The sequence below is a fragment of the Pinus tabuliformis genome, chromosome Q (assembly GCF_031772625.1).
Source record: "Pinus tabuliformis cultivar Carrire ecotype Pingquan chromosome Q, CPIR1, whole genome shotgun sequence".
NCBI classification, from domain to species: domain Eukaryota; kingdom Viridiplantae; phylum Streptophyta; class Pinopsida; order Pinales; family Pinaceae; genus Pinus; species Pinus tabuliformis.
Window position 1 is genome coordinate 169,265,234 of NC_142296.1, and position 72,089 is coordinate 169,337,322.

Consider the following 72,089-nt stretch of genomic DNA (forward strand, 5'->3'; position numbering starts at 1 on the left):
GGTTTTGTCATTAATGGTGGCATTGAATGGCCTTCCATACTTAGAATTAGTTCCATGGAGGAAGGGATGAGAGGATAGGATGCACCTTAACTCATTCCTCATCCATTTTCGAGCTCATAGGAGTTGATAAGTGAGGGAAACTTCTAGATGACTCCAAAATATAAGAATATTCCCCAAACCATATGTGAATTTCGCTCATTCTCACCCAGCGTAGGTGAAAGGAAGCCTAAGTGCTCTATAGAGAACCCTGGCAATGGACTTAACTGCTCTGCAGTGCACCTTCATAAGGGCTTACCTGCGCTAGTCCCTCTAGAGGCTATTTCTGGATGTCTTCAAGTCATGAAACTATGTGGGAAGGAGGCATTGAAAGGGGTGACTTGTTTAGGGCATGAAGCAACTGAAATTAGGGTTTGATGAGCCCTAAAACACTGATATGGATGTTGGGATTTGATGTGCCCAAATGGATCTGTAAAATTAACACTAGGGCAGTAGTCAATAAATATTTTAGTTGTTCAAAACTCTTATGTAAATATATTTTCCACTTGATGTCTTTTCCTTTCTTCTGCAAAGAAGTTATAGGATAGGAAATTCTAGAGAATCCCTCTATAAAATCATGATAATATCCTGCTAGACCCATGAAAGACTGAATGTACACAACATTTTTGGGTATAGACCATTCCATAATGGTCTTAATTTTCTTGGGCTCTGCAACTATCCCTTCTGATGAGATTATATGTCCCAAGTATTGTATTTGATCTTTATAAAAATCACATTTACTATACTTAGAATATAGTTGATGTTCTCGTAGAGTCTGCAACATTATTCATAGATGTTCCTTATGTTCCTCTAAGTTCATTTAATAAATAAGAATGTCATCAATAAAAATTAGAACAAATTTATCTAGGTAAGGGTGGAAAATACCATTCATCAGACTCATAAATGTTGTTGGGGAATTAGTAATCCCAAATGGAAAGAAAACAATTTGTAATGACCATATCAATTCCTAAAAATTTTCTTATAAATTTCCTCCTCTTTTATTCTTATCTGGTGGTAGTCTGTCTGTAAATGAATCTTAGAAATTATTGTATCACTCTTGACCTAATCAAATAAATAGTCAATTCTTGGCAACGAGTTTTTTTTTTTTTTTAGTTAGCTTATTTAGTTTCCTATAGTTAATACATAATTGCAAAGTGCAATCCTTCTCCCACACAAACAACATAGGGCCTCCCCAAGGTGACACACTTGGGCGGATGTATCCTTTTTCAAGTAACTCCCTCAATTTCATCTTAAGTTCTGTTAATTCAGGTATGCTCATGTGATAGGGAGTTTTTGACACCAGGGTCACTTCTAGGACTAATTCTATAGTAAAGTCAATATCCCTCTTAAGAGGTAGCCTTGGAATTTCCTTCGGAAATACATTAGCAAACTCTTGAATAACTGGTATGCTCTCCAAGGTGGTTATATTATCCTTAGAGTTGGTATATCCTACTTGAACAACATATATTTGACAATATTTTCGAATGCATTTGCCTAACTAGGAGGTTGTGATAGGTTGTAACTTATTAGTCCTTCTAACACCCTGTAGTTATTGTCTAACACCCTCCTTAGTAAGGAAACTAATAATTTTTTCATTACAAATTACCAAGGACCAATGTCCCTCTAACCATCCCATTCCAGTTAACGCATCATAGGATCCTAAATATATCATATTTAAATTCACCTTAATCTGATGTCCTGCTATTTCAACAGGACAATTCTCTACTTTAGAAGTTACTCTTATTTTAGCCCTAATGGCTAGCTGTACTAACCAGGGGTTTTTAAATTTGCTGGCTTGCAATCAACATGACCCAACTACTTTTGGACTGATATAACTCAGGCTTTTCCCCGAGTTTATTAAAATAAAGATGACATGGTTAGCTATTTTACCTTCAAGTTCTATCATCGTAGGTTGATATTCAACCTAATGATCTTCCAACAAGACATTAATCCTTGGTATATTTCTCGCCACTTCCGTAATTGTAGAAGCTTCTTGAATATTAAAAGCGTGTTAAATTCTGATGGGGTGAGGACAATTTTTTATAATAGTGGGGCTCCTAATAGCCCCAACACTTTAAGGGAGGTTTTTGCGGTTGACTAGGTTCTGGTTCACTTGACACTTCATCTTGTCTAGTTTCATTTTGCAATCTGAATTTTTATTGATTCTTCATAGAATGTATTTTTTGTTAACCTTTGTGTACATTATTGGTGCTGACAACTTTTACATTCCTAGTATTTTGGAAACTCTTCTATCCTTTCTTATTAGACTAGCTCTTACCACTTTTCCTTTTTTGCTTCATTTACTGATAACATATTTGGGCCTTTCGAATGGCCTCATCAATAATTTTTGGATTGTCAAATTCTAACCTTTCCTTCATGAACACTAGTAAACTATTGATGAAGCACTACACCTTAGCTTTTTCTTCACAAATGTAGGGGACATATCTTAGTAAAGAGGTAAAATTGGTTACAAATTCATCCAGGGACAACTATCCTAACTTCAAATCATGAAACTCTTTTTTTTTTTCATCATAGAACTGTTCTATTAAATATTTTCCATGGAAATATTTTTGAAAATTTTCCCAAGTCACTTCCTGCTCCTCGATTCCCTAAAAAATATTAATTTCTTCCCACCATAGGGTGGATTTACCTTATAACTAGTAAATTTCCAACCTAACCTTTAAATTTTTATCATACTCGTAAATCTGAAAGTATTTATTCATGATAATTAGCCAAGGTTCAACAACTTCCTCCGCCTCACGGTCAAACATCGGGGGTTTAATCTTCTTGAATTCCCCTTGCAGTTCAATTTTTTATTTCTTGGTCCCTTTTCCATAAAAAATGTTGTTAGATCCTTCTTCATTATTATCTCGACCCACCCCATATTTTGGATTTCCTTCCATTTGTTAGTGTGCTTTAGTCCTATTTCTATTACGAGGACTTGGATTTGGCTCTCTTTTATTTTTTCTATCTGGAAGACTCTTCATGATTATTTCTTATTCTTGCCTCAATCTCTCATCGTCAACCCTCAAATTTCTCATTTCATCTCGCAGATAAATGTTGAACTATTTCTAGCAACATAACATTTGTGTTGTGGGAGTCTTCTCCCAACTGAACCCACATTTCTGGATTAACTTTCAAAAATTGTATGAGCCCAGTTCCTATAGTTGGTCTCACTGGTGGTGTGATTCCTGCTCCTCTCCTCCTCCTGCTTCCACTCTCTATACCATTAACACATTTGTTATTCTCTCAATCTCCCAAACAAGACACAATGTTGAAACTGTGGTGCTCTGATACCACTTGTAACATGCAAAGCCACCAACCAAACACACACACACACACACACACATATAATTGTCTCTAGCTCTTGACTTGCACTATCACTTATTTATATTTTTTTAGAGCATTTGAATTAATTGACACACAACTAAATTAATTGACCTAGTCATAGCTAGTCATGGATACACTTTATGTTCCTTATAATGTGGTAAATATAACTTATAAGTGTGAATGCATTAGTGACGAACCCACCTAATATTAATAGCACTAAGGGAACTACGCTATAATTGTTTGGATTAATCTTTGGTTGTCATATTATAATATTGGGAGGCGACCTACCTTAAAATGTTTCTCAAAGGCTCTCTGGTCTCTAGCAATCATACAAAGAGGCCTGATTAATGAATGTGGTAGGTTTTAGGAGGATCCCTTGGTACCGTTGATCTATGGATATTTTATCTAACAATTCATACTCTTTGGGAACTGGTTAGGGTAGTTTTCACTCATGGCCCTGCATCTCAGTTGTCTCATTTTCTCTTGCTGGTTACAAGAGGAGAGCTTTGTAACTCCCTAAAAACCTTATCATTCAGATTCTCCAACAAATGTGATTGCATCTCTTGTATAGGTATGGTGTTATTAAAAACCCTTAATATTATTGAGATAGTTCTTAAATTTGCATTATAACCCCTCTGATTTCTTGGCAGTGTTTATGTATGCAAGGGTTTCAATAGGATGGATAACACTTATGCCAACAACAGTTTGCAAGAACCTTTGTTTATCAAGAATGAGGTATATAATGTGTTTTTTCATTTTGGTCTCCATATGACGACTAAATTTGATTCTGAGGGGATCTCTACATCCCATCAAAGGAAAAGGATACCCCAGGTACTATTCCTCCTTTGTAAGTTCTTTTTCTTAATATTTGTCTTGCACATAGTAATCTTGTTTTCCTTCTTCTAAATGTGAGCTTCAATTATTTGTCTGCAGGTATAGAGTTTGACATCATGGTCAAATTTGAGTCAGGATTAGGGTTTTCTTCACAGCCTTCTAGCTTTTTAATTTTCTTATCCTCTTTTTACAGGTTCTTAGGATATTTCCTTTCACAGCCAGATATGAGGCTAGTGAGGTTTATGCAGCGCTATGTTGTTGACTATTATGAGAGGGTTTATATGTTTTTTTAATACGGTCCAATGAGACCTTTTAAGCTGAGTCTTAGATCATATTGTAGGCTTAAGCTTATGAAATTCTTTCACTATGAACTTAATCATACCTTTTTTAATATAGATAAATTTTGTGCAAGAGAGGCTACAATGTATAGTCAGAATTCACTCATCCCTTTTTCCCCTTGGAAAAATCTGGGTAGTTCAACCCCGAAGGGAATCTTTTAAAGCTCGTCGGCTAGACTAGCAAGGCCTAACCCTAAGGGCATCGAGGAGAATTGACCTTGTGACCTCTCGATTGGTGAGGTACTTAACAATGGGGACTCGACCAGTTGAGCTAACCCTTGGGGCTGAATCACTCATCCCTTGTATGAGGGTTTCGACTTATAAACACTTTACCATGGGGATTCTCTTCCAAGGTTTTCTATCTGTATAATTAACAAAAGTGCATTGCATGAATATATATTTTCAATTATGTGGTAGTATATTCCATGATTCTATTTTAATTCTACAATGGTTGTGTTTACATGATGTGAATAAGTAATTGTATTTGCATACTCTCTTACCCTTACTCAACTATTGTTCCAAAAAAAGATAAGTTTATGCCAAGCTTGAATTTGTTCTTTCATCGAGTTTCCTAATACATAACACATGAAACACCCTCGCGGGTCTAGTTAAATGATTTTAATTGGTTTGACTGATCTAGAACATTTCTAAGTTGCCAATTTTCACTGGATAGCTTAGGACCAAACCATTCGTGAGATTTTCTGGTATCAGTAAGTTTATTTGGCCTTATTCGTGGATTTCTATGAACATTTTTTTTCGTGGTTAAAGTTTCACTGTTATCTTGAACATAATTCTCATTAATACAAAGGAAATAGCTACGCATGGATGGTTATAGTTTATGTTCGTATTGCTATAAAGATTGTGTTTTGTTTCTTTATTATTCTTTTACGCTTTCGTTTAAAGAAAAATACTTACAGTCTAATTTTACTTTTATTATTTACCTTCTTCATTATTTTGTTGGTTTATACAGTTAGTCTAGGGCTGACAGGACCTAACTCCTTCTAGGACCTATCTTGACCCACTGGGCTCAGTTTCCTACACACTTCAGAACTAGGATTGTTCTGTTCATGAGTTCCAACTCACAGATTTGGATCTAACCTGTCTATCAATATTATCATAAAACAATTTCTAGTTAGATTCCTACAGAATTTCCTTCGTGTATACCCAACCTTTAACCTATTACAACTTAGTAATATTATTCAAAAGTTCTAGTGTCTTTTATTCCTACAGTACTTACAATTGCAAACCAACCTTTCTTTCTATTCAAAAGGCTTACATATTTACAAAAACCTTTATGGTATGGGGAACCCAATTATTGTTTTTGATACACATACAATACATAGTTAGGATCAAACACTCATGGTTACCAACCCTTATACTTATCAATAGTACCATATTTTCAATAATACATATCATGAATATCAATCCACTATTCATTCATTTATATCATGACAATATTTCCAAAGGAAATTTCTTATTTCATATTAGTCATAAAGGAAACACAATGTCTACAAAAATATTATAGGTTTCCAAAGAAATTGCACTTATCTATTTAGTAAAAAATGTCAGAGAATTCAATCTGGGTGAAGACCTCTCCCCCCAACCAGTGAGATGGAAATTACATCCAATTCTCCCCCTGAGCCTTTTCAATATCTAGAATAGTTAAAAGACAATGCCCCCACAAGGGTCAGATCTTGGCATCAAGGCTGTCTAGTTCAACCAAGAATTCTCAGACTCATAAGTCTATCTTAGGGATTTCACTGGCTCCCAGTCCAGCTAAGGAATACCTAAGCTGACAATGTCATGCTTCCATTAACGCCTTGTTTAAGGTTTCTAGATCCTTCTCTCTTCTCTTCAAGATGCCTCCAGCCTTTTGTTGTAGCCTTCCTTGGCTTCTTTTCCCTTTTAGATGTTTTATCTCTAGGGAGAGAGGAAGAAGATGTCTCTAACTGTTTGGTAATTGAAATTTTCCTCTAGGGTGTTCTCCTATAATTCCAAGACTTGTCATAACATTTCTTTAATCATAAATTAAATCAAAACTTTTAATAATTTAAAGTTTCTAACTAGACTTTTCACTTAGTCCAAAATTTACCAAGTCTTACACAGTAAAAGTAAATAATGGTAAATGGAGTGTTGCATTACACCTACACATCTCTCATTTACTAAGCTATAAAACAAATTTTTAATACAAAAATATATATATATATATATATATATATATATATATATATATATATATATATATATATATATATATTTTAATGATATATAAACAAATAAAATGGTTGGAATAAAAGATACTAATGACTAATAGCATCAGACAACATGTACCTATTAATATAATTGACTGAATCATTTATCTAAAATATTAATAAAAACTATCTAAATAAATTATGGAAACTTGTATAACAATCTAAACAATTAAAAATTTAAGTTAAAATGTTATTTCCTTTTTCTTTGATATGTAGTACTTTTATTTGGGAAAGTAAAGACAGGTCGAGTAAACATTGATTTTCTTTGTTATCAAATTTTAAGATTGGACTTTCAATGTCCCTTCTTTCCATGTCTTATGTATTCCCCTTGCCGCATGGCCCCTTTTAAAGAGGGTATTTTTGTTTTAATGCCCCTCATTTTTTCATTTTCTTCGTTGGGCATATAGTCACAACATACTATTAAATCATCGTGCATCCAAATCCCTCAGTTTTGGTCAAGGTGCGAGCTTGGTTGATAATAAGGGAGTCATTTTTTTACAAGTGTTATGCACCACTTGTCATATATATATATATTAACAATTATTAAAAAAAAATTAATATAATAAGAGTTTAATAAATTTCATAGATTATGTTTAAAAATTTCAAAATTAATTGAATGTCAAAGTTTTTTCACCAAATAAAATAAAAAAAATATAGTCTTTCTTTGGAAGGCATGAAAATATTATAAAATAAAAATAAAATAAAATATTTTGATTTTGAAATGATTATGGTTTTTGGGCAAGCGGTATTGATAAACCATGATACTGGCTCATGGTAGCTTATTTACAAGTTATAAAATAAAAATAAAAATAAATATTTATAAAATATTTTATTTTGAAATGAGTTATGGTTTTTGGGTATGTGGTATTGATAAGTCATGGTATTGGCCCATCATATTGTGACAACGCCTTAATTATTATGACACTTAGTGAATCTTTTTTTTTTTTAGATTTTTAATTTTGTAATATAATTTTTATATTTGACAATTCAATTTAAAACCACTTAAAAATGGTCATCGACCAATTAGAGAAAATAAATTTACATTTTCATATATATATATATATATATATATATATATATATATTCAAAATATTCAGTGTAATATTTATTTTGTCAAAATTTTAATAAACTTCATAGAATTTGTTTAAAATTTCAAACTTATTGGAAGTCAAAGCTTTTTGACCAAAATAAAAAACAAAATAAAGGTGCTAATTTGTTGAAAGGAAAAATAATAGTAGTTTCGAAAGTTGTTTGTTGCGTGGCATGTCACAACAATAGATCTCACCAACAAGAAGTCATATATGCCTTTAAGGACAACATGTTCATGGTAAGTTTGAAAATTTTCCACCACATGGCATGTCACAACAATAGGCGTCACCCAACAAGCCGCCATATATGCCTTTAACAAAGCATGCTTGTGGTAAGTTTGAAAGTTGTCCGCCACATGGCATGTCGCGATAATAAATGTCACCCAATGAGATGCCATATATGCATTTAAGGACAACATGTTGATCATCAATTTTAAAAATATCTTTTTGTTTTGAATTAAATTTAAAAAAATTATAACATTTACATTTATTATTTTATCAATAATTTTTTAATTAAATGGTAAAAGGAACATAAATAATGGATAAGGGAAATCTTTGAATTCAGTAAGATGTGGTATAGGGATTATATAATGATCTGTACTTGTTCAAAATTTTCTGATAATCATAGATTAGATAGTTGTTTACAGAAAAAAGATGAGCATTATTCTAGTGCTAATGAGGATGAAATCCCTGGAAGTCTTCATATCCTTTTTTGATCGACTACAACCTCCATAGTTGAGCGATCAATGCCTTAGAAATTAGATAAATTTCTTAGTGTTGGGCTTTACGTGTAATTGTGTATATCAAATATATTTGAGAGTTTTTCTAATTATGGATTGTACATGCGGGGTACAAAATTTACATTTTCCAAATTGTAGAAGTGGGGTAGAAAATTTTCGTTTTCCAAGTCGTCTATCTTGATTGTGGACTACCCACATGGTGGGTCATGGTTCTCATTAGCCTCAAAAATAAAATAGTGGATGATAATTAATGTTTACTAAGATTTTTTATATGGTTTATTTGAGTTAATAACGTAAGGGATTAATCAAAATTCTTTAAAATTTATTTCTATATTTGAAAATCAGTGAAAAAGAGAAGGTGAGAAGTGTGACAAATAATTTGAAAATTAAATTGAATGTGAGTACAATATGGACAATCAAAGAGAAAGTTCTTTACATCTTCAACCCTCTTAATATCATACAAGGGGCATACTCTTTCATTCCTTGGTGTACTGGGAATTGACCAATGCTCAATTTCACTATGAAGCTTAGGAGAATTAATTCTTATGTTATCAATTTTCATTTTCTTCTTCACACCATTCAAGACAAATAGATATTTTTGGTTTTCTAGATTGGGGTTGATCACCTCATAATATTTTAGTTTATTTTTCCCTCAACTTTTTATCCGCCCACAATTTTTGCTTAAATTTAGAAAAAATAATATTTTTAGCATGATCCTTGTTTTGCAACATGATCTCTTTTTTTATCCCCTAATGGTCTAGCTAAGGCTAGACATCCTTATGCCATCCTCGCTTGAGCCAAATGTGGGGGTTTTGTCTAGAGTTAGAATTAATTTTAGGAAGCCTCTTGGCTTCCATGTTGGATAACTTCTTATACACAATATACCTAGTCATAGCCATGCTTTCAATGGAGGAAAGACTTGCTTCAATCAGGGGGATATGGTAGGTAGTATTTTCTTTAATCCTCAGGTTTTAGGTTATAAACTGCTTGACATGTATCTACTCAATCTTCCTCCATGACTCTCTATATATACTACAATTCCAAACCTCACATCCATATAAAATAACAGGAGTAATGAGAGTCTCAAACATGGTTTTTGTCTTTTTAATCCCATATCTAAATATCTTCTAACTTACTATATTGTCTTCTCAAAAATGTAAATTATGCTTGATAAATCATTGTCAACCATTAACAAAGTTTCTAATTCAGTAATTATTACTCTCAACAATTAAGAAAGTATCTCAGTGGACAAAGAGTTTTTATAATAAATTTAAAAAAATACTAATGTTCCCTCTTGCTTTATCAAAAGTGGATGCCACATGAAAAGGAATCTATTTAAATTGGATGCTTAAGGATGTAACAACCCTGGTGAAAATTCCATGTAATAAAAGTAAATAAAGGAAAAATAATAACCATGGATGATGGGACACTTATTCCAAGATGAATGTTGGGAAAATATTAGTGATGGGGATCACTTGTGATTGTTTATGGCTAAGGATTTGAAGGAAAAATGGTATTTTTGGCACAATTATTTATGAAAATAATGGAATTTAGGAGAAAAGGGAGGTGAAATTTCATAGGTTTCATGTGAGGAGAAAAATGAAAGAAAATAATGGAAATGAAGGAAATCGAGGTCTTATTCATAAAAATGCTTCTGAGGATCAGTTGGTAGCCTTTTTTCAGTTTAGTGTTGGAGCTCTCTCATTATTCTCTCTCTCACACATACTCTTGGAGACATAGTTTTTTTTTTAGCACTCTTAGAGGGTGTGGCATACTTGTATGTTTCGAGCAAGAAGTAAAAGGAAGAGTAGGAAAGTGTAAGAGGGCATCCGGATCAACTGCTACATCAAATTTTCTTGCAAATACCGAGTTGCATGTATGATTTCTTCACTAGTTTTGGCATGCATGGCATATACATGTTGATTCTTGGTCATGATTTGTCACTAGCATGGACGATTGTCTAGATTGATAGTGGATTTCCTAGCCTTGCCATTTCCTGGATAGCCATGGAGTTTGTGGGTTTATTTCCTTGTTGTGTTTTTGGTTGGTCCTCATGCTTCCTTAGCTTGGGTTGAGTTACTAGATCCTAGAGCTCTAGTTGGAAAAATGCTCTGGAGCCCTGTAACAACTTGGGTTGAGTTACTAGCCTCGTAGCCTTGGTTGGAAAACCACTCTAGAGCCCTTGGTGGGTTGAGTTACTAGTCCTGGAGCCTTGGTTGGACAAATTCTCTAGAGCCCGATGACTGTTGTGGGTTGAGTTACTAGTCCTGGAGTCTTGATTGAAACAAACACTCTAGAGCCCTAGATGGTTGGGATAGAGACCGATCTGATGATGGTTTTGTGATGTATGACCGTGGGTGGAATCATGATTTGATGGGTTGATGTGGATGGCCTCTGGAAGCCCTGGATGAGTTTCGATTGATGTGTTCTATGAGATCCCACATTCATGCTTGAAATATGGCACATGGGTGAATGATTGAAGAGAGATTTGGATCAGCCATTCTATGGCCTTGTGGAACATGGAAGTCCCATCGCAGGTTTGGATTTTGAATCATTAATGGAAGGTTATTTATCCTTGTGTATATATGAGCATTTTGATGGATTATATGTGGTTTATATGGTTATACTTTTTTTGGTATTTATGCTACTATTATGATGGTTATGTATGTGTTTTATGACAACAACTATGTATGACTCTCATCATGTTTTTACTTGTAATTGAATCATCAATACATCTATGGTGGATGGAATGACAGTTGATGTGTTGAGGCATCAATGTTTCTTAGCAATTCTCAGCTAAGTATGAGACCCCTATACTCAGATCTGTTATTTACACCCATAGGTGACATATTCATGATATGTTTGACGAAATGCCTGTCATGGCTAGTAGGGGTCCAGTCAAGGTCTTATTCAAGTAATTGCACCAGTATTGTTGTTTCTATGTTATCTTACTATTATGAAGGTATCATGAAGTTTTGGGCAGTGACCTAGGCCTTGGGCCTAAAAATGTGGCTTAATTCCCTAGGACGTTGACACAGAACTAGAAAAAGGAGTCCCTGGATGCTGGCAGGCAAGCCTGTGAGAGCATCCAAAGGTCCCTGAACACTGCCATGGCCATAGCATGAGAGAAATTGGGGTTTAAGTTGTCCAAAAGTTCAATGGGACCCAAGGGAAATCCACCTAAAGTGTTGTATTGGTTCCTTAGGGTCCTCATGTTGATGTTGAATGTTTATATGATGTGTTTCTGTCAGTTCCACTTCCTTAACATGACTTAGGAGGTCAAATCATATCATAGTGGCCTCTCGTCGCATGTTTAACCCGGTTGGCCGGTTGCTTGGGTAGATGTGGGAGGAGGGTGTTACAGAGTGGTATCAGAGCATGGTTCACCCCTCAGGCTGGATGGGCTATGTGTTGGTCATGCATGCATGTCAGTTGCACATGTGTCTCTTACACTTGCATTCCATGTGCTTGTTGCATCTGCATAATGTCGATCATGGTTGTAGTGATGTCGTCATGTGGAAGTTGATGTTGTTATTGTGGAATGCATCGTCGTGAGTGTATGAATGGTTACATGTCAATTTATGTCTCTTACATGTATTGTTATTGTATGCTTGGTTACATTCTTGTATGATTGTTTACATTTGTGTATGTTTGGTTGCATGTATCATGCTTGTAGGTTTGGTTTCAAGTATCGTTCATTCATGCTTGATCATATGTGCTTATGCATGTGTATAGTTGGTTACGTATTTCTTATGCATGTTCATGTTTGCATATGGTCAAGTGTATAGTGATGTAATGATGGTTGTTGTCATGCATGAGGTCTTAGTATGTGTTGTTGACATTGTCATGCATTGATGACTGGACCCTAGCTAGAATGATGGTTGCATGGTCATATGCTTATGTGTTGAGTTTCTATATGTTGTCATGATTATGTTATACATGTATCATGTCGATTTTCTGATCTTACAGACAAGGTATCCTCCCCGAGCTATACTAAGGTAGGTTGGTTTATTGTGAGTTGGTTTAGATGACATGATATACCTTGTAGGAAGAAATATCAAATGGCTAGCAAGATGGTAGACTAAAAAGACTCTCCCTATGAATCAAAAGAGCAGTATGGTGTTGGGAACTATTCTGATTTGGCATTTACACTGACAAGGTTAAAGGAACAAATAATAATTTGTAAGGCAAATAATGACATAATCATGCAGACACATGAGAAGCTAGCAGAGGTAAATGCAGTGATACTTCAAAGCTTGTCAGATGTATAGTGATAGGGACCACAACAAATCATCTATGAGTAGGAGGAGATAACTAATGGGGCACATGGTAGTATATTTCATGGTGGTCACAGGTCAAATAGAGATAACACGACCAGAGATGGAAGATTGTTGGACACTCTGGATAGCAAAGGGGATAGACACGTATTATTCTAGTTCTGATTCAGATAGGCATCATGATCGTCATAATTATCATCCTTACGGGAGGAGTGATAGGGGATACTTTCTAGATGATTTTAAGAAAGAATAGCCATTTAATTTTGATGGAGAGAAGAAGAAACCACATGATGCAAAGGCACGGTTGTTGGCATGAGGAAATTATTTAAGTTGCATGACTATTCAGAGAACATGAAAGCTAGAGTGGCTACATTCAGTCTCAAAGTTAAAGCAGACATTTCATGAGAAGATGTGAAGAATTTTAGATGCATCCACGAGGAGGATTTTACTTCGAGTGAGTTTGAGCAACTATTCAAGAAGAAGAATTTGTCAGAGAGATAATTTGATGACAGGGAAAAATAATTTTATGAGCTAAAGATGGGATCCATGATAGATGATGAGTACACTAGCAGGTTTTTGGAGTTACTGAGGTATGTGCCTTATCTCACGGGGGAGAAGGCCAATATCGACAGGTTCATTAGTGGATTACCAGTTGCATTCAAAGACAAGATTGATTTTCATGAGCCTAGATCATTGGAGGAGGCCATTCGAAAGCTAAGGCATTGCTATGAGAAATCGAAACATAGGTCTGAGACTAAGCTAGATTGGAGAGGTAATGCAAAGAACAAAGGAAACTGGGACAAGAAATGAGCAAGACCTCGTGATTTAGGTAATAAAGAGAATGCAACACCACTTAATAAGTTCAATGCATCAGATAGGGGATAGGGACACTGATCTGAGGAGCAGAATAAGGATCCCATGCCATGTTGGACTTGTGGAGGAGATCATCACAGGAGGGATTGTCCACAGTACCAGAGTGGTTGGACTAAGATATACAGTGAGACCAAGAAATCCCCGCAGATGTAAAGCCCCGCTTCAGTGAGGCCGAACTGCGATAACAAAAGGGGGTTGATATTAGATGGTAAAAGCGCTTTCTAGCGTTCTCCCCGGTTCGAATCCGGGCGCCCCCCCTTCCAGCCAACCGCGTCCATTCCCACAATCCTATTCTCAATTCTAAGCTTCGATGATGCGATTCTTAAACCAGATTGATACTCAAAAGCTAGATAGAGCTTTGGATGGATCAGAGATCCATCCAAATATCCTTTAACTATTTAAGTTGATAATGTAACGAATAAAACCCACCTGTATCACTAAACTATACACGCCACAATTTGAAGGAGGCACAAACTATTTGGGATGTTGGTCAAAGTATTCCACATATTTATGCAAAATTGGATAAAAAATAGGCATACTATCAGACATCTATCATTTAGATAGATGGTAAGCTTTGTGATCAAGTTATTTCTATGTTGATTGAACTAGGATCTAATTATAGCTATGTTAGACCTGTCTTGGTGGATAAGTGTGGTTTGAGTAAGGAATTACATGCAAAGTCTTGGTTAATGCGATTGGATATAGGTACAAAGAAGAGAGCTCATCATTGGGTAAGAGCCTGTGCATTTGATTTCAATGGTATGCCTACCACAACACATTTGAATGTATTGCCATTGTGATCATACAATATGTTTTTGGGCATGGATTGGTTGTATCTTCATAGAACCAAGGTAGATTGTTATGACAAATCCATTGAGTGTGTTTATGGCAATGGGGAACCAAGAGTCTTACAGGGAAAGAAGAAAGCCACATCAGTTTGGATGGTAGCAAGCAAAGTGTAGCTGCATGAAAGGATGTATGTTATTTCCAGTGCACATTTATAGTGATAAGGGTAAGGAAGTTGAGGATGCAAATGTGTTGAGCAGGTACCCAGTTTTACAATAGTTCAAGGATGCATTTCCTAAGGATATTTCAAAGTTTCCACCTCATAGGGAGGTACACTTGTCTATTAAGTTAGTGCCAATTGGAAACTCCAACATCAAAATCACCTTACAAGATGAGCACACCTGAGTTGGTTGAGTTAAAGTTGCAGCTTAAGCAAATGTTGGAAAAGGGGTACATTACGCCAAGTGTATCACCATGGGGTGAACTGGTATTGTTTGTGAAGAAGAAAGATGGTACTCTCAGATTATGCATTGACTATAGACAGTTGAATAAAGTAACCATTAAGAACAAATATCTATTACCGAGGATTGATGACTTGTTTGATTAGTTGAAGGGAGCAGTAGTGTTCTCGAAGATCAACTTGAGATCTGGATATCATCAGGTACACATCAGAGAGGAAGGCATTTATAAGACAATTTTCAGGACTAGGTATCGGCATTATGAGTTTGTTGTAGTTCCATTCAGTTTGACTAATGCTCCAACTACATTTATGTGCTTGATGAATAGTGTGTTGCATCCATATTTGGATAAGTTTTTTATTGTGTTCATTGATGGTATACTGGTATATTCTAAAAATGAGGAAGATAATGCCAAAAATTTAGCCGCAACATTGACGCTGTTGAGAGAGCATCAGTTGTATACTAAGCTCAACAAGTGCAGTTTCTTTTAGACCGAGTTACACTACTTGGGGCATGTTGTCTCCAAGGAGGGCACTACAGTAGATCCAGAAAAGATAAGAGCCATCATGGAATGGGTTGCTCCCAAGAATGTGGATGAGGTGAGACATTTAATGGGGTTGTTAGGCTATTATAGGAGATTCATCAAGAGCTTCTCACATATTTCTTATCCTATCACATCATTGCAGAAGAAAGGTGAGAATTTTGATAGACATAAATAAAGGAAAAATAATAACCATGGATGATGGGACACTTATTCCAAGCTTCATGTTGGGAAAAATCCTAGTGATGGGGACACTTGTGATTGTTTATGGCTTAAGAAATTGGAAAACGAAATGGATAAGGATTTCGAAAGGTAAAATGGATTTTTTAGCACAATTATTTATGAAAATGATGGAATTTAGGAGAAAAGGGAGGTGAAAGGTCACAGGTTGCATGTGAGGAGGAAAATTAAGGAAAATAAAGAAAATAAAGGCCTTATTCATAAAAAGGCTTCTGTGGATCCGTTGGTAACCTTTTGTTAGTTCCATGTTGGAACTCTCTCATTATTCTCTCTCTCTCTCACATACTCTTGGAGACTTAGAGTTCTCTTGGAGCACTCTTGGAGGGTGTGGCATACTTGGATTTTTGGAGCAATAAGGCAAAGGAAGATTAGGAAAGTGCAAGACGGCATCAGGATGAACAACTACATAGGATTTTCTTGCAGGTAGCAAGTTACACGTATTATTTCTTCACTAGTTTTGGCATCCATGGCATATGCATGTGGATTCTTGGTCATGATCTATTACTGGCATGGAGGATTGCCTAGACTTTCAATTTCCTGGATAATTTTGGAGTTTGTGGGTCTATTTCCTTTTTGTGCTTTTGGTCAGTCCTCATGTTTCCTTAGCATGGGTTGAGTTACTAGTTCCTGGAGTCTTGTAACAACTTGGGTTGATTTACTAGTCCTGTAGCCTTGGTTGGACAAATGCTCTGGAGCCCTTGGTGGGTTGAGTTACTAGTCTTGGAGCCTTAGTTGGAAAACGATCTCGAGTCGTCTATGGGTTGAGTTACTAGTCTTGGAGCCTTGGTTGGAACAAACACTCTGAAGCCCTAAATGGATGGGATAGAGACCAATCTGAAGATGGTTTTGCGATGTCCGATCATGAGGTGGAATCACTATTTTATGGGTTGAGGTGGATGGCATCTGGAAGCCCTAGATGAGTTTCGGTTGATGTGTTCTATGAGATCCCACATTCATGCTTGGAATATGGCATGGGGGTGAATGACTGAAGAGAGATTTGACTCAGCCATTCTACGGTCAGGTGGAACATGGAAGTCTCATCTAGGGTTTGGATTTTGCATCATTAATGAAAGGTTATTTCTCCTTATACCTATATGATAATTTGATGGAATATATGTGGTTTATATGGATGTAATTTCATTGGTATTTTTGGTACTATTATGTTGGTTATGTATGTGTTTTATGACAACTATGTTTTTACTTGTAATTGAATGATCAATGTATCTATGACCTAATGGATGGAATGGGAGTTGATGTGTTGAGGCATCAATGTTTCTTAGTGATTCTCAGCTAAGTATGAGACCCATATGCTTAGATATGTTATTTATGCATGTAGATTACATATTCATGATATGTTTGACGAAATTCCTGTCATGGCTATTAGGTCAAGTCAAGGTCTTATCCAAGTAATTACATCAATATTGTTGTTTCCATGTTATGTTATTGTTCTGAAGGTATCATGAATTTCTAGGCAGTCACCTGGGCTTTGGGCTTGAAAATGTGGCTTAGTTCCCTGGGACACTAACACAAAACTGGCAAAAAGAGTCCCTGGATGCTAGTAGACAATCCTACGAGAGCATCGAGAGGTCCCTGGATGTTGTCATGCCCATAGTATGAGAGCGACTCGGGTTAAGTTGTCTAAAAGTTTAGTGGGACCCAAGGGCAAGTTGCCTAAAGTGTTGGATTGATTCATGAGGGTTTTGATGCTATTGTTGAATGTCTGTATGGTGTGTTTTTGTCAGTTCCACTTCCTTAACATTACTTAGGAGGTTGAATCATATCATAGTAGCCTCCCATCGCATGTTTACCCCAGATGCTTGGTTGATTGGGTAGATGTGGGAGGAGGGTGTTACAAAGGAATTGATCATATAGTTTGTGCATTAAATGGAGTAATCTAAACTAATCATTTTTTTTCAAAAAGATGTGCAAACCAAATTATGAAATGTTTTGGTCCATCACATGCCCGAGATGGTTCTACCCATTTTCAAAATCCATTTATGCACATTTACTTAGTAGTAAATGTGGAAAGTATGATAATCTATGAGCCTTCCATGTTGGATTAAGAAACTAAGGAGAAACTCATACCTGCCATAGATATCTTAGCACTAGAAGCATAACAAAAATTAGTAGAATATATAACTTTTTATGACATGGCGTTTCGCCGATCAATGTGAAAGGACAACTTCAAAGTAGGGAAAAATTGTACACCGATGAGAAGATAGAGGAAAAATTTCCTCACCTCATTTTGTGAAAACTTTTTGGGACTAAAATCCTCCCTAAATGGGTATGCATGATCTAGAATGGATCATTGTATACTTTTTCATCTATCATGGTAATTTCTAGGTAAAAATTTGGAGGAATTGACTTGCATGATGCATTTTAGTGGCAAGTCCTTGCCTCAATATTTAGGGTTTGGAACTTTCCATTGCCATTTTGGTTCACAAATTGGTACTAATTGAGGTCAAATGTTTTTTAGCATAGCTCACAATCCCTTGACATTGTTCTATCTCCATTTATTACCAAATTACATTTGTAGCAATTGATCACACCATATCAAAAACTTGAGATATTTAATTCAGCCTATAAAAAGTATCATCTGCTATCATTATTTATTTTTCATTAACAAGTATTACCCCTCTTCATAATCACAAACCAAGTTGAAGTTAGAATTTAAACAAAATGCCTAAAGAATCTTGAGCAATCACACTCTAAAAATAAATCCACACGTGATGAAAGACCAAAATTATAGGAAATAAACTCTTGTGGGATAGAAAACTATGCACTTTATTAGTATGTGTCACACTATACTCACAATCATGTTTAATATCCCTTTATATAGTAATAAGTTTTAAGCTAACTATTATAATAATTGTTTATTACTAAATCATTTTCTACCTAGCTTATTAATCAAATTCAACTAACTTACACTATAACCACCAAAGTTGAGATATACAAGTGAGAATGCATCAACATATACAATTTTTTACAGGGAAAATTTTGAAGTTCTCCCGTTTGTCTCCATCACATGCGTTGTGGAAAAACTTGGATTCTTTTTGTTGACGACTCACAATTTTCAAGTCTTGCTTTTCTTCTCGACTAGTCAGGCACTTATTTTTGTGAAACGATTGGTTCATTGCATGTATTCCACGAAGCGTAATTCTTGAAGATTCATGAACACTTCATTCTTTGGCGTGAGGACGAGGAAATCACACAGGAAAAATGAAAGTGCAATTCAATATCTATGCCGAAGGTGTTCTCTCTGTGGGCTTTTGATGTCAAGAAACTGTTCATTGCAGCGAATCAATGAGCATAGTTTTCATCATCCAATTTTGACACGTGAAATCTCTGTCCTACCCCTATGTAGTCCTGTGCAGGGTGGAAGCTACTTGTCTGTCTTTTCATAATTACTTTCATAATTACAGTAATATACTTAAAATAATGAGAATTAAATTTTATAACGGTAATTGATTTTAGCATTATCCATTATTAATAGTTTTTAGTATATTTAATCACTTAGTTCTAAACAATTGAATCAATGCAATTTACTGAATAAATTTCAATAAATCTCATTGTGAGTCTTTGTGAATAGAAATTACAAGAGTCGTCTAAGAATTGCCTGAACTGTCAAAAGTGGTCAGAATTCAGATAAAAAATTTCAAAAAATCTTATAGAGACAGTGTTTGAATCATGTTTTTGATGGTGGAAATGGATTTAGTGCGGTCAAAACGTCTCATGCACCTAAAATTATGAAGTTTAACAACTTTTATTTGGATTCACTAAAACCCTTGCCAAATTTTTTCAAAATATGACCGGAATTTCCATAGCAAAATAGCATGCTTGCTAGAATACGGTGAAATTAAATGTTTTCATGGATCTTTTTTGTTTCTCATAGCTTGCAATGTGAGATGTGTAGCCTGCTGTGACAATTGGAATTCGTGAAGTGCGCCATTTGCACGATGACGTCATGGCCACGGGCTCCCTAGGGAATTCAGATTTGACATGCACCACTCTCTAGAAGTTGTACAAATATTAAAGATTTGATGTTCAATTCACCGTCAAATCCACCTTCGCTTTATGTATTATTTGAAAAAGTGAAAGTGATGTTGTTGGTATTGCAGATCGTTGAAAAGATTGACCATGCTTTAAAAGCCATGGAGCACTGGAGAAATCGCTGTGAGGTATCGATACGGTCCTCTCAAAAGTTAAAAAAAGACGACTCACATTAATTTTTAGCCCATACCTTTTTCCCAGAGTCCCACATAGGGTGGAACATTGACAACATGAGTGCTGGTCAAATCAGAAAAATGATTGATATGATGTACACAGAGTATAAGCTTATGTGTCTGAGAGGGAAAAGCGAGATTGATGCTCATAGGACTATTATTTAGTGTTTTATAGGAACACTCCTCAGGTGGTGGAAGACAGAGTCATCTCCTAAGCTTATTGCAAAAATGGAAGAAGAAGTTCTTAAAGATGAAAATGGAGATGTCATACATAATCCTGATGGCATGACTACCAGCAATATGATAGAAGCATTGACATCAATGATCCTAGAACATTAGTGTGGTATCGAAATAGAAATTGCAGATAAAAATGAAGTTATTCTTATGAATTTGAAGTGCCATAAAATGTCCCAGTTTGAAGACTTCCACAGAGATTGGATGCAGTGAATCTACGAAGTCAATGATTCAAAGAACTTGTTGTGGAAACAAGTTTACCTTGCAGCACTGCCATCCAAATTTGTAGATTACATCAGATTAAAAGAAGTATTTCAATTACCTTTTGAGTCTTATACATGCGGAGAAATCTATGCCCATATTACAAAGACACTGGTAAGTCTTTGTACCAGCTCAAAAGTCAATAAATCTCTGGAAAATCTTTTCAGATTACCAGATAAAAAGTCCATTTGCAGTAAATATGGACTGATAGCAGATGATCCTTTGGTGAAAAGGAGAAAAGCGAAGAAAAGAGCAAAAAAATAATTTAAAGAAACATTCTACAAAAATCGTAGAAATTATCCAAAGGACAGAAGGAAATATCCTAAGCAAACCTGAGGCCAATCCTCCAGAAGAAGAAAAGGATATTATAAATATGTTCCAAAAACACATTATTACAATCCTTCAGATATTCATCTATATTCTCAAAAACAAGAGAAATGGAATAAGCTTACTTGTTGGCTATGTGGACAAAATGGACATCTTCCAGATGTCCAGAAGGTGAAGCTTCAAAGAGAAATAAAGGAAAAAAATCAGAAGCCTTTGTTCAGAAAGGGAAACAAGTCAAGCAGGAAGGAAGAGGACCAATACAATGTATGAAATGTGGTTCTCACACACATAAAACAGAACACTGCCCCAATGTTGTGATCAAGTTGGTATTCTAAATCTAAAACTCATATGGAATGGATTCATTCCGGAAATCAGTTTCTTTCCTTGAATTAGAAGAGAGAGAATCTAAGGCTGAATAAAATCCTTTGAGAGATATGTTTGCTTCAAGTTCCAGTAGTGTTCTAAATAGTGCTGAACTTGAGTATGAAGAACCCCAGCCTTCTACCCATTGGGAACTATCTGCTATAGCTCCCTCAGAAGTATATAATGATATTTCTATATTTCATTTAAAAGCCACTACTAGGATTAGGATCAAAGAGTTTGTGAGTCAAATCCAAGAAAACTCTGATAATATCCAGACCATTTCTCTGTTAAATCGGAAAGAGTTATAGGAAGAGGCCAAAAGATTGAAAACAAATTACTTGCTTCTAGGATCCATAAGAGTAGGGGTCAACCCTTTGACACACTAAGGGTTAAATACTTATGTGTTATCCATTGTCTGAGATCTGACACACAATAAGTATACTGATTCCTTAATTGGCGGAATTGTTGCTCCACTGTCTCATGGCCCAGTCTATTTTGACTGTTTTTCCAATTTCTCTATTTATGGTTTCGATGAAACCATTGACTAGATACTACAGCTTCAGATCCAAACCACTGGTTTCGACATGCATAAAAAGAGAAATAACATTTCCATCCAGACCAAAGGTTGTTTTCGCCATACCAAAACTTTATTGCCAACCATCCGCCATACTCCCAGTCGTGATTCCAAGTCTAGTGTTGTTGTTCTGACTGATCCTAAAAATCAGAAAATAGAGAACCAAACAATCAGATGGGAAGGTCTGACATTCCCTGAGAACTGGGTAATAAATAATCCTAAGCCTCTTATGCCAAAGAAAATCACCTCAGCTAATATTACAGAAAATTTATCTTTTGCTGTCATATCGTTTCCCAAAAGATCCACTATTGACCGTCGAGGTATTGATATCGCCTATAAAAACTCCAAATATCATAGAGACCCCTCTATTGTAGATACTGCTTGTTCCAGTTCATCTTCCTTTTGTAAACATATTTCCTTATTTGAGTTAGCACAACTTGTAATTTTTGCCTCTTTAGAAGTCAAATGTCCAGAGTGCCAAGATTGTATCAATCTACTTATGCTTGCCGAAATTGTAATCCATGCTAACCATAATCCTAGATCTAGCATAGCTTCTCCTTCGACATCTGTTAATCCATGCCCAAATCCCAAATGCTCAGACTTTCCTTTTCCTCATGAGCAGGATGCTGATCGTGTACTCATGATGCATGAAATTGTTACATTAGAAGGAGAAGACCCAAGGCTAACTAAATTGATGTGTCTTATGAGACCTGTTAAGCGCAAATATGGTCTAGGATTCCTTGAGCAAGCAAATGGCTTTATACCAGAATGTAGATTTCGCCCAGTCCCTGATGACTGCAAAAAGCCTGCTGTAATGGAGATGCACAAATTCTTTTCTCTTATGGATGGATGCTTGAAGTCTGAAATTAGTGCAAAATGGATGAAAGCAATGCTAAATTGGGATCTGTTCACCAATCCCCAGGCAGAAGAATTTGATTGAAATTATACTTTCAAAGAGAAGAGAAAATTAGCTGAAGATTGGAAACATTTTATGGAAGTAAATAATACATGGATATCTTTTTACTCTTGGAAAGATAATGTTTCTCCTTTAAATGTTTTTACTGGTTCTACATCAAACACTTCAGCAAATAAGCATGCTTGGACTACATTAGATGGAAGTAAAGTTGAAACTCCATCAACATTTCCTCCATTCAAAGGAATTGTTATTGGAGAAAACCAGAATGCAGCTAAAGCCATCCCACTTGTGCAGAAGGATGAAAATGCACTAGGAATTGATGGTAGAATACAGAAGGCCAGTGAACAGTTGAATTGGACAAATACTGTAATTAAAGGCCTTGAAATTAATGCAGCCAAATCAGCAGAAGTCAGAGAACAGATTGATACTTTTCAAGTATCAATTAATGATGTAAATAGATGTTTGAATAATGTACAGTATGATTCCTTTGTTATTCGTTCATATGCCAAAGAATCTTTATCAAAAAGAGAAGGAGTAGAAGATAAATTAGTTGATCATCTGGATGCAAATAAAAGTCTTATTTATGGTCTAGCAAATAAAGTTGAGAAAATGAGTATTTCAAAAACAGAAAGACCAATTCTTAACTCCTTTCTTGTCAAAAGAAATATAAAGATTCAGGATCCTGTGAAGCCCATATACAGGTTCCCAACATTATTCCCCAAGGAAGTAGCCACATCATCAGAATCAGAGGCTACTGAAAAAGTAACTATTGCATCCTTGTTTAAGGATGATGAAGAAGAAAAATCATAGAAAGATCCGGATACACAGATCTTTCCCATTTATGAACCTCTTGAGAATAGGTTCAGTAAGTATCTTGCACCTGATATTGAAGGTAAAGGTAAACTTCCTGAAGCCCATACCTTTTTCCCAGAGTCCCAGAGAGAGTGGAACATTGACAACATGAGCGTTGGTCAAATTAGAAAAATGGTTGATATCATGTACACATAGTATAAGCTTACGTGTCTGAGAGGGAAAAGTGAGGTTGATGCTTGCAGGCCTATTATTCAGTGTTTTACAGGAACACTCCTCAGGTGGTGGGAGACAGAGTCATCTCCTAAGCTTATTGCAAAAATTGAAGAAGAAGTTGTTAAAGATGAAAATGGAGATGTCATACATAATCCTGATGGCACGACTACCAGCAATATGATAGGAGCATTGACATCAATGATCCTAGAACATTGGTGTGGTAAGCAGAGGCTTCTGTCACAAGCTTGCTACTTCCTTCATCTCTTCGCTTATCTTTGATAGCCAACTCCTGGTGAACCAGTGGTGAACTCAGCGTGAACCTACTTAGAAATTTTTTGCTCTCAAGGCCTCAACAATGGCTTCCTTCACCTAACAACGGCCTTGGCGTCGCTTCGTTCCTTTGGCGAACTTCTGACGAACTTCCTGCGAACTTCGGATGAAAGCTCAAAGATAACTACTACCACAGCAGACAATATAAATGCACAAGGTATTCAATTGCGGAATGGTATACTCATATTATTTCAGAATGGATTTCATAATTTTTACAGAGAGATTCTTTATCAGAGATTGACTATCTTCGCATTTATCAAGCTTTATGTTGTTCGCAAGGAATGAGAAATACTGAAGGCTACCTGGCGAAAGATAGACTTTGCCTCAGAATATCAATGAACTCATATATAGACATGATGACTTCTAATATGATTTGGCCACTTTAGGTTCTCACCAGTGCCAAGCACACTGATGCGCAGGCTCCCAAATCACCTAAGGAGTTGAGTTCTTCTCGTGATGCAAGCAGATCAGACTGAAGGTCCGCAGTTGCAGCGCATGAGAGGTTCTAGACACAATGACTCTCTAAGACTCGATCTAACTCCGAATGACCCAACAATGAGCCTTACCCTCATTATATAAGAAATGAGAGGGGACAAGCATTACTGTAGGCCCTCAGTAGACTGATTGGAAAGTGGATGGAATCATTACTTTTGGGTAACGCCAGGGCGACATCCACACAAAGATTTCAGTCTGGAAAAGTAAATCTTACGGAAAGAGATTCCGAGAGAACAAAGTGGATGCTTATCAAAGCCCACGAGAAATATAATGCTTCAACTATTTACACAGTGGAGGCTTTAGTACAGCAAAGCCCACGGGAAATCTGGTCACAATTAGGTCCTTATGACTCGACATCAAAAGTACATAATGGATGCTTTTTACATAAAGCCCATGTGAACCATCAAACTATTGTCAGATCATGGAATCTATCTCTTTTATACAACATTTCGTCCCAGGATTTTGTATATATCCTGTGGACAATCATAGGTTTTCCTAAGACAAACTGGTATTTTACTTTAGTTAAAACTAGCCACTCTAAATGTTCCCTCATGTATTCTTTGAGTGAGTAGTTTAGATTATGATATGGTGACCATTCACCTTCTGTCATTTCTTTGATAGTTTTGTACATAGGGTGAAAGCATTCTTCAAGCCCCTATTCAATACATAAGTCACAATGATTTTTTCGATATTGCTCATGCCATACTGGATCCATTGCGATTCTGCTAATACCATAATCATTCCACCAATCTCTGAACCATTTACATTGCTGATATCCCTGGTAGTGACCAACTGTGCTAAATTTTAGCTTTGTGTAGTGTGTTCCTACTATGTCATTAACATTGACGAAATCCCACCAAAGCTACTTATATCCTTCAAAATCATACACAGTGTCAGGGAAAATAATGTTTGGATCATTTCTGGGCCAACGAGCAGCAGGCTGTACTGGCCAATGTCCTGGCTCATTCCAGATATCTCTTGTTCTGTAGATACAGATGTATCTTTTGTGTATTCTAGTAATGGGTCCTCCATGGTGCCATATGGCGTCAATATCATGAAAATTCTATTCCAAGGCTTGTTGTGCAATCTCGGCATCTCTCCTTGCTTTTTCATATATCATGTCATGTATCCACTTGCTACCTTTAGGGTACACTTTCCTTTTTGGTACAAGATGTTGGATTTCAATGTGAGGTTGCAATTTGGCATCCAATATTTTTGTATTTATAAGCTGCCAAGTGGGTCTCCAATTTCTTTTGTACTCCTCCCAATCTTGATTGTCTCGGATTGTTCGTAAGACCACTTGTCTCTGATTCTAGTCCCACTGGATTTCTTTCTTCAATATATTCCATGTTGAGAAAGTTAGGGAGAATGTTTTCTTTTCCTTTAATATGCTCAACTTGGAAATCAAAGTTGGAAAAAAGTGCTTGCCACCTGGAAAACTTTGCTTCTCCGGCTTTCTTGATGTCTTTTGTCAATACTTTTTGCAAAGAGGACGCATCAGTTCTTAGTAAAAATGTTTTATTGACAAGATATACCTCAAACTTACTGATACAATTCCATGTTGCCTTGACTTCGTTTTCTATCGTGGAGTAATTCTGTTCAGCTAGATTCCATACTCCAGATGAAAATTGAAAAAATTGTTCATTATCTCCAACTTTCTGCTTTAAAATACCTCCCCATCCAACATTGCTTCCATCTGATTCCACAATCTTAAATCCAAGATCATCTGCAACATATAAAATAGGAAAAAAATTTACCTTGGCTTTGATGTTCTGTACTGCTTTTGTATGGACATCTGTCCACTCTGGAGGATTTTTCTTCAATCTTTTATTCAATATCCTTCTATCGCTTGCACAATCTTGATAGAAGTTATTGACATAATTGAGGCAACCTAAGAATCTTTGCAGCTGATTCTTATCTATAATGACATCAGGAAATTTATTTGCAAATTCTAATGCATGCTTCTGTAGTGAAATCTGCCCATTGCAGATTGTGTGTCCCAAAAACGTGATTGTGGTATGAAAATCTTTAATCTTTTTCTTGCTAAGCACTAGACCATTATGCTTAACTAAGTTCTTGAAGATATTTACATGCTTAAGATGATCCTGAATGTTCTTAGAGAATATCAACACATCATTTATATAGACAATAAGCCAGTCAAAATACAGCTTAAAAATATTGTCCATTACCTTTTGGAATTTTTATGGTGCGTTCTTTAACCCAAAAGGCATCACATTCCACTCATAGTGGCCTGCTGGTATGCTGAAAGAAGTCTTGAATTTATCTTTCTCTGCGATGGCGACTTGCCAAAATCCTGCCTTCAGATCAAACTTAGAAAAAATATTAGCTCCTGTTATCCTTCTGATCAAATCTCCTTTATGGGGTTTGGGATAGGTATCATATGCTAAGACTGAATTCAAAGGCTTTTAATTAATTACTAACCTTAGGATACCTCTGATCTGTTCAGCTCTTTTGTTCACGTAGAATCCATAACAGTTCCAAGGACTGTCTGATTCTCTAATCAATTTTCTGTTAAGGAGCTGCTGGATCTCTTTCTCACATAGATCTCTATATTCTTTACTCATAGGAATAGCTCAACTCTTACAAGGCTTGCCAGCATATCCTTCCTTGTAAGGGAGCTCAACTGTATGTTGCTTTCTATGCCAAAAAGCATTGGGCTCTTCAGAGCAGCATTCTTCTTCAATTTTCTTTTTCAGCTCTTCAATTTTTCTTCTTACTTGGGGAAGTTTGAACTGTTCTTCTATTCTGAGTGCAGTTTTCAAATCTTCCAAATCTGACAATCTTGCTTCAGCTCTGTCCAAATTTTGCACAGTTTGGACCATTGTAGACATTTTGGGATTTGAAATATAAGGCAATTCAATCTTCTTTCTTGTCCCTTTAGATGTGGGGACTGATATGAAATATCCGGCCTTTCCATTTTTTAATATTAATGAACCATGAGGTTCGACAGTTGCCAGGAAAACATTTCCAAGAATGCAATCAATAGGAATATCTGCAACTGCAAATTTTAAATTAATGCAGTGTCGTTCAAAACATAAAGATGCTTTGGGTACCTCATACATGAGATTTTTGTTACCTAGACCCACGACTTTTCTTTCTGTAGCAACCCAGTATTTAGCTGGAATGGTCTTTATATTGATAATGTTTATATCTGCACCTGAATCAATAAGTGCAATCATTTCAAAAATTTCTCCTTGAATGCATATGTTAATCCTAACATGATGTTGTTGATAGGAGATAGTCATAATCCTCATTTCTTTGAATCCAAAGTTTGGATCCTTCATCCCTTCAGCAATTTTAATTTTTTGATCACTGCTGTACTGAGAAGAATCCCATGGGTGGTATTCTTCTTCTCTTATCTCTTATTTCTTCTTTCCCTTTTGTAATTTTGCAATCTGGGACTTCATAGCAAAAATTTCTGATTTGAGATTGTGAATCTCACGACTCACTTCCCCTAGAGTGAGTGATCTCACTCTGTCAGGTTTCTACTGATGCCTTTGAAATGATTTTGTGTTTCTTTCATATGAAGCATCAATAAATAAAGATTTTTTACCTGAATCCCTTGAAGTGTTGGATTTTACCTGGTCCATGAATGCTTTAGTCATGCGATTTTTCATTTCTCCATCTTCCATGGCGCGTATCTGGGATAGAATCTTCAATTCATCTTCTTCAGTAGTGGCCATAAGGAATTTCTTTTTGGGGTTTGAAGTTTTCCCCTTCTTCACTGGATTCACTATAGCATTCTGAATCAGAATCATAATGAACTTGGCAGGCACATTCTTCAGATTCAGAACATAAACACTCTAAATAATTAGTATCTGAATATTGCTATATATGTGCTTGTAGTTCTTCTGCAGAGGAAGAACTGAAAGAATAATAAGATGATTCTGCAATCTAGTGCTGCTGAGCTAGGTCTCTGATCACAACATTGGGGTAGCATTTTGTTTTAGGTGTGTGAGAACCACATTTCATACACTGCATTGGTCCTCTTCCTTCCTTCTTGACTTGTTTCCCTTTCTGAACAAAGGCTTCTGATTTTTTGCCTCTGTTTCTCTTTGAAGCTTCACCTTCTGGACATCTGGAAGAAGTATGTCCATTTTGTCCACATAGCCAACAAGTAAACTTATTCCATTTCTCTTGTTTTTGAGAATATAGATGAATATATGAAGGATTGTAATAATGCGTTTTTGGAATATATTTATAATATCCTTTTCTTCTTCTGGAGGTTTGGCCTCAGGTTTCCTTATGATATTTCCTTCTATCCTTTGGATAATTTCTATGATTTTTGTAGAATGTTTCTTTAAGTTCTCTTTCCGTGAATTAGAAGAGAGAGAATCTAAGGTTGAAGAAAATCCTTAGAGAGATATGTTTGCTTCAAGTTCCAGTCGTGTCCTAAACAGTGCTAAACTTGAGTATGAATAACCCCAGCCTTCTTCCCATTGGGAACTACCTGCTATAGCTCCCTCAGAAGTATATAATGATATTTTTGTATTTAATTTAAAATCTGCTACTAGGATTAGCATCAAAGAGTCTGTGAGTCAAATCCAAGAAAACTCTGATAATATCCAGACCATTTCTATGTTAAATTCGAAAGAGTTACAAGTAGATGCCAAAAGATTGAAAACAAATTACTTGCATCTAGGATGCATAAGAGTAGGAGTCAACCCTTTGACACACCAAGGGTTAAATACTTATGTGTTAGCCATTGTCCGAGATCTAACACACAATAAGTATACTGATTCCTTAATTGGCGGAATTGTTGCTCCATTGTCTCATGGCCTAGTGTATTTTGACTATTTTCCCAATTTCTATATTTATACTTTCGATGAAACCATTGACCAGATCCTACAGCTTCAGATCCAAACCACTGGTTTCGATATGCATAAAAAGAGAAATAACATTGCCATCCAGACCAAAGGTTTTTTTCGCCATACCAACACTTTATGGCCAGCCATCCGCCATACTCCCAGTCGTGATTCCAAGTCTAGTGTTGTTGTTATGACTGATCCTAAAAATGAAAAAATAGAGCACCAAACAATCATATGGGAAGATCTGACATTCCCTGAGCACTAGGTAATAAATAATCCTAAGCCTCTTATGCCAAAGAAAATCACCTCAGTTGATATTATAGAAAATTTATCTTCTACTATCATATCTTTTCCAAGGAGATCCACTATTGACCGTCGAGGTATTGATATCGCCTGTAAAAATTCCAAATATTACAGAGACCCCTCTACTATAGATATTGCTTGTTCCAGTTCATCTTCCTTTTGTAAACATATTTCCTTATTTGAGTTAGCACAACTTGTAAATTTTGCCTCTTTAGAAGTCAAATGTCCAGAGTGCCAAGATTGTATCAATCTACTTATGCTTGCCGAAATTGTAACCCATGCTAACCATAATCCCAGATCTAGCATAGCTCCTCCTTCAATATCTGTTAATCCATGCCCAAATCCAAAATGATTAGACATTCCTTTTCCTCATGAGTAGGATGCTGATCATGTACTCATGATGCATGAAATTGTTACATTAGAAGGAGAAGACCCAAGGCTAACTAAAATGATGTGTCTTAGGAGACCTGCTAAGCCCAAATATGGTCTAGGATTCCTTGAGCAAGCAAATGGCCTCATACCAGAATGTAGATTTCACCCAGTCCCTGATGACTGCAAAAACCCTGCTGTAATGGAGATGCACAAATTTTTTTCTCTTATGGATGGATGCCTGAAGTCTGAAATTAGTGCAAAAGGGATGAAAGCAATGCTAAATTGGGATCTGTTCACCAATCCCCAGGAAGAAGAATTTGATAGAAATTATACTTCCAAAGAGAAGAGAGAATTAGCTAAAGATTGGAAACATTTTATGGAAGTAAATAATACATGGATATCTTTTTACTCTTGGAAAGATAATGTTTCTCCATTAAATGTTTTTACTGGTTCTACATCAAACACTTCAATAAATAAGCATGCTTGGACTGCATTAGATGGAAGTAAAGTTGAAACTCCATCAACATTTCCTCCATTCAAAGGAATTGTTATTGGAGAAAACCAAAATGCAGCTAAATCCATCCCACTTGTGCAGAATGATGACAATGCCCTAGGCATTGATGGTAGAATATAGAAGGCCAGTGAACAGTTGAATTGGACAAATACTGCAATTAAAGGCCTTGAAATTAACGTAGCTAAATCAGTAGAAGTCAAAGAATAGATTGATATTGTTCAAGTATCAATTAATGATGTAAATAGATATTTGAGTAATCTACAGTATGATTGCTCTGTTATTCGTTCATATGCTAAAGAATCTTTATCAAAAATAGAAGGAGTAGAAGATAAATTAGTTGATCATCTAGATGCAACTAAAAGTCTTGTTTCTGGTCTAGCAAGTAAAGTTGAGAAAATGAGTATTTCAAAAACAGGAAGACCAGTTCCCAACTCCTTTCTTGTCAAAAGAAATATAAAGATTCAGGATCCTGTGAAGCCCTTAAACAGGTTCCCAGAATTATTCCCCAAGGAAGTAGCCACATCATTAGAATCAGAGGCTACTGAAAAAGTAACTATTGCATCCTTGTTTAAGGATGGTGAAGAAGAAAAAGCATGGATACACAGATCTTTCCCATTTATGAAACTCTTGAGAATAGGTTCAGTAAGTATCTTGCACCTGATATTGAAGGTAAAGGTAAACTTCCTGAAGCCCATACCTTTTCCCAGAGTCCCAGAGAGAGTGGAACATTGACAACATGAGCGTTGGTCAAATTAGACAAATGATTGATATGATGTACACAGAGTATAAGCTTACGTGTCTGAGAGGGAAAAGTGAGATTGATGCTTGCAGGCCTATTATTCAGTGTTTTACAGGGACACTCCTCAGGTGGTGGGAGACAGAGTCATCTCCTAAGCTTATTGCAAAAATGGAAGAAGAAGTTCTTAAAGATGAAAATGGAGATGTCATACATAATCCTGATGGCACTACTACCAGCAATATGATAGGAGCATTGACATCAATGATCCTAGAACATTGGTGTGGTAGCGAAACAGAAATTGCAGATAAAAATGAAGTTATTCTTATGAATCTGAAGTGCCATAAAATGTCCCAGTTTGAAGACTTCCACAGAGATTGGATGCAGCGAATCTACGAAGTCAAAGATTCAAAGAACTTGTTGTGGAAACAAGTTTACCTTGTAGCACTGCCATCCAGATTTGTAGATTACATCAGATTACAAGAAGTCTTCCAATTACCTTTTGAGTCTTATACATGGGGAGAAATCTATGCCCATATTACAAAGACACTGGTAAGTCTTTGTACCGGCTCAAAAGTCAGTAAATCTCTGGAAAATCTTTCTAGATTACCAGATAAAAAGTCAATTTGCAGTAAATATGGACTGACAGCAGATGATCCTTTGGTGAAAAGGAGAAAAGTGAAGAAAAGAGCAAAAAGAGAATTTGAAGAAACATTGTACAAAAATCGTAGAAATTATCCAAAGGATAGAAGGAAATATCCTAAGAAAACTCGAGGCCAAACCTCTAGAAGAAGAGAAGGATATTATAAATATGTTCGAAAAATGTATTATTACAATCCTTCAGATATTCATCTATATTCTCAAAAACAAGAGAAATGGAATAAGCTTACTTGTTGGCTATGTGGACAAAATTGACATACTTCTTCCAGATGTCTAGAAGGTGAAGCTTCAAAGAGAAACAGAGGCAAAAAATCAAGAGCCTTTGTTCAGAAAGGGAAACAAGTCTAGCAGGAAGGAAGAGGACCAATGCAGTGTATGAAATGTGGTTCTCACACACATAAAACAGAATGCTGCCCCAATGTTGTGATTAGAGACCTAGCTCAGCAACACCAGATTGTAGAATCATCTTATGATTCTTTTAGTTCTTCCTCTCCAGAAGAACTACAAGCACATATACAACAATATTCAGATACTGTTTCTTTAGAGTGTTTATGTTCTGAATTTGAAGAATTTGCCTATCAAGTTCATTATGATTCTGATTCAGAATGCTATAGTGAATCCAGTGAAGAAGGCGAAAACTTCAAACCCCAAAAAGAAAAAGTGCTTATGGCCGCTACTGAAGAAGATGAATTGAAGATTCTATCCAAGATACACGCCATGGAAGATGGAGAAATGAAAAATTGCCTGACTGAAGCATTCATGGACCAACTAAAATCCAGTGCTTCAAGGGATTCAGGTAAGAAGTCTTTATTTGTTGATGCTTCATATGAAAGAAACACAAAATCATTTCAAAGGCATGAAAAGAAACCTGATAGAGTGAGATCACTCACTCTAGGAGAAGTGAGTCATGAGATTCACAATCTCAAATCAGAAATTTCTTCTATGAAGTTCCAGATTGCAGAATTACAAAAGGGAAAGCAGAAAGAAGAGATAAGAGAAGAAGAAGACCACCCATGGGATTCTGCTTAGTACAGCAGTAATCAAAAAATTGAAATTTATGAAGGGATGAAGGATCCAAACTTTGGATTCAAAGAAATGAGGATTATGACTTTCTCCTATCAGCAGCATCATGTTAGGATTAACATCTGCATTCAAGGAGAAATGTTTGAAATGATTGCACTTATTGATTTAGGTGCAGATATAAACATTCTCAATCTAAAGACCATTCCAGCTAAATACTGGGTTGTTGCAGAAAGAAAAGTCGTGGGTCTAGGTAACAAAAAGCTCATGTATGAGGTACCCAAAGCATCTTTATGTTTTGAACGACACTGCATTAATTTAAAATTTGCAGTTGCAGATATTCCTGTTGATTGCGTTCGTCGAAATGTTTTCCTGGTAGCTGTCGAACCTCATGGTTCATTGAGATTGAAAAATGGAAAGTTCGGATATTTCATATCAGTCCCCACATATAAAGGGACAAGAAAGAAGATTGAATTGCCTTATATTTCAAATCCCAGAATGTCTACAATGGTCCAAACTATGCAAAATTTGGATAGAGTCGAAGCAAGATTCTCAGATCTGAAAGATCTGAAAACCACACTCAGAATAGAAGAATAGCTCAAATTTCCCCAAGTAAGAAGAAAAATTGAAGAGCTGAAAAAGAAAATTGAAGAAGAATGCTGCTCTGAAGAGCCCAATGCTTTTTGGCATAGAAAGCAGCATATAGTTGAGCTCCCTTACAAGGAAGGATATGCTGGCAAGCCTTGTAAGAGCCAAGCTATTCCTATGAGTAAAGAATATAGAGATCTCTATGAGAAAGAGATCTAGCAGCTCCTTAATAGAAAATTGATTAGAGAATCAGACAGTCCTTGAAACTGTTACGGATTCTACGTGAAAAAAAGAGCTGAATAGATCAGAAGTATCCCAAGGTTAGTAATTAATTACAAGCCTTTGAATTCAGTCTTAGCAGATGATACCTATCCCATACCCCATAAAGGAGATTTGATCAGAAGAATAGCAGGAGCTAAGATTTTTTCTAAGTTTGATCTGAAGGCAGGATTTTGGCAAGTCGCCATCACAGAGAAAGATAAATTCAAGACTACTTTCAGCATACCAGCAGGCCACTATGAGTGGAATGTGATGCCTTTTAGATTGAAGAACGCACCATCAAAATTTTAAAAGGTAATGGACAATATTTTTAAGCCGTATTTTGACTGGTTTATTGTATATATAGATGATGTGTTGATATTCTCTAAGAACATTCAGGATCATCTTAAGCATGTAAATATATTCAAGAACTTAGTTAAGCATAATGGTATAGTGCTTAGCAAGAAAAATATTGAAGTTTTTCAGACCAGAATCAGGATTTTGGGACACACAATCTGCAATGGGCAGATTTCATTGCAGAAACATGCATTAGAATTTGCAGATAAATTTCCTGATGTCATTATAGATAAGAATCAACTGCAAAGATTCTTAGGCTGCCTCAATTATGTCAGTAACTTCTATCAAGATTGTGCAAGTGACAGAAGGATACTGAATAAAATATTGAAGAAAAATCCTCCAGAGTGGACAGATGTCCATACAAAAGCAGTACAGAACATCAAAGCCAAGGTAAAAACTTTGCCTATTTTATATGTTGCTGATGATATTGCATTTAAGATTGTGGAATCAGATGCATGCAATGTTGGATGGGGAGGTATTTTAAAGCAGAAAGTTGGAGATAATGAACAAATTGTTCAATTTTCATCTGGAGTATGGAATCCGGCCAGACAGAATTACTCCACGATAGAAAAAGAAGTCAAGGTAGCATGGAATTGTATCAGTAAGTTTGAGGTATATCTTGTCAATAAAACATTTTTACTAAGAACTAATGCATCCACTTTGCAGAAAGTATTGACAAAATACATCAAGAAAGATGGAGAAGCAAAGTTTGACAGGTGGCAAGCACTTTTTGCCAACTTTGATTTCCAAGTTGAGCATATTAAAGGAAAAGAAAACAGTCTCCCTGACTTTCACAACAGGGAATATATTGAAGAAAGAAATCGTGTTATTATGATAGTCACTGAGTGGGACCAGAATCAAAGACAAGAGGTCTTACGAACAATCCCAGGTAATCAATATTGGGAGGAGTACAAAATAAATTGGAGACCCATTTGGCAGCTTATAAATACAAAAATATTGGATGCCAACTTGCAACCTCACACTGACATCCAACACCTTGTACCAGAAAGGAAAGTGTACCCTAAAGGTAGCAAGTGGATTCACGACATGATATATGAGAAAGCAAGGAGAGATGCCGGGATTGCACAACAAGCCTTGGAATAGAATTTTCATGATATTGCCACCATATGGTACCATGGAGGACCCCTGGAATGAGCCAGGACATTGGCCAGCACAGCCTGCTGCTCGTTGGCCCAGAAATGATCCAAAGATTATTTTCCTTGACACTGTGTATGATTTTGCAGGAAATAAGCAACTTTGGTGGGATTTCCTCAATGTCAATGACAAAGTAGGAACACACTACACAAAGCTAAAATTTAGCACAGTTGGTCACTACCAGGGATATTAGCAATGTAAATGGTTCAGAGATTGGTGGAATGATTATGGTGTTAGCAGAACTGTAATGGATCCAGTATGGCACGAGAAATATCGCAAAAATGATTGTGACTTATGTATTGAACAGGGGCTTGAAGAATGCTTTCACCCTATGTACAAAACTATCAGAGAAATGACAGAAGGTGAATGGTCACCATCTCATAATCTAAACTACTCACTCGAAGAATACATGAGGGAACATTTAGAGTGCCTAGTTTTAACTAAAGTAAAATACCAGTTTGTCCTAGGAAAACCTATGATTGTCCACAGGAAATATACAAAATCCTGGGATGAAATGTTGTATAAAAGAGATAGATTCCCTGATCTGACAATAATTTGATGGTTCACATGGGCTTTATGTAAAAAGCATCCATTATGTACTTTTGATGTCGAGTCATAAGGACCTAATTGTGACCAGATTTCCTGTGGGCTTTGCTGTACTAAAACCTCCACTGTGTAAATAGTTGAAGCATTATATTTCTCGTGGGATTTGATAAGCATCCACTTTGTTCTCTCGGAATCTCTTTCCGTAAGATTTACTTTTCCGGACTGGAATCTTTGTGTGGATGTCGCCCTGGCGTTACCCGAAAGCAATGATTCCATCCACTTTCCAGTCAGTCTACTGAGGGCCTACAGTAATGCTTGTCCCCTCTCATTTCTTATATAATGAGGGTAAGGCTCATTGTTGGGGAATTCGGAGTTAGAACGAGTCTTAGAGAGTCATTGTGTTGAGAACCTCTCCTGCTCTGCAACTGTGGACCTTTAGTCTGATCTGATTGGATCATGAGAAGAACTCAAGTCCTTAGGTGATTTGGGAGCTTGCGCATCAGTGTGCTCGGCATTGGTGAGAACCTAAAGTGGCCGAATCATATTAGAAGTCATCGAGTTTGTATATGAGTTTAGTCATATTTTGAGGCAGAGTCTATCTTTTGCTAGGTAGCCTTCGGTATTGCTCGTTCCTTGCGAACATCATAAAGCCTGATAAATGCGAAGATAGTCGATCTCTTATAAAGAATCTCTCTGTAAAAATTCCTAAATCCATTATGAAATAATATGAGTATACCATTCCGCAATTGAATACCTTGCACATTTATATTATCTGCTGTGGTAGTAGTTATCTTTGAGCTTTCATCCGAAGTTCACAGGAAGTTCGTCAAAAGTTCACCAAAGGAACGAAGGGACGCCAAGGACATTATTAGGCGAAGGAAGCAATTGTTGAGGCCGTGAGAGCGAGAAAGTTCTTAGTAGATTCACGCTAAGTGAGTTCACCACTTGTTCACCAGGAGTTGGGCTATCACAGATAAGCGAAGAGACACAACAAGTAGCAAGCTTGTGACAGAAGCCTCTACTTAAAATTGGTATCAGAGCTAGTAACGTCTGGTTCAGAAGGTTGGTATTCTAAATCTAAAACTCATATAGAATGGATTCATTCTGGAAATCAGTTTCTTTCCATGAATTAGAAGAGAGAGAATCTAAGGCTGAAGAAAATCCTTTGAGAGATATGTTTGTTTCAAGTTCCAGTCATGTCCTAAACAGTGCTGAACTTGAGTATGAAGAACTCGAGCCTTCTGCCCATTGGGAACTACCTGCTATAGCTCCCTTGGAAGTATATAGTGATATTTCTATATTTCACTTAAAAGCTGCTACTAGGATTAGCATCAAAGAGTCTGTGAGTCAAATCCAAGAAAACTCTAATAATATCCAAACCATTTCTCTGTTAAATCCGAAAGAGTTACAGGCAGAGGCCAAAATATTGAAAATAAATTACTTGCATCCAGGATGCATAAGAGTAGGTTTCAACCCTTTGACACACCAAGGGTTAAATACTTATATGTTAGCCACTATCCGAGATCTGACACACAATAAGTATATTGATTCCTTAATTGGTGAAATTGTTGCTCCACTGTCTCATGGCCTAGTCTATTTTGACTGTTTTCCCAATTTCTCTATTTATACTTCTGATGAAACCATTGACCAAATCCTACGGCTTCAAATCCAAACGAATGGTTACGATATGCATAAAAAGAGAAATAACATTACCATCCAGACCAATGGCTGTTTTCTCCATACCAACACTTTATGGCCAACCATCTGCCATACTCCCAGACGTGATTCCAAGTATAGTGTTGTTGTTCTGACTGATCTTAAAAATCAGAAAATAGAGCACCAAACAATCAGATGGGAAGATCTGACATTGCCTGAGCACTGGGTAATAAATAATCCTAAGCCTCTTATGCCAAATAAAATTACCTCAGCTAATATTACAGAAAATTTATCTTCTGTTGTCATATCTTTTCTAAGAAGATCAACTATTAACCGCCAAGGTATTGATATCGCTTGTAAAAATTCCAAATATTATAGAGACCCCTCTACTGTAGATACTGCTTGTTCCAGTTCATCTTCCTTTTGTAAACATATTTCCTTATTTGAGTTAGCACAACTTGTAAATTTTGCCTCTTTAGAAGTCAAATGTCCAGAGTGCCAAGATTGTATCAATCTACTTACGCTTGCCGAAATCGTAATCCATGCTAACCGTAATCCCAGATCTGGCATAGCTCCTCCTTCGACATCTGTTAATCCATGCCCAAATCCCAAATGCTCAGACATTCCTTTTCCTCATGAGTAGGATGTTGATCATGTACTCATGATGCATGAAATTGTTACATTAGAAGGAGAAGACCCAAAGCTAACTAAAATGATGTGTCTTATGAGACCTGCTAAGCCGAAATATGGTCTAGGATTCCTTGAGCAAGCAAATTTCCTCATACCAGAATGTAGATTTCGTCTAGTCCCTGATGACTGCAAAAATCCTATTGTACTGGAGATGCAAAAATTCTTTTCTCTTATGGATGGATGCCTGAAGTCTGAAATTAGTGCAAAATGGATGAAAGCAATGCTAAATTGGGATCTATTCACCAATCCCCGGGCAAAAGAATTTGATAGAAATTATACTCCCAAAGAGAAGAGAGAATTAGCTGAAGGTTGGAAATATTTTATGGAAGTAAATAATACATGGATATATTTTTACTCTTGGAAAGACAATGTTTCTCCATTAAATGTTTTTACTGGTTCTACATCAAACACTCTAGCAAATAAGCATGCTTGGACTGCATTAGATGGAAGTAAAGTTGAAACTCCATCAACATTTCCTCCATTCAAAGGAATTGTTATTGGAGAAAACCAGAATGCAGCTAAAGGCATCCCAATTTGTGCAGAACGATGAGAATACCCTAGGAATTGATGGTAGAATACAGAAGGCCAGTGAACAGTTGAATTGGACAAATACTGCAATTAAAGGCCTTGAAATTAATGCAGCCAAATCAGCAGAAGTCAGAGAAGAAATTGATATTGTTCAAGTATCAATTAATGATGTAAATAGATGTCTGAATAAAGTATAGTATGATTCCTCTGTTATTCATTCATATGCTAAAGAATCTTTATCAAAAATAGAAGGAGTAGAAGATAAATTAGTTGATCATCTGGATGCAACTAAAAGTCTTATTTCTAGTCTAGCAAGTAAAGTTGAGAAAATGAGTATTTCAAAAACAGAAAGACCAGTTCCTAACTCCTTTCTTGTCAAAAGAAATATAAAGATTCAGGATCCTATGAAGCCTATAAACAGGTTCCCAGCATTATTCCCCAAGGAAGTAGCCACATCATTAGAATCAGAGGCTACTGAAAAAGTAACTATTGCATCCTTGTTTAAGGATGATGAAGAAGAAAAAGCACAGAAAGATCCGGATACACAGATCTTTCCCATTTATGAACCTCTTGAGCATAGGTTCAGTAAGTATCTAGCACCTGATATTGAAGGTAAACGTAAACTTCCTGAAGCCCATACCTTTTTCCCAGAGTCCCACAGAGAGTGGAACATTGACAACATTAGCATTGGTCAAATCAAACAAATGATTGATATGATGTACACAGAGTATAAGCTTATGTGTCTAAGAGTGAAAAGCGAGATTGATGCTTGTAGGACTATTATTCAGTGTTTTACAGGAACACTCCTCAGGTGGTGGGAGACAGAGTCATCTCTTAAGCTTATTGCAAAAATGGAAGAAGAAGTTCTTAAAGATGAAAATGGAGATGTCATACATAATCCTGATGGCACGACTACCAACAATATGATAGGAGCATTGACATCAATGATCCTAGAACATTGGTGTGGTAGCAAAACAGAAATTGTAGATAAAAATGAAGTTATTCTTATGAATCTGAAGTGCCATAAAATGTCCTAGTTTGAAGACTTCGACAGAGATTGGGTGCAGCGAATCTACGAAGTCAAAGATTCAAAGAACTTGTTGTGGAAACAAGTTTATATTTCTTAATTATATGATGATATAGCTATTTGGTGTCTCGCTTGGCCGTGACCTTAAAATTGGATAATAACTATCATTTGTACTAGATGTTGCAAAGGAAAGGAAACGTCGCAAGGCATAAATTCAAGAAGAATCACGACATATAAAAAATTATTAAAGATAAAAATTAGTAAACAAAATGTCATTCAAAGCTACAAGATAAAGAGAAATCACTTATGTTATGCCAAATTTGACAAATTCTATAACCTTCTGAACATAGAGTTATGCTAAATTTGACAAATTCCATAACCTTTCGAACATAGATTGCCTCTTAATCTTCAAAGATGGTATTTCAAGTTCCAATAGCAAATATTTGATAGATTTTGAAAAAATACAAGTAGTAGATGAGATAAACTAAATAAAATAATATTAATTCATGAACAATATGATAAAGAATTAAACATGAATATATGCACATGGTGACGATGGGAGTTAGCATGGAGGTATTGGTTAGTGTGAGTTTTTTTGTGATAAACTTATAAGGAAAGTGAACCATTAGAGAGAGATGAGTGACAACGACATCTAGGAAGGGTAGGGATGAGTGCTCTTCCAATTCCATTGTAAATTAGATATGTGAGGAAACATTGTTGAGGTGATGAAGAAAAGCTTGGAGGGATGGAAGCTTATGAGGCCACACTACAAAAGTGTCATCAACAAACTTGTATCAACATTTGGGTTTCTGATGCCAAGAATTAAGGACCATAGAATCGAAATGCTCCATAAAGATATTTGCCACAACCAAACATAGGGAAGACCCCATTGTCATTCTTTTGGTATGTTCATAGAAATACCATTGTAGGAGAAGAAGGTAGAGGATAGACAAATTTTAATAAGGTTAAGGGTTTCAGGATCGACCAACTTGGATATTAATTGTAAAGCTTCAGGAACAAGGACTTTGTTAAAGAGGGATACCACATCAAAGCTGATGAAGATGTCATTGATGTCCAGATGAATGGATTTGGCATTTTGGATGAAGTGGGGGGAATCATTAATGAAAGAATAAGATGTACCAAGAAAGGGTTGAAGCTTGGTGGCTAGGAAGCGAGAGAGCACATGAGTGGGGGCTCCATTAGCACTCACTATGGGTCTTAAGGGTATATCCTTTTTATGAATCATTGATTGCCCATAGATTTTAGGAGTCATAGGATGTTGTGGGATGAGCCACTTCTCAGTAAGAGGATCAAGAAGAATAAGAGAAATCACTCTTTTTATATGTCCTAGCACTTATTGCACCCAAATTTAGGAGATAAAAAGCCTCATATCCTTGAAAAAATTCTACTTCAAAATCAAATGCATTGTTTGTGATTACGCCTATGGTGGTCATATAAATAAACAACAAAGAAAATACTCAAAGATTACATAATGGCTTTAGATCCCAACTGGACATGATGATGTTCACATAATGGATTTGGTCTATTTTGCATGCCACAATACTTGGGATTCAAGCAAAAGCTTCTCAAGATGTTGCATAACATATTCATTGTTTGCGTTGTTTAAATATCTTCTCTTCCTTTAAGCACATCCCATTCTCTACACGGAATGCAAACTCAAATCTATTATATAGCAAAAATTGAACCTATCAATCATGGAATTGGCAAAATTATAAATCTTTTACAAGCAAGATATATTTTGTTCACGCATAGCAGACTATTTTATATGTGGAAAGTCCTCATCAATAAGTATATTCCCATTATAGTACGATACGTTGAAGAATGCTATCCTCATGATGCCAACAAGAAGAAATATCATTGACATATAGGGTTCTTGTCCCTTACCTAACCAATGGAGAAGAATGAAGTATAAAGTAAACAATTTATTTATGGAGGTGCAACAACTCCATCTCTGTATGCAAGTGGTCAATGGCTTCTTATGCATGTATTAACAAAATGTTCATTTGATGTGCATTGTTTTCTTATGTGCCATCAAATTCGCACTCTAATGTTATGAGTGGCACATTCCATAGTTTCTTATTAAATGGTTTACGCATCCTTTGTTGCTTTCATATTTTTGTTGAAACACTACATACTAATTTTTCAAACTGCAATGTTGTGCTCTGCAAAATTATTGTGTATACAAGGCAATGATGATATTAGCCAAGGGAAAAAACACTGAAAATTTGTTAGATTTGTGCAGGGGAAATATTTCATGGAGCCCCTGAAGTTCGAAAGGTGTAAGAAATTATATTTCTATCGTGATTTATAAACATAATTGGTAAATAGGCAACACAATTCAATTTAGAGTAAATAACTCACAAAAATTATTGTTTGTCACTGTTACCTTTAGCTTGCAGAAACTCACCAGATGGAATCCTAACTCTATATAGAGGCCCACTCCAAGGGATTGCACAAGGCTGCTTGGAAATCCATTTGAAGATCATCATTTTGGAAACTTCAACCAGCTACTGTGCACGGAGGTAGAGGATGCCCATGAATCGCCAAATCTCCCAACACTCATGACACTAAATCCCGTAAGCCTCACCTAGCTCACACCCTCTCAAAGGTTATGCTTTTGCAAAGGTTTATTACTCAAAGTACTTCATAGATATTGCCTAAGTAGATAACCCATGAAGATTGTTCAAATATGCAAGAGAAATCTAAGCAAGGTTTCCTTATGGGGCATAGGTTAAGCTGTATCTAAAGCACCTTGCTTCTTGCAATCTTTTATAGAAATTGTGTTGAATATTTTGTCATCTAATTTGCTGGAAATTCAAACGTCCAATTTGTTGGAAATTCAAACCTCCAACTCTATCAATAAATTTTGAAATCCTTGCAATTGATAAATGTACCCTAGGCATTTCAACCTATTTTGAATTGACCGGTGATGCTCAAAATTGCAAATTGAACAATGTATAATTCAGAATATGCAATTCTATCAATCATAGGATTCCCGTGAAATGAGGGCAATTTAGTTAGCCATATTACACTGTATTATGTAGGTTCTATATTTATAAAGGTAGGCACAAAATTAAAATGGGTAGCCCCAATTTTGGTGCTACTAAGACTATCAGAAATGAATGCTTTGCAAAAATGTACATAACCACAATGGAAATTTTGAGTTTCAAGTTACTCAAGCTGGATTGTGGCTTGATAAAGAGTATTCACGATGACTGGTGCAACTTCCAAGATTATCACGCGTAGTTGAGATACTGACATGGACACAAGCCAGAGTCGAATTGTGGTTCGATAAAGAGTATTCACGATGACTAGTGCAACTTCCAAGATTATTACGTGTAGTTGAGATCCTGACATGGACACAAGCTAGAGTCGTTTGTGCGGTTGGGAAAGCGGTTGCGAAATGGATGGACTTGGGGCTGAGTAGCAACCGTCATCCAATTCAAATCAACAGATAATCATAACCCAATCATCTAACAAAATACCAAATGGAACAGATTATGGCACGAAGGTAGTTAGGAGAGGTATTTTCAGAGGGGAATGCCTTACGCCATAAATATTTATAAGCTTAACTTTAATGATTTTGATTTTGTGCCTATAAATATTTGTAAGCTTTTAAATTACAAGTGTATTTGTAAATTGGCTTGATATACCCACTCCAATCCTACTCCAATCCTCGGACTGAAAATGAACCTAATTTTGTAATATCACAATAATTTCTCAATATCATAAAATTATATACTTGGTTTCCTCTAAAATTTAAGAGGGACTAAGTTGCTCGCTTCTAACCAGAATCTGAAATTATAACATTAGTAACATGGAAAATTTGAAAACATGGCATTAAAGTTATGTGAGATTTAATTTACGCTTGTTCTTATGACTTTGTAAATCTAACTTCTATTTAATTAGTGAGTTGTATTATACGTTTTGATTTATCCATCAACTTTTTCTTTTCTTTTTTCCTTTTAATGTCATGAGATTTTTTTTATAAATTAAATTGAACTATATAATTAGATTTTGAACTTATATGGGGCTACATATTCCTATTCACTTTCCTCATTTAACTAAATTTGAAAGTTAAAAAATAGGAAATAAAAACATTTTTTCAAGGTTTGTGTGGCCACCAATTGGGGCTGCCCTAGTTGCCAAGACTAATGCATTTAGAAATGCCACGATGGTAACACCATGCAACCATCCCAGGACTCATTCTCTGTGGAGATAGAGAAGGGCCATCATTTGGAGGTGCCTTCCATTGCCACGGATGGTCCCTTTTCTAAGTAGTGCCACGATGGGCAGACCATGCAGGCTACTCTAGCATTGATTCATTGGACGTGGCTTATGAATACGATTGAGAGTGAGGCCACCATTTGGACCTGCCTTCAATTGTTACAAATGATCACTTTTCCAGGTAACACCATGGTGGTCAGATCATGCAGGTTTTCTTAGCATTGCTTCTATTTATTTTCTTCTGAATAATTGATGAGCTAATGTGGTCAAATGTCTCTCTCCAAAATGGTGAAAAAGCGAGACTTGTACGTTGAAAAATATCCAATAGGTTTACATGACTTGCTCAAACATTTTGAAGATACAATGTTTTTGCCACAACCGGGGCAGAGCACGAAACCTCAAATCTTGGGAATCGTAGGGTTAGGTGGCACATGAAAAACAACATTGGCAAAATAATTCTTCAATAGCAAGAATTCAGATTATGAAACATCCCGCTTCTTATCTGACGTGAGAGATCATGCTGTGAAAGGTTCTTTAAATCTGTTGCAGAGAAAGACTCTTAATAACTTGACTAGATTGGATCAACCAGTAGAAAACTTTGATGAAGGTAAAGCGATGCTCATAGACCCTCTCAGATCTTCCAATGCCTTGGTAATCTTGGATGACATAGACGATGTGAATCAGGTTGATGCACTTATGCATGTTCAAATTCATGATCTCCGCTCAAGTACCTTAATATTCATTACATCTAGAGACAGGCATGTTCTCAAAAGCTTAACAATTGAAAAATAATCAATTTATAGGCTAACTAGACTGAACGCACAACACTTCGAGGAGCTTTTCTGCTCCCATGCCTTCATCCAACCCTATGCGCTCCCAAGATTTGAATCTCTGGTGGATAACTTCTTAGACGTTGTGTGTAATGGATTTCCCTTATCTTTGAAAGTATATCGGGAACTTATTTATGGAAGAGACTGGGAAGATGAAATTGGGAGTCTTCAACATACACTTCCCAATGAGACAAAGAAAACATCTATGAGAAGTTATAATTGAGAAAAAATAAATGTTCTTAGACATTGCATGTTTTTTCATTGGACAAAAAAGAGATACAACCATTAGAATATGGGAAGGATTAGGTTGGAAAGGAAAGTGGGGGTTTCAAAATCTAGAGGATAAGATTCTTGTAGAAGTGGAAAGTCTAAATAACAGACATATGCATAACTGGCTTAGGGCATGGGGAGAGATCTTGTTGAGGATTCAAGGTTGTCGTGTTGCCTTTGGTGTTGGATAGAGAAAGTAATCGACGATTCCTTGCCATTATCATCTGTAAGTGCTCAATCATCTATTCGTATCCATTACTTTTGTAGATTATTCAATAAAATCTGGGTTCAATTTTTAGTTCTTCATTTTGAAAGATAAAGATTTGGGTTCAATTTTTTATTTCTTTTTCCATTTTTGCAAGCTTCAATTATTAACAGTTATTACATATCATTTTTTGGAATGGACAGATAAGAATCGTGCGAGGAGATAGGATGGTTCTCGATGAATATTATGACGATGAATCATATGGTGCTATTGTTACGAGGAGGTTGAAACTTCTTGATATTGAAGGTGTTGTTATGAGGAGGTTGTGACTTATTGATACTGAAGGTGTTCTCTTGGATGGCATTTTGAAGAGGGTGGAATTCCCAGATCTCTTATGGCTCCGCCAGAATGAGAGTCCCAACTCTTCCTTTCCTTCTTTGATTCCAATGAAAAATTAAAGGGTTCTTAAAGTGTCGGGGAGCTATTTAAAAACACAGTGACAAGACGAATCACAGGTAAATAAGAATTTGTTTTTGAGTGATTACTTGTTATTAATGTTCATGGTACACCGCTAGGAATTGAATGAATCTAATAGTTTTCACATATACATATGGATTGCTTTGTTTATGATTACGAACATTGGAAAAAAAATTGGCAAGACAAGAATTTAAAAAAAACCATCATTTACATTTATAATAAATTCTCATATCATTTTCATGGTATTATAAAACATCTTTATATATAAAATCTTTTCTTGAAGTAATAAATTTTCAAGCAGGGACCTTCATAATATATATAATATCTTCTAAAGTAAGCATTTTGCAAGAACCTTTGCAGCTGAGGGAGTTAGATATTTCTACACCCCTATTGACTATTTCGAATTCCATTGAGCAGTTGAAGGATCTTGAATGGATTGTGGTGGATGGCCTTGCAGTGCGTGGCGGAGTGCAGATGACAAAATTGCTAGAAGAAATTTGCGATCTCTAGTCAATGAAGGCCTTGGTGTTAAGAAACTGCTCAGAAATCATTTCAATACCAGACTGCTTTGGTCATTTACCAAACCTCCAATATATGGAGCTACGTCACTGCACAAAATTGAAGCGGATTCCAAATTCATTTGGATATTTAACTAATCTTACATATCTTGCTTTGAGTGGTTGTAACGGATTAACTATTTAGAGAGAAACATGGGAAAAATAAACACGCTTGAGTACATAGATCGTTACTATTGTGAAAAAGTTAAGATACTGCCTCAGCAAATCATACGTCAAACTTGACTATAGTTCAATAAAGAATATTCACGATGACTAGTGCAACTTCCAAGATTATCATGATCAATTGAGATCCTGACATGGACACAAGCCAGAGTCATTTGTGCGGTTAGGAAAGCAGTTGTGAAATGGATAGACATGGGACCAAGTAGAAATCGTCATCCAATTCAAATCAACAGATAATCATAATCCAATCATCTAACAAAATATCAAATGGCATAGATTATGACACAAAGGCAGCTAGCAGAGTTGTTGTTTTCAGAGGGGAACACCTTATGGCGTAATAATAATAATAATAATAATAATATATTAATAGCTATGTGGATGATTTATATATTTTTGACTGGTTATGATATAGGTTAACGCATATTTTTGCCACCATTCAAGTTTACGAAGAGACTGTAGGCTTAATTTGAATGATCATGTCCTGCGGACACATAAGCCTTTGTATGTAGAGTTGGGATATGGAATACTTGGTAATATTTTTTTATGGAATTTAGAGCCCTTTAAAAGTGATTTCCATAAAGTATGGTGATGTCTATATTTCTCAAGGAGTGTCTGTGCCTATCTTGGACAAGTACACAACTTGGGATTTTTAGCCTAAGAAGATATCTATTGGAGATGTGTTAACTCATAGTGATTCATATGCGATGGACTTTGAGAATAGTTTGATGGAGCATGGGTGTTACTAGGTGTGTCGGGGAACCAAAATTTGAATTCGAAACCTCTTACTGTGGACATGGGACGGGGATGGGAAATATACGAAGGAATTGTAGTGTTGGGATCGCTAGAAGCTCTGGGATGGATGAGCCTCTAATTCTTTAACCGTAATTGTACAAAGAATACGAAGAGAAACAAGCTCTCATCCAGATCATCTTTAGCATTTTAGTCGCCTTCTCCTGCAATCTTCTCTAGCTTGTTTTGTTTTAATCCTTTCCATTATGTTTTTAGCTTTGGGGAGAGTCATATGGTTAGTCTTCAATGCATTTATTTGTGATTTTTCATTTTTTAAATTAGCTCCATTGGATTTTGAAAATATTTTGGGATTTGAGAGATAGAAAGTTAATTATTTTTCAAATTTGATTGAAAAAAACAAGGTTAATAAACATTAAATCTTGTCTATTAAATTTTGAAATATTTTTAAAATTGATCTACATAAAATACCTCAATAATATTTTCTTTGGATTTTATTGTGTAAGAGCAATAAGATGAAATTTATATTCTTAAGAGAAAAAAATCTACATATTAAAATTAATACGAGGCCACAAATCACATAAGCTATTTAAAATCAAATAAAAAATTTAAAAATATTAATATTTAAAAATAAAATTGTATGTAATTATAAAATTATATATATTTTTTATAAAATCTTCTATCCCTTTGACATGCATCTCTCGATGCCATGGTTAGTATATTCTCTTTTCTTTCGTCTTGGGCTCACGATCATGGTGGGGTATTCTTACAACAAGTTTGTGGTTAAGCCGAGCCACGTTCGAAAAGTGTGGCACGCCTACAAAATTTTAGTTGTTTTTACCATAAGTAAGTAATTAATTATAAATTTTAGTTGTTTTTACCTTAAGTAAGTAATTAATTATATATACATATATAGAAGATTTTGATTTTCTTACCTTAAATAAATTTAAATATATAATACTTACTTGAGATGACATCAAATTTTTAAAAACCTAAAATTTATGAAATAATAATTTTATATATATATATATATATATATATTATTTTTATTAAAATTCTGTAAATTTCTATATATACATTGTGATCAAATAAATTTGAAGGTAATTTTAATTTAAATAATTAATAATAAATAATAAATAATATAAGAATAAAAATAATAAATTTTAAAATGTATATTTTTGATAAATAACATGATGTATGTAATTATTAGTATGAAATTACATACAAGCTTTTTATGTTTATGTAAATGTGAAATCACCTTAAACAAAAGTAATTTTTTTCTCAATTAAAAATAATAAAAATAGCTTGTGTTATAGAGATTTAAAGATATTTGAGAAATAACATAAAACTATATGGTATTATGTTTTTTGTGTTTGTTGGGTAGTGTTTATAGTGTACTTTTTAAGTAGAAATTTATATATAATACTTGGGGTGGAGTAGGAAAACCAAACTAGTAGCATAACACAATTTTTTGAGACCATGTAAAGAATTTGAATAAAATTACAAAACTTAATAGATATTTGATACTATGACAAGCACAGACTCCCATCATGCCCCAGTGCAAGGAGTTGTCCCACAAAGGCTGTGTTGGATGAGCTTCGACCAAAATGTGGAACATTTAGCATGTTTAGAATCCCTTCTCTATGCAATCCCACATCCCATGTGTGCAGCTCCAACCTTGTAACTCCACTTTCTGGGAAATGAACCTGCTTCAAATACCAGTTGGGCTCGAACTGAGGATACTTGCTCCTTTCATTGAAGTACCAATCCTCCATCTTTAGTTGGGGAATTTTCCCCTATGCTTCACCTTGAAAAGGCACCTCCTCCAGCAAAAACAGAGTGTATGTAGCAAACTTTCCTTCCTTTAGCTCCTTAACCGATTTTACGCCAGGTTTTCTAGGTGGCATGTAGGGTGGGAGCACAGAGGGGATCTCTTCGGCCTCTGCCTCCTTACACTTGAATCCAACCTCCTCCTCACTATCATTGACCTATTGCACCATATTCTTGCCTTTCTACATTGGCTTCTTACCCTTATCCTCCTTATTCTTTATGTACACTTCTTTTTGTGTTTTCTTTCTAGGTGATGCTCTTAATTATGCTACAGAGACCTCAGATGGTCTTTTCTCATTTGTCTTCTATGGCTGTGGTTGTGCTTGTGACCGTGGCTATTTTCTTGGCGACCTCAAGCACATCGAGGACATAGGCACACTGACTGGTGTTGTTTTTCTTGCTTGTGACTCCATAATACCAGCTAGCCCCTTCTTTGCAAATATCCTAACCATCTCTTCAAAACTCCTCTCAGACATGCAATAGATCCTTCACACTTAGACACAATTTCTGAATTCTCTGGGAAGCAAAGTGTAAAATGTGGCACGAGATGCGGTTTTTATAACAATTTTGAATTCCCAACCTCATGATTGGTTTAGATTTGGCTTATTTAATGCAGGTATGGGCTAGATACAGCTAGTTGTGCTTCATAAATTCTTTTCTCCCGTGCCTCTTAATGGTAATTTCCTTTTAATGGTGCCCTTTTTCCTTCCAACGGTCATATTTCCAGCTAACTTCGTCAGACCTCTCCTTTTGGCGCAAACACTTCTTCTTTGTCGCAACTCCTTTGGACTTTGTTATACTCCTCAGTATCGCGTAACAATTTCCCTTTGGCGAAGTCCCTTCCTGTAGAGTAGTTTATATTCTCGTTCCCACTTTCAACTATTGGTGGCTCTAAGACTGTCTTCGCTTCGTTGTTTTATCTCAAGGTTCTAGGTACAATGTCATCCCTATATATCTTCAATTTGTTGTCATTCACCCATCCTAGAATCATCTGTCTATTCAACTTCGTGAGTTGTACTACATCACCATCCGAGATATGCTTAATAATATAAGGTCCTAACCAGTGTGTTTTGAACTTCCAGAGGAACTTTGCAAACTTGCTATTGTACAATGACACAAAATATCCTTTGTGTAATGTATTCTACTTAATATGCTTGTTATGCCAGGCTTTCTCCCTTGCTTTCTAGACTTATTGATGAAAGCTTGTGATAAACCTGTCTTCTTCTAAAGTGAGAAATTGTGCCATCCTCTCCTCCATTATCTTAGAATCTACCATATCAGTGAATGTTGCAATTCGCAAACTAGGCATAATATATTCCATGGGCATGACCACTTCTTGCTTATATACTAGTCGAAATGGTGACTGGCTTGTCAATTTCTTGCATGTAGTTCTATAAGCCCACAACACCACTGGAATCCTTAAATCCTAGTCATTCCTATTCAAATTGCATCTTTGGTAAGCATATTCTCCAGAATTTTGTTGAATGCTTCGGTGGTCCCATTTGCTTGTGGGTGATACAGGGTACTCTTTTGATGGTATACCTAGAATTATTTGGTCAGCACCTTAATAGTTTCATTCAATAAGTGCGAACCTCGATCACTCATTAGTATCTTTGTGCACCCAAATTTGGACCAAATAGATTTAAAAATAAACTTCGTGGCAATTTCCGCATTGCAATCCTTCACGGTTGTGCTCCAACCCACCTCATCAGATAATTCGTCGTAGTGATGATGTACTATCTCCAGTCCTTTTCCTAGATGGATTAATATGACCAATAAAGTCCAGTGCCCATTTATCAAATGCTTTTAATGTCACCTACGAATTTAATGGAATTTCATCTCTTTGTGATGGTCTTCCTATTCTCTGACATCTATCACACGCTCTGCAAAACTCCTTTGTGTCCTTATTCATTGTGGGACACCATAACCTAGCTCTCAAGATCTTTTGCGTAGTAGCCCTCCCTGCATATTGTCCACCTACAACACCTTCATGAGCTTCTATCAGGATGTTTTGTTTTTCATCCTTAGGGACATGTCTTCACAATATCTCATATGGTCCCATCTTGTATAGATGTCATGCAATCAATGTGAAATTAGTTGCTTTTACTACCAATTCATTCTTTTGTTGTGTCAAGTATTCCTCAAGCACCCTTCCTATGGCCAAAAATTGAATAATGTTAGTGAAATGTTCATCCGCAACCTTGATTGTGAACAACTATGCATCAGGTAAGTTATTTTTGAGACTATTGGATTCTTCACCTAACTCCAATCTTGACAAGTGATCCAGTCTAGCGTTTAATCTTCCTAGCTTGACTATATCTTCAAAATCATACTCTTGAAACAGTAAGAGACATCGATAGATCTTTCCTCCTAGGATAGGCTTATTCACCAAGTACTTCAGTGCAGAGTGATCAGTGAACATCTTAAAATGTGCTCCCAATAAATAGTTCCCCAAATTTTGCATCACCTAAACCATAGCTAGGCCTTCCCTCTCTAGTTTAATTATTTTCTATCTTGGACAACTTCCTACTTGCAAATGCTATAGGATGATCAAATTCGTCTTCTCTTGGTTGTTCCAACACTACGCCTAATGCTATGCATGATGCATCAACATGCACATGGAATTCCTTACTCCAGTCTGGAAAAACTAAGATCGACACAGTTACCATCATTTCCTTCAGGATATCCAGACTCTTTTGACATTCTTCATCCCATTTAAACGTGACATCTTTCTTCAGTAACTTCTCCATCGACGTGTTTTTCTGCGCATATCCCCTTATATTTTTTCTATTATAACTAGTGTGTCCCAGCGTAGTGTGCAATTGTCTGACAATTTTCAGAGGTGGCAAGGTCACAATTACTGCTATCTTCACGGGGTCCACCAACAATCCATGTTTACACACAATATGTCCTAGCAAGATGCCACAAGGCACACAAAATATACAATTCTTCAAGTTTAATGAAATTTGATGCTGTCTGCACATATTCAACATAAGCCTCAAGCTTGCAATATGCTTCTTTAATAACCCAAAAATTGTCCAATCATCAAAATAAAATTCTAAAAGATTATGTATATACTCCTTGAATGTTGCAACTACGACTCTTGAGAATATGGCAAGCGCGTTCTTCAATCCAAATGACATCAAAGTGTACTAAAATGAAACCCATTATGTTGCAAAAGTTGTCTTATTTTTATCCTCCAGCACAATTCGAATTTGATGATAGCTTGAAAACCCATCTTTAAAAGAGTAGGCTTCATGACCTCCTACATTTTCTAGTACTTCATTGATAAATGGTGTAAGAAAGGGGTCATGCACACATGCATTATTTAATTTCCTCAAGTTGACACAAGTCCTTATTTATCCCTTACTCTTCTTTTCATGAACTATCATGGGGCTTATCCATTCAGACTCCTCTATAGGCTCAATAATCCTTGCTATGGGAATCTAATCTAACTCTTCCTTCACCTTTTCCTTTTATTTTGGATTGAGCCTATAGGGTCTTTGCTTTACAGGGTTCACATTAGGTTTCAGAGGGATTCTCATAACTCCTAAGTCCCTCAATATGCCCTTCATTTCTGAAATTGTAAAAACAAATCCTCATATTCATGTAATAGTTATGTGATTTTACTAACTGTATCTTCATCCCAATAATCTCCAGTCATTGTGAAATTCATGTCTTCTTCTATCCCAATGTTTACTTTCTTTGTTTTTACCATCTGTGTTATATCTAGAATTTCTGGTTCCAGTCCAATGAATTTGCGATGTCCCTCCGACTCTGGTATATAGATGTTGTGAAAATCTTCGTCTTCTTCAGTAGTGATATTATAATATTCTATAGCTTTTTTCAACTGTGTGGCCCAATCATGCTACCAAATCATCAGGGTTTGATTCGTGGATATTTTCTCTTTAATTACCTGAAGGGTTGAACTAATGCCTGGCCAATCATCCTCAAAATTGAATGTTAGTATGAATCCTTCTACCAGGACTTTCCAACTCGTAGTGCCATGTCGCAGTTCAGTCTCTAGATACCAGTTCATCGGAATCGTCTCAAGCATGTGGATGAACCCATGCACCCATGCTTGTTCTGGAATTTCCTTCCATACTGAAGTATAGCGATTAATATGCTCATGAGGATCATCCAGACCATCATACTTTACTTCCATCTTCGTATCAATCATGCCAAACCCGATCCATATTAATCTCTGACACCGCTGCCATTTTGCTATATTATTCTTATGAGCACCCCACCATCTAGTAGGTGTTTCTCTCAGTGCGACATCCAAATATTACAATCTTTGTTCCTCTGGTATCCTTCTTTCGTATTCATCAAGGAACAAACTTACATCTCCAAGTCCATCATAATAAGGCAATTCACGTACCTCTAAAGTTACGCAACACAATGATTTTGTAGTAGAGACTTTGTATAACATGTTCTACCAAGTCTCCAATTCTTCTTCAGAATATGAAGTGTGTGAACTGTCATGCTCCTAGCACAATATTCCATTTGTAGTAGGGTTGATCCAATATTATTCCTTGGTAGTGATATGATAAATATTATCTACATCTATAGCATAGTACTCATCTCTTACCAGCTCAGTGTACCGCATTTCTTCCGAAGGGTCTAGAAGGACAATGAACCTCATATCATCCTTTTGAAATACCATTTGTCTTTTCTTCAGATTGAGTATTGCGATATTTTCAAAGGCCCAATCCAGCCCAAGCAATGTTGGATAGGGATTGCTATCATCCACAATCTCAATTACTTCAAAATCTGTAATAGTTATGACTCCTTCAATATCTAAAATGATGTCAAGCAATATTCCCATAGGGACGATTTTCTGCTGATTAGCCATCCTCAACTAAATTAGTGACCATTGTAGCTTTAGACTCCCCATTGACTCCCATGTCTGTCATATTGTCCAATCTGTGTGGTTAACCCCATTTCTTTCCCCGTTCTCTTCTTCTGTCGATGTAAGTTGTTTATTGTGCACAAATCACTTCACGATACCTCCTTATTAGCACAAGAGTCTATCAACTGCTCAAGTCCTTCAACAACCCTTTCCTAACAACTTCAAGTAGGTTTACAAAAATGACTTCAAATACCTAGGTCTACGTCTTGTGTCGGAGCAGTCACTTGAGCACAGTCCTTTTGTGGTATCAATTTTGATTGCGTAGAAGAATTAGAGGCCCCAACGTCCATGAAACTCCACTTTGATCCCATGAATGTTTATTTTTCTGCCTGGATATTAAACCTAGGGGCCTTTTCATTGGTCTTCCTTTTGCAGGTCTCTTCTACTTTATTTTTACGTTCATCATCTCCTGCCACAACTCCACTTTTTGTCATATTGTTAACACATGGTTCTTCTTCTCTATGTTCAACGGTCATCATTTGGGTATTCGTTGTAGGTTGGTGGTTCCTTTCTCCTTACATCTTCGAAAGGAGAACAGGGAATTCTTCTATTATGTTATCAAAAGACCTACAATAGCTACAGGTTGTTTTAGGGTTCTGACAATCCCTCACAAAGCGTCCTTCCTGGCCATAGTTGTAACATATAATCTGACTGTGCCCTCAGCCAGCTCCTCCTCCTCGTCCTCTCCCTCATCAAGGGAAACCTCCTTGACTACGGTGTTGGCCTGACCCATCATGGGTATGTACTTCAACTTGTAATGTATAGGCATCAAAAGTGTGTTCCATCATTAAATCATAACTCCAAAATTTTTTCTTGTCATGGCCCACTAATCTACAGAAAGAACAAAATAGCTGCTTTGGAGTCTACACATATTTTTGCAATAAGTAGCAGTCCTCTGAGAGATGTTGACCTCTGGTTCTATAGATTTCACACCATAAACTCGACCCTAGATTTACCAGATTAGGTGCTCCACTTGCCAAATAATCTCTGAAAACAGGGCATTGATCCTTATAATGACCTTCTACTTTACATTTCGTACACTAGACTTCCGATATAGTTTCTTTACCCTTATTGAGGTCTCACAGTTCCAAGGTCAAGTTCACTAATTGACTCTGAATTTGTTGCACTCCTATATGAGTGTCTCTTATTGGCAAAGATTCTAGTTTCATCATGATCTCCAATGCTTTAGCTTGAGTCTCAATCTTCTGTTGCATTAAGGGAAACCTGATATGTGGCAATAGTGTGGCTATAAACCATTCCTTGTGCTTCTTTGGACATATTTCGAAGCTCACATGTCCCATTAATACTTTGAATTGCTGATCTAGCTCCCATACAGATTCACTAACTGCTTGTTTGATCTCCTTCAACTCTGTTATACATTTTGATTCTGACTTCGGCTTTCTGAATTCTGGCACCAGTGCTTTCCTAATCTCATCCAACATAGTAGTTGGATTAGTCACATAATACTTCCTATACTAGGTTAGCACTCTTTCCCGCAATGTCATAATGAGCTACGCCTTCTTAACATATTCATCATTGACCTACCTTGCCTTCCATACTGCATCAACAATGAAACAAAATTGCTTAAGATCCTCCAATACGAGGCCTTTAAATGTAGACATCCTAATATCATCGAACATTCTTCTTCTCAAGCGGTTAGGTGGAGGGGGTGGCGGTGTAGGTGAATTATGTTGAGGGGAATGGGGTGTGAGTGGGGTAGATGGATGTGTAATATGAAAGGCATCCTAATTCCTTCAGATTGGGGAGGGGAATATGGCAGGGTGGCAGGGTTACTTCTTTCTTCTTCACTTTTAGATCCTCCTAGTAATGGATTATAGTTAGTCTTAATAAAAAAAATTGGTTCATGATCTACTCTATAACACTTCCCTCTTCACGTAGATCCTCATTCAGACTGGTTTTGTCTTTTCCCGAACATCAATTTGACTGCATGCATAGTATACCCTTTTCACACAAAAGCATCTTAATCCAGAGATTGAGAGAATATGACAACTTCAATATATTCTTTCAACTTTAGTATATGATACGACTGCGTCTATCATAAATTTAGTGATAAATCCTCACAAACTACTATCGATCTAGAAGCCAAAAACTATGGAAATTTTGTTGTTGGTATTCTTGAGTATTTGTATCAAATCACGATTCCATTCCTTGGGTTCATCATTCTTGAAACAGGTCCTATGTTTAGTTGACTTCGAGACCCACCCGTATAGCTCAACGTGGAACGAACCAAATAAAAATATGTACTTCTCTTCAAAAATATACCTCTGCAACCAATATTCAGTCGACTATCTAGGGTTTCTGTTTTATTTTTCTACAAATTCTTTTCTTTTTCTACAAATTCTCTTTCTTTTTTATCAACCCACTTCTCAATCTCTTTCTATGAAGAATGCCAAAACATATCCCTCACACAGATCCTGGGCCCGACATATAGAACCATTTTTTGGCTTAAGGGGCTTGACCCAGTTCAAAATGCACTTCGTAACCATCAAAACCCTCAACCACCATCCCTTTCGAAAGTAACCTGCAAGCGGGTCGTAGTCTCACCTGAAGTAGATATGGAAGATTGCATAACCAGGTTTCTACATTCTGAGGGATACTGAGCTAAGGTTCCCATGTATTTTCTTCTATGTTAACCTTATCTACAACTTCACAATTATAAAAGACTTCACGCAAATACTGTGCTTAATAGATTTTACTTAGCGCAGAAATATAATAGAAAAGTAGCATAATACAGATTAATTCACACAAATGGAGTACATAACATGCATAACAGTAACTATAAGCACAAATATAACTCAAAATACACAGTGTTTCTTGAAACATATTCTTCTTTATTGATACAAATTTTCAATGATTACAGTATTTGTCGACCTGCGCACCTAGCTGTAGGTGTTCTGCGCACTCAACTGCAGACTCTTCAGACCTCTGCGCACTTAGTTGCGGAGCCTTTCCTCAAAATACAGACCGAAACTTACATATTACAGACTTTATGCCAATTGGTCATCTCCTCCTATCATTGATTATTCTTCGCTAAGGTATTACACATCCTTAAATACATTTCATTCTTACAAAAACCATGGTCCACATACCATGGATCCACAAAACATGGACAACTACCTGATACCCATTACAAAATAAGGGGCTTTGACCCACCCTAAAGCCCCAATATTTTTGTGCAACTAACTAACTTCGCTTGCTCCTCGCTATCTGCTCCTTCTTTCGTGAAGCCTTTTATAAAAAAATTGGACCAAGTTGGGCCATGCCCAACAATACTTGGTGCAAGAAAGTATGTAAAATGCCTAGTTGGGTGGCTGAAACTAACTACAAGAATTAACAACGGAAAATGGAATTGGAATAGGCAACAATATGTTGGTAAAGCATTTAAGATGAGGGCCGTTGTGGGACATTTGTACCCACTATTGTCTAATGATTTCCATGAGCATGCTATGACTGATATGATGGTTTGGAGGCAAGGATAAGACTTGGTTTTGAGGCAAGAATATGTCGTGGTTTTTGGACCTTCTGATATGAGGAAACCTTTCCAAGGGATGGATAGCCCGAGAAAGGGGATTTCAGGGAACTTGGAATATGAGCGACTGCATGGAAGGCAGGGAAAATTTTAAGAACCCCCCCTAAATTTATAAATATAATAAATGGGCGAATCTCCATGGTATATAGGAAAAATGAAAGGCGATTTTATCAATAATATAATATGTATATATAATTTTTTGGCGAATCTCTCACCGGGCATGGCGAATATTTTACTCCATTATAAAATCTTCTAAGATCTTGGCGAGTCTTTCACTAAATAATAAAACTTTGTAAAGTCCTAGTGAATCTTAGCATAGGCTACATGCTGGTTTAATTCCCCCATTTAAATAGCCTACATTCCAGGTGAATACCATGGGTCAATACCATGTGCCATTTTGGTGAATACCATGGGTCAATACCATGTGCCATTTTTATTTTTATTAATTCTAATATTAGGGTTAATAATGGTTTTTTGCATGGTATTAATAACAATATAGTCCATGGTATTTGTCCCATAGTATTTTGGCCATAGGTTTCACCTCAATATAACCCATTTTTTGAGTGTTCGTAAATATAAGGTGACTTATGGAGTAAATATAAAAAAATGTTTTATTTGTTTACCTTAAGAAATTTACTGCATAACATAAATAAATATTGAGAGGAATAAATATAAAATTAACCAGCAATAACCATAAACACATAAATACACATGTTTATCCAGGAAAACCCCAAATCCGGGGTAAAATCCAACCTAATAAGATTTCATTAGCATTGGCCAAAACAAACCTACACCACTCACCTCCAGGTCTTGCATTACAATGAAGTCCTTCCAGCCTTTTATAAGCTCCATTACATATAATATCATGGGCAAAATACCATGGGTGCACAATACCATGTGCCCCAAAACCATCACTGTTTAACTTGGTCAACTTTGACTCTATCCTGAGTCAAGTTTACCTAATAATATTCCCCCCTTAAACTTGACTTGGGGTTCCTTGACTAACTCCATGGGTGCACAATACCATGTGCCCCAAAACCATCACTGTTTAACCTGATCAACTTTGACTCTATCCTGAGTCAAGTTTACCTAACAATATTCCCCTCCTAAACTTGACTTGGGGTTCCTTGAATAACTCCAGCCAAACCTGCTAAGTGAGACAATCCCGCTCACTCTAGCTCTTACCCCCCTCAGAGTTTTTACCTGGGGTATTGTTAACTCGACATACCCTCTATCACCTAGGTTTAACCCAGACTTTACCGGTGATCACCGAGGGGTACACATGCCTTATCAGGTCTTACAGTAGTATGCCCATTTACATGCAATAATTTTGACTTCATTAATTTTTTTTTTTTGTTTATTGATGCTGCGATCCATCCTCTTTCAATTTGATTTGCTCAAAAAATTCTATCAAACCACTCCAACTGGGAGAACCTCATAGGTTCCAGCACTGGTGGCGCCTCACGTAGCAGAAAACGAACAAATTTCGAAGTTGCGTGAACAATTTTCTTCTGATGACCTACATGCAGCCCACGCCTACACCATCTTTCAACACAACATAGAACACATAGGGAATATCCCTTATTGATTCTCTACGAAAAATCTCCCAACAAAATCAGCCTTGAATTTTAATATTACCAAAGGTATTTCTCAACCTTCCTTAAATAGCCGCATGAAGCCCGAACAATTCGTGAGCATGTTCCAAACCAGTAAATATTGCAAATTCTCCTCGAGGTTCTTCCTCGTACGATTGTTCCACCATTATTTTCTAGACCTAGATCTATAAAATGGCTGCATTGATCTCATCAGCCACTATAAACCCCTGGCATCAAAGAATCCCTTTGAAGCCAATATCTGGGTCCGATACCAGTTGTTAAGAAATTTAGTGCATGACATAAATAATTACTGAGAGGAATAAATATAAGAAAGAAACAGCAACAACCATAAACACATAAACACGCATGTTTATTCGGGAAAACCCCAAATCCAGGGAAAAACCCAACCTAATAAGATCTCATTAGCAGTGGCCAAAACCCTGGCCAATCTGACCAAGTGAGCCTTCACCACTCACCTCCAGGTCTTTCCTTACAATGAAGTCCTTCCACCCAACCTAATAAGATCTCATTAGCAGTGGCCAAAACCCTGGCCAATCTGACCAAGTGAGCCTTCACCACTCACCTCCAGGCCTTTCCTTACAATGAAGTCCTTCCAGCTTTTTATAAGCTCCATTACATATAATACCACAGGCAGAATACCATGGGTGCACAATACCATGTGCCCCAAAACCATCACTATTTAACCTGGTCAACTTTGACTCTATCTCAAGTCAAGTTTACCTAACAATTTATATTTTTATTAATTTACCATACCTCTTTTACAAATATGGTATTTGGCCCATAGGATTCACTTAAGTAAAACCTCTTTCTTGAGCCTTCATAAATAGAACGAGGGTTATGGACTAAATATAAAAAGAGGTTTTATTTATTTACGATAAGTCTAGTTTATTTATATTTTTATTTATTTACCATGCCTTTTGAGTAAGTATAAAAAGACGTTTTATTTATTTACCATACCTCCACTTTACTTATATTTTTATTTGTTTACCCTTACATGAATATAAGGTGACTTATGGAGTAAATATAAAAAATGTTTTATTTATTTACCATACCTCTCATTTATTTATATTTTTATTAATTTACCATACCTCTTTTATAAATATGGTATTTGGCCCATTGAATTCACTTAAATAAAACCTATTCTTGAAAATGGGCGAATGGATTCACTTAAATAAAACCTATTCTTGAAAATGGGCGAATGGAAGGTTGTAAGTCCTAATTTCAAGGGCTAAATTTACATTTTTTACCCTCTCCCTTAAAATAAGGTGGGCTATTTGAAGTGATCTGTAAAAATGTACTATGACACAAAATATTCGCCCACTAAAAATTTAAAACCCCTTAATTTCGCCAAAGGGCGAACATTCGCCCCTAAAATTATCCTTGATGGAAGGGGGTGACCGAATTGCTTGAGGGACTATGTAGTAGAGAAGGGAAGGTCAGAGGATGGATTTGTTTTGGTCATTATCATTTTTAGATGGAATCAGATGCACATTAGGAGTGTGCCCTAGAATAATGAGTCGGTAATTGTTTACTAAAGGAACAGGTAACACAAGGATTATAGCATTGGACATTGAATGCAAGTTTGAGTTTGGAAGTGGGTTCTAGATTTCCTACGAAGGAGGTGAATCCTGGTATTACTTTGAGGGTGGAGATGTGAGCCTCTAGATTCCCTTGTTGTTGATACAATCATTGTTTCCTTTTATTTGTTGGTTGAACAAATGTGCATATGTATATATGTGTATATTATTGTAACTATTGTATCGAGTTGGATTAAAAAGCTCCATAGACAGTATAGTTATTTGTTGGTTGAAGAAAATGTGCATAAGTATATTTGGTTTTTATTTTAAATACCATAATGAGTTATGTTATAAAGATCCACTAAATGATATGATTGTCATCTTTTAAGTGGTGGTCATTGTAAATACTGCAACAAGCTGGGGTATAAAGCTCCATGGGTAGTATGTTTTTCTTTTCAACGGTTTTTCTGGTTGTAGGTGTCAAAGAACACCAAGGACGATGTTTCCCTAAGGGGGGGGGGGTTTGTAACAACCCCAGGTTAAAATTTCATGTAATAAAGTTAATAAAGGCAAAGTAAGACAAAGGTCATGGGAAATGTATTCCAAGATTATTGTTGGGAAAAATATCCTAGTGGGCATCACTTGTTGTGTTTAAGGCTAAGGGGAAACTAGAAAAGACAATGACAAAGGCTTTGAAAAGGAAAAAATATATTTTTGGCTCTTTATTTATGAAAATAAAGGAAATTAGGAGAAAAGGGAGGTGAAAGGTCACAGGTTGCATGCGAGGAGGAAATTGAAGGAAAATTAAGGGAAATGAAGAAATTAGAGGCATCAATAATAAAATGGCTTCTAAGAATCAATTCAAAGCCTTTGGTCAGTTCAGTTTCAAGATTAGTCTCAGTGAGGAGAAGAGCACCAAGAGGAGAAGGAAAGAAAACAAGCAAAGGGAGGACAAGGAAGGCAAAGGAAAGGACAGATCAAGCAACTTCAACAGGAATACTTGCAGGTAACAGGTTACATGTATGATTTCCTAGTTGTTTTTGGCATGCATGGTACATGCATGTGTATACTTGGTTTGTTTGTTATTGGTGGAATGTATTTTGACGTGTTTTGACACTGATTTTAGCCTTCCCTTTCCATTTCCAGATAGCCATGGTGTGATGGGATTCTTTCTCAGTTGAGCTTTGGATTACCAGAAGGTTTTGGATCTCGGTGAGGTGGTATCGGGAAAATACCAAGGGTTGGGATCGACATGGTTTTCTCCGGGATGCCCTCAATAGGTGGGTGGAGACATGAAAATTCCTTGAGGGATGGTAAAGGAATTATGAGGCATCCAATCTCAGTTTGATTTTGTGATCTCAGGAATGGTTTAGGTGAGATCACGGTATGGTGAGGGTGGAGGTGGTTTAACCTTTGGATTCCCTTGGTTGTTTATGGATTGGTTTATCCCATGAGATCCCACATTCATGCTTGGAATATGGCACAGAGGTGATTGAATGAAAGAAATATATAGTTCAACTCAATCTATGGTCGAGTGGTACGTGGAAGTCCTAGATCTAGTTGACTTTTACATGTGGTTAACAAGAGTCAAGTTTGTCTTGCTTTGATGAGTAAATTTACTTGTTTTTTTGTGGCTTTAATAATTGTTCTATCATTGGTATTTATCTAGTTATATGCTTGTTATAAGCATGGTTATTTGACAGGTCTAAGTATGGCTCTTATCACATTTTCATTGATGACCTAACTGGTGTTATAATAGTTGTTGTCAGAAGGAATTGGTCATTCTTGTTAAACCTCAAGTAAATTTTCATATCCTTATGTTCATATATGCATTCATAACCTATAGGTTGCATGTTTACCATGTATTTAATGGAATTTCGGTGCCAGTTTGGAAGAGTTGGGTCAATTCTTGGTTCAAGTTTTGGTTTATAAGCTTTTACTATATGTCACTCATTATTTATGAAATTTTCACTGAGTTCTAGGCAGAGGCATGAGTCTTAGCCCTAAAAACGTGGCTCAGAATTCGGGGTCGTTGGCATAGAACTAACTGGAAAATTCCATATTCACTGGTAGGTAGGCCTATGGGAGTGACTAGAGGCTTATATTCACTTTCATTCCTTAGAAAGGGAGTGACTAAGGCTTTAGGTTAGTGAAAAAGAGAGTTATCTCAGGGGTTAGACACCTATAGGGGTTGGGTTGCTCTTGTAGGTCCTATAACACCTAAGGGAAGTTAGTAAAGTCTTAATTTATTGAATCCATTTCCTTAAGGTCATAAAGTAGGTTGATTCTTATCATAGTGAACCTCAACTCATGTTTACCCTGGGCAAACTGGTGAAAGTGGTAAATGTGGGAGGACGGGCTACAAATCTTTTATGAATGAAGAAATATCTTTACAATGAATACACAATATTTAATGTTTAATGAATCAAATGTCAATCCAAGAAAGTACTATTAATTATTTCACTTGTGTAGATCCAAAGTATTTGCAATATTAAATATGTAAGACTATTAGTAATGTTGTCATACAAGTTATGGGCCACTATAAAATTGGTAATAATTTTTTGAGAAAATTCATCCCAGTTATCATCACATATGAATTAGGCCCTTTCAACTTATAACCTTATATGATTATAAAATTTCATAATTATATTAAATCTCTATATAAAAAAAAATAGCATACCAATTTTATCTATAAAAAAAGTCAATAAAAAACAAATCTTGAATCATTAATTATACATAAATCCCAAAACTAATACATAATCTTTAGTTTACAAAATAAATGGTTTAATAATAATTATTCTTAAAATCAACCAAAAAAACTAATAAAAAATCATGTTATAAAAAGGAGAAAATGAACTTGTTCAAAGTATTCGTAAAATTGTTCTCAACAAAGTCTCTTTCCTCGTAATATTCTAAATTGCATTATTTCCATAATTATTATGTTGAAACTGCTAAAAAAAATCTTATTCAATCATTGTTATTCTAAATCACTAAAAAAACATCGTATTCAATAATCGTTATTGTTAATGACTAAGAAAGTACCTTAGTTTTCAAAAAGAAAAATCAAATAAAAATGTGTATATTTCTTTTTCAATATAATGGCATTAAGAAAAAATATTTGAAAAGAATAATTAACCAAATTATCATATTTTAATTAGAAATTTAGAAAATAGTGTTACATTGATTAAAGAATGATATAGATAAATGCATGTATATTATTTTAAGATAGAGAAATTATTTAAATTGCATAATCAACTAATTGAACAAGTTTCTCAATCCCATATCAATATACAAAACTATTTAACTAAAAACATCTTTGAATTTAAATAATTCTAATCAATTCTTGAAAACATACTCATGTAACATATAATCACATCTAAAATAAAATTATATAATCTAACTATTTTATGTCATCCACATTAAGTGGAATACTGCAATCAAATCATTTTTGTCCATAAATATGTTCTAATAAGATTCTGAAATGGTTTGGTTAGTCACCTATCCAAGGTAGTTCAACCATTTTCTGGGCTCGTATGGACTTTAGCGACCAACTACTCTAGCGATTCCTCAACCTCTCGAAGAGTTGGTTGTTCACATGGATCCCCTTTGGTACACATCACACCTATCTTCGCCAGCATCACACCAATTCCATTCCCATAAATTCACTTACATCATGTGATTCCTGTTCCTGATCGTCTTCTTGCTTTCCAATCTCCTCCACCAAATTCCAGTCAATCATCTCCAACAAGCTATCAAGGAAATGCATCACCCACCCAACTCTGCAATAATTTCATTTCTTCAGAGAATGCTATATTTGTCAGCTTCTTTCCTGTGACTATTTCCAACACCAAGATGTTGTAATTGTATATATCCCCTTTCATATTTTGTAACCAATATCTTCTAAACAAATTTTACGTATATAACCTTTATCAGTGATATATATATATATATATATATATATATATATATATATATATATATATATATATATATATATATATATATATATATATATATATATATATATATATATATATATATATACATATATATACATATATATCCCATGTACAATATCATAAATTTATATATAAAACCTTTATCAGCAACTCATATATATATCCCATATACAATATCAATAATTTATGTATAAAACCTTTATCAATGACTCATGAATGTATATATTCGATATAAAATATGGTTCATTAATCAAGTGTATTAGTATTTACATGGTGGGACAAGACTGGAGGTGTCCCATGAGGCTGCTGCTTTTGAATCGTCATGCACTTGTTGTGAGATTATGAGGGTGTGAAATACCAAAGTCTCCAACATGGGATGTCATCGTCTCAACCAATCAAACATTGGAAGGTTTCAGATTGCAATGAACAATGGAAAGAGAGAAGTTATGGTGAAGATATGTCATTCCATGGTCCACATCCTTAAGAATGATCAACCACCTTTTCATACCCAACCTACAATTATTTTCCCTGCAATGCAAATGATTATCTAGGCTTCCCTACGACATGAACTCCATAATAAAAAAATTGGCCTGCAAGCTTGATCATACGCCCACCATTCTCACTAGATTCCGATGTCAGAATTTTCCCAACATCTTTCATTATTTGATAATTCTCTTGTATGCACCTTTTGATGTGGTAGAGTTTAATACACCCTTATACATTGACCCATGAGTTGAGCCCCTTGATTGGTGACCAGCTCCCTTGGGAATCCAAACTTATAAAAGATGTTTTCCCTTAGAAACTTTGCCACCTTCTACTTTACTTCATCCCACTTTGTTAAATAATCAGTGCATATAATGATGTATCTCCTTTGTCCAGATGGGGGATCAATTGGTCCAATGAAATATGTGCCCCACTTCTCAAATGGCTCAAGGGTCACTTGAGGTTGTAGGAGTATTTCATCCTTTGGTGTAGGATTTCCCATCCTTTGGAACTCATCACATCTAGCAGTGTATCTCCTAGCATCTTGGTGTATAGTAGGCCAATAGTATCCATCTTGGAGAAATTTGTTTTCATCTAAGGAGAATAACTCCCTCAATAAGAGGGAGTTTTGATTTTTTTTGTAACATCGAGAGTTGTTCCTGCTTTTCTAAATGGTCTCCAAGTCAGCTTATATGAATTAGAAAAATTTTTACATTAAAAGGACAAGTCAGCCTAGGAAGAATTCAAGTGAGCAACCCTATGAATAGGCGTATCTTGGCTTGTCACACCCTCATTTGAAAAATATAAATAAGAAGAAGTGATATCTGATTTCAAAACCTAGGAAGTGTAATTAATCATCTCTCTCTTCATCATTCTTGGAGAGTTGCACATTTGAACAAAAAGGAAGAGTTTGATTGGGCATTGATTGAGCTAATTTGACCTTTGTTTGACTGAATTTGAATAGCTATTAATTGAATTTGTTTGACTGCACACTATAGGCCATTGACCATAGTTGACCATAGGACCAAAGTTGATTTTAGGCCTATTTGACTAGATTGAGTTGACCAACATTGAATTTTGGTTATTATGACTAATTTGACCTGAATTAACTTGTTGCTATTTTGACAGGTTTGACTACTATTTGGGCTTGAATATTGGCACATATTTCTAGACAATTTGTGGATTTGTAAAACTTACTAAAGAATAATTTGTCGTAAATAAAAGTTGTTGGGTTTTCTTCCAAGGTTGGGTTTCCTTAGATAAATTGGTTGACTTTGTTGTGCATGGTTGTATTATATTATCTTTATAGTTTCCATTACTTTTATTGCTGATATTTTCTAAAGTGTAATTATTCAATGATAGTAGTGGCATAAAATATTGGTTGGAAATAATTAGGAAGCAATTATCTAGCAAAAACTCCTATTCTATTATATAGTTTTTAGAATTTCAACATAAATTAGGCCCTTTGAGCTTATCAACTTATATGATTATAAAATTTCATAATTATATTACATATCTATATAACAAAAAGGAAAAAAATAGCATACCAATTCTATTAATAAAATAAATTAATAAAAAACAAATCCTAAACCATTAACTATACATAAATACCAAAACTAACACAATCTTTAATTTACCATAAATTTTATCTTAACAACTAAAAAAAATAATTAAAAAAATGTGATAATAATGTGCATATAAAATAAAATAAAATACAAAAAAAGAGAGGAGAAATTGTACTCTTTTAAATTATTTATAAAATTGTTATTAATAAAGACATATTTCCACTTGACATTATAAAATTATTATTAAAAAAGTCATCTTTCCACTTGACATTATAAAATAGTTATTAACAAAGACATATTTCGACGTGATATTATAAAATTGTTATTAACAAAGACATATTTCCACTTGATATTAAAAATTATATTAGATGGATTATTATTCTTAACCATTAAGAAAATATTTGATTCAATAATCATTATTCTTAATGACTAAAGTTTATAAAGAGTTTTTCCAATGGAAAATATGTATATTCCTTGTTCTCATATTGAAAGTGGATGACACAATCAAATAATTTATTTGAGTGAAATGATGAAGAAATTGATTATATTTCAATTAAAAATTTAAAAAGCACACTTACATTATGTGTGTGTGTGTCTGTGTGTGTAATTTTAAAATAGAGAAATTATTTTGATTAGGTAAATCTCTTATATTAATATTGAATGCTAATTAAATAGAGCATATCTCTCAATTTAACCAATTCTAACCAACTCTTAAAAATTAAAAAACTACTTAAACTTAGAATTATCCCTGATACCCAGAACGATTAAAAATTATATGCTCTAACAATTTCATATAATCCAAATTACATGAAATAATATAAATTAATCTTTTTATATAATATAAGATAATCATTTTCTTCCACAAACATGTCTAATCAAATCCTGAAATGGTTTTTTCCATCACCTGTCTAAGGCGGTTTAATCGATTTTTTGAACTCCTATGGATTTTCTACCTCGACCTCTCAAAGGGTTGGTCATTCATGGGGATCTCCTTTTGATACACATCACACCTATCTCTGCTAAGAACACAACAATTCCATGTCCCATAAATTAACTTACATCATGCGAATCATGGTCTTCATAATCTTCTTCTCTTCTCATCTTCTGCACCAAATTCTCGTCAATCACCTCCAACAAATGTTGAGGAATGCATTGCGCACCCAACTCTGCAACGATTTCCCTTATTTTCTTGTATGCACCTCCTGATGTGGCCTATTGTATAACCTTGACATCAATGATTCTACCATTGTCTAATCCATTATTATACACTAACCCATGGGTGCCATGTCCATGAGACAAAATCCTTTAGAATTCTTTAGAATTCCCAATTTGCCATTAACAATGGGTGAAAATCCATATTGAAATAGAAAAAACATCAAACATATCACCCTAAGTAGAAGGAGAGTGTGGTAGGTTTAAGGTGGTAAATAATGATGCAACAATTCATCAAACATCCACCATTCAAATCCATGTGGATGCTTCATATGGCTAACATGTGGTGGGTTAAAATACCCTATAGGGCAAGTTTAGATGGAAATATTTCATATTGCATTGACAAATGATGAAAAATTAGAGAGGAATTTCCTCTTTCAAAATGAATAAGTCTAAACATTCTACTTTATAAACATTTTCTAGTAATCATCACCAAACTTTGACTCAGTATTGGTTGGTTAAATTGCAATTTAACTTGCATAAATTGGATTTTTTAATGTAATAAAGTACTTAATACCCTAAAAACCCCTTATCACATCCAACTTGTGCAATCTCAACAACTCATGTATGCAAAACCAACAATATTCTAATTTTTTAGCCAAATTTTGAGTAAAAGTGATTAGAAGAATGTTCCTATGAAAAATTCAAAAAGTAGAATGATTGGTACTACTTCACAAATGGAAAGTTCGCGTAAGTAGCATACCCTCAGCATGGAAAACAAAGTGCCAAAGTGAATCCAAATGGTTACATTTATCAAAGATAGGAGGTTATTTTTTTGGATGTTCCATGAATAATGAATAGAGGCTTCACAAAATGTCAAAATTAGGAATGAATTGAGGCTCGTTGATACATTTTCAGCTTATTTTTGTGGGTTAGCAATACAAATCAATGAGAATCGCAAATGATTATATCAGGTGATCTCAATAGGTCACAGTGCAATAAAATCAAAGAAGACACTATCGTCTAGTGCATACATGGTGATTAATGCTCATTGTTATATACCCTCACCCTTGGGCTTACTTTCCTCTTCCTCACTAATGAAACCATATCCCTTCTTGTTTTCTCTCCATAGCCACTTTAGACCTTTATATTATATTTTGAAATGATATTTACATATCTTGAGTACACCATGGAAGGTACTACCACATGGTACATAGAAAACATGCTTAGCACAATTACATGCCTGACAACTCACTAGCTGGCGGCGTTGCACTATACACTAGGAATTGACATGAGATATTTACATGACTTACACATTGGTTCATGTATTTAAGCTCATATTGTTCAACTTACATCATCATAAAGAATTATTTACAATTTATACATAATTTAATTGAATAGATCCAACAAGTCAAAAATGGAGTACAAAATTTGGCATACTCATATAGAAATATCAACAAGGAGAAAAGCACAACTCCTAAAGATGATCATCCAAGGAATAATAAAGATTATAAATTCCTAACTTATGAGATTTATTACTTGCTCAAACACTCAATGGATGTATATGGATGCTACTCCTTGCCTTGATAGAAATTGTAGTTTTCAACATAGATATACAACCCTTAAGATGCATATAAAGGAAACATTGCATCCTATGCAAGGAGAATCATTGGAAGTATTCCAATAAGAAACATAACATATTCATAATATTTTCATTAATGAGATTAGGGATATAAGAAATTTTGTGCAAATTGAGAACCACTAGTGTGAGCCTTTCTCATAAAATATCATTTTCATATTTAGTTTTCACTCTATAATTTTTTTTCTTCGACAATGGATGACTACTACCAATTATAGACAAACCATCATAATTAGATCAACAAAAGGTGAGAATTTGTAGACAATCTTCATCAATGTTTTAAACATGCAAAAATCCTACCAACAATAACGTAATTGGAGCATGCTATCTTTACTTTTGCCATGTGTTAAGAAATATTAGGAATGCAAATCCAATCACACAAGATTGAAAGCTCCTTAAAGCTAGAACAAGCACACTATTGTTAAGAATAAAACAAAAAATATTTAATAAATCAAGATACAAATTTACAATGAATGCACAATTTTCTAACGTTTAATGAATCAGATGTCAATCCAAGAAAGTACTAATGAGTATTTCACTTGTGGAGATCAAAAGTATTTGTAATATTAAATATGTAAGACTATGAGTAATGTTGTCATACAAATTATGAGTGAATATCAAAATTGGTAATAAAATTTAGAGAAAATTCATCCCAATTATTATCACATATGAATTAAGTTGTTACAACTTATCACCTTATATGATTATAAGAGTTCATAATTATATTAAATATTTAAAAATATATATAAATATATAACATACCAATACCAATTATATCTGTGAAATAAGTTAATAAAAAACAAATCTTGAATCATTAATTATACATAAATCCCAAAATTAATAAATCATCTTTAGTTTACAAAATAAAATGTTTAATAATAATTAAACTTGACAACAAAAAACCTAATAAAAAACGTGATATAAAAAGGATAAAATGGACTTATTCAAACTATCCATAAAATTGTTCTTAACAAAGTCATTTTCCACTTAATATTATAAATTATATTTCTTCATTATTACGTTGAAACCACTAAGAAATATGTTATTCAATAATGAGTATTCTAAACCACTAAAAAATCATCTTATTCAATAATCTTAATGACTAAGAAAATATCTAATTCAAATGAAAATATGCATATTTCATTTTCCTATATTGAAGAAGAAATACATATTTAAAAAAATTATTTGAATAGAATGATTAACAAAATTATCATATTTTAATTAAAAATTAAAAAAAATATTTTTACAGTAATTAATTAAAGAATGATACACATGAATACATGTATATTATTAAGATGAAAAATGATTAAATTACATAATGAATTACTATGAGTTGTTTCTCAATTCCAAAAATTAATTCAATAAAAATATCTTTCTGAATATAAATAAATCTAAACAAATCTAAACAAATCTTAAAAACTTACTCCTCTAATATATAATCACAGTTAAAAATAAAATTATATAATTTAACCATTTTATATCATTCACATTAAGTGAAATAATCTAATCATATCATATCATTTTCCTCTAATGATATGTGCTAACCATTTTAATAAGAAACTTAGAAAACATTTTTACATTAATTAAAAAATGATATACATAATTACATGTATATTATTTTATAGTGACAAATTATTTAGATTAAATACTCCACTAATTGAGCAGTGTCTCAATCCCATATCAATATAAAAAACTAATTAACTAAAAGATATCTCTAAATGTAAATAAATCAAACCAAATCCTAAAAACATAATCCTCTATGATATAATCACATCTAAAATAAAAATTATATAATCTAACCCATTGATGTCATCCACATTAAGTAAAATAATTTGATCAAATCATATTCCTCCACATATATGTGTGTTAACCATGGAGTAACTTAACCTAGTCATTTTCCTCCACAAACATATATCCTAATCAGATTCTGAAATGGTTTGGTTGGTCTCTTGTCTAAGGCGATTCAACCAATTTTATGAACTCTTATTGATTCTGGCAACCAGGTTCTCTAGCGATGCCTCAACCTCTTGAAGATTCGAAGAATCGGTCATTTGTGAGGATCCACTTTGCTACACATCACACCTATCTTAGCCAACATCACAACAATTCCATGTCCCGTAACATCATGTGATTCCTGTTCTTCATCCTCTTCTTCATTTCTTATCTCCTCAACCAAATTCCCATCAATCATCTCTAACAATGTCTCAGGGAATGCATCGCTAACCCAACTATACAATGATTGCCCTTCTTATGAGAACACTCCATCTGTGGGTTTCTTTCCGGTGATCATTTCCAACATCAAGATGCCATAGCTATACACGTCCCCTTTGATGGACGTTCACCCTCCTATACCATATTCTGTAATCAATTTATATCAGTAACTCACATATATATCCCATGTACAATATCAATCTTTATATATATAATATTTATATATCAGTGACTCATATATTTCCCGTATACGATATGGCTCAATTTATCAAGTGTATCAGTATTTACCTGGTGCAATGTAACCAACATATCCTATCCCAAGACTGGAGGTGTCCCCTGAGGCTGTTGTTGTTGAAT